Raw genomic sequence first — 72089 nt, 5'->3', positions numbered from 1 at the left:
TTAGTCCAGGCTGGGCGCCCGGGACTCAAGGTGGATGAAAGCCAAGTTTGGTTTTTGTAATTAATGGCACCAAGTTGCTAATTCCTTGTGTTTAAGTGATTTGAGTTAGGCATAGCAACACATGTGATGAAGGTGCATGATGGCATGGAAAGGTGGCCACATGATCACAAAGGGATGAAGCATGAAGTGAAGATCATGGTGATAGACGAGGAGCAAAGTTATCAAGGCAAAGGTATAAACATAGGGTTTTACTTTTGCCGGTCTAAGATGAGTAGAGAAGTGAATGACCGGGTTTAGGATAGATAGCCGACTATCAAGAGGGGAAATCACGGTCATCTCTCGAATCAAGTGCTACTAGGTTCATATCTTGAGCATATGCATTAGGATCTAGTAAAGTGCTAACTTAACACCTTTGGGTGAAAATGTTTGTGAAAAGCTAACACACATGCACTTTGGTGGTGCACACTTGTTGGTGTTAGCACATTTTCAAAGGAGGTGGAGTTCCTAGGGTTGAGAGGGGTGTGGGTTCCTCTCTCCCTCCCGCCGAGCTTGCGAGGCGGGATTCGGCGCTTTTGAGAAACTTAAGTGTATTTTTTTTTCTGTTGCGCCGATGGGAAATTTGGAGAAGTCACGGGAGTGTTTTCTCTCTGAGAAACACTCACCGGACGCTGAGTGTGGAGGCACCGGACGCTGGCCTCAGAGTCCGATGTGCTTGACCCTGCTAGGGTTGAGCACCGGACGCTCTTTGAGTGCGTCCGGTGGTTAGCGTCCTGTGTGAAGGCGTTTCGCAACCCTCTCTGCGTGTGGGTTCGGTGAGCACCGGACGCTACCGGTGCTTAGCGTCCGGTGACCCTGCAGGTTTGCGGAACTCTCTGCGCATGGGTTCGGTGTGCACCGGACGCGTCCGGTGTGGACCTGCAGAGCGTCCGGTGTGTTGTAGGTAGCCGTTAGAAACTGACACGCGGGATTCAAGTAGGACACGTGGCCAACCCCTGAGCACCGGACGCTGGGGGTCGAGCGTCCGGTGATCACTTGGTAGCGTCCGGTGCCCCCGATTTCAGCCCAATGAAAGTGGCCAACGGCTAGTTTCTTGGAGGGGCTTATAAATCGAGGGTGGCCGGCTTTGGGAGGTTCACTCTTGCACATTTGATTACTTGAGACATACATTGATCTAGAGAACACTCCCTCCACTCATCTCCTTGCTTGATTGCTAATCCTAGTGAGATTGAGTGAGATTCAAGTGCATTGCTTTGAGAGTTGCATTTAGTGGCACTTGATTCTTGAGTTTGCTACGGATTTCTTGTTACTCTTGGGTGTTTCCCGACGCTCTAGACGGCTTGGAGCAGCGGTGGTGTTGAGCTCGTGATTGGAGATTGTTTCGAGCCTCACCAAGTGATTTGTGAGGGGTTCTTGAGCCTTCCCCGCGGGAGATCGCAATTGGCTACTCTAGTGGATTGCTCGTGGCTTGGAGGATCCCCATCTTGTGAGTGGATGTGTGGCACCCGCTGAGGGTTTGGCTTTGGATTGCCAATTAGCTCGTGATCCATCAAGTGGGTGTATCGCCACAACAAGGACTAGCTTGCCGGGAAGCAAGTGAACCTCGGTAAAAAATCTTGTGTCATCTCTTGCCGAGGATTCTCTTGTGATTGTGAGTGATTGATTGGATATATCTCTACTCTACAACGTTGGTATAACAATCACTCTCCACTCCTTTACTTATTTGTATACCTTGCTAGTGGTTTAGCTTGTTTAGTTTAGTCTTCTTGTTTAGGAGTGTAACTAGCCTTCTCTTGTTGTTGTGCTTTAGTGTTTAGCCTTGTACTAGTTTGTATAGGTGGCTTGCATAGCTTAGTTGAGCTAGTGCTAGAATTGCTTCGCCATTTGTTTTACTAACTCACTTGTGAAAGGATCAAGATGCCCAAGAGGAGGGTGAATTGGGCTTCTCTAAAAATTAAAGCAGCCTATAAGCTCCAATTCAACCCCTTGTGCCTAGTGTGACCTAGAGAGCTACCGGATAAAAGTTTTGCAACCTAGTTCCAATCCTATTCTAGCAAGGCAATTCTAAGAATGTAAAAACACAAAGTAAATGCTAGAATGTAAAGGAGTAGTGGAAGAAAGTGCTCGGCGATGTTTTGCCGAGGTATCGGAGAGTCGGCACTCTCCACTAGTCCTCGTTGGAACACCCGCGCAAGGGTCTTGCTCCCCCTTGGTCCGCGCAAGGACCAAGTGCTCTCTACGTGCTGATTCTTCGACACTCCGTCACGGTGAACCGCCCAAAACCGCTCACAAGCTTGACACGAGCCACCCACAAGAACTCCGGGCAGTCTTCGTGCCTCTAATCACCACCGAACCGTCTAGGTGATGGCGATCACCAAGAGTAACAAGCAAAGAGCTCTCACTTGACCCAAACAAGGCTCTAGAGAGTGGTGGATGCACACTTGGCTCTTGGAATTCACTAGAGAAGGATTCTCTCAAGAAATCACTCAAATCTCAATCCTCTCTAGGCTCTTGCTACTCTCTTGCTCCACAACAAGTTTCTCAGATATTCAAATGGGCAAGAGACCTCTCATGGACGAGGTGGAGGAGTATAAATACTACTCACGAAGTCCAAAGGTCAGCCAACCGTTTTTCACTAAAAACGGGGTCACCGGACGCTCTTTATGTTGCACCGGACGCTCTGCACCGAGCGTCCAGTGCCCCATAACGGCTAACTGTACCTGCGTCTGACAGGTCACCGGACGCTAACTCTCAGCGTCCGGTGGCACCGTCCGGTGCTCCAGGGAGTTTTACATGCTCCCTGCGCATGGGACCGGACGCTACCCAGTGCGTCCGGTGCTGGCGTCCGGTGCTCGGGGCAGGTTTACAACCTCCCTGGGTATGGGACCGGACGCTGCCCGGTGAGTCCGGTGCTTAACCCTAAGCACCACACTATTCCAACGGCTAAGGACCTCACCGGACGCACTCACATAGCGTCCGGTGCAGCGTCCGATGCCCCCTTGGGCACCCTAACTTTGTCGAAACGCGATCGCTCCAAAACGAAGTTGGTTCCTCTCGATCTAAGGACTATCTCTGAGCTGCCTAGTGCTAGGTTTACCAAGTGTGCACCACACCTAAACCTAAAGCCTTGCCTAAGTCAAGCTACTAGATCAAAGCCCCTCTTAATAGTACGGTCAAAGGAAAACAAAGTCCTAAACTACTCTAAGTGCCCTTCTTCACCATATGGCACTTAGACCTAGTCTAGTCTTGACGATGTCCATCCATCTTTTGAAAACCGAAACGATTTCCACTATTAAGTAGGCATGTACGTCCCTATCCATCGAGTACCTATTACCATGACCTTACCTATGACTTTGCCTCTGCAAAACACACGTTAGTCATAGTAATCAATATTGTCATTAATCACCAAAATCACTAGGGGCCTAGATGCTCTTTCAATCTCCCCCTTTTTGGTGACTGATGACAATAACCTCGAGTATGAAAGAGTTGAGGTTTTCAAATGACTTGGTTTCAATAAGCATGATACAATAAGAACAAAGGGATTAGACATGCTTATATCAACGAAGTCCAACATCCTGCATCCAAATATGTGAGTGGTATACAACAGGATATAAACACAAGGCTCGTAAATACATCAGAGTAAAACACGGAAGCAAAAGGTAATATGAGCCAAACACATGACATAAAGATATCACAAACTAAGCAAGTCATGTCTCACAACCATAGTGTATCTCACACAAGTGCAATGCATAAACATAAACGTGATGCATGAGGAGTAGCACACATAAGAGTATATCAAAAGAATAAAAGCCCTCCCTAGCTCTCTAGCTCCCCCTAACTCTCATACTCACAACTCTCTCTCCCCCTTTGGCATCAAGCGCCAAAAATCTAAGAAGACGGAGGTGGAGGCGGAGCATTGGAGTCCCTCGGCACGGCCTCAAAGCGAGCTGCATCATCTGAACCATCGGCCGTCGAGGCAAAGGAGGTGGAGTGACCCTCTGAAGCTGCACGTGCTGGCAAAGCGGTCTGGATCTGCTCTAGAGGCGCTGAAGTTGTCACTTGCTGTGCGGACTGCTCGAGTCCTGCAAACGAAGCTGGCATGGACTCGGTCGCTGTAGCTGAAGTCTCTGGCACGGTAGAGGAAGGTGCGAGCTGCTCAGATGACGCTACTGACGACGACAAACGCTCTGTAGTGGTGACTGGCACCGTAAAAGCTGTAGGAGCCTGCAGAGGTGGAGGGTAGGATCACCAGTCAGAGCACTGTAGGTGAAACTGAGGTGCCGGTCTGTCGACGAGTCCAACACAAGCTGTGACGCTGTCGCTGACTGAGGAGTGAAACCAGAGCGGAGAGGCGTGAACTGAGGAACCTGCTCAAAGCCAGAGGAGATAGCACCCTGGGAGACTTGGTGCTGCGGCATCAAAAATGGCTGACTCTGAGCGGGGAGCTGTAGAGGCTGCTGAGACTGACTCTAAGTCTGAGGCGCTGGACTGGGTGGCTTGACAGTCGAAGTGCCTGGGAGCTGTATCTGCGGAATCTGAATCCCTGAGGCGGCCATAAGAGCGGCCATCATCGCTGTCTGCTGGGCCTGGAACGCAAGCTGCTGCTCCTGAAAGGTCAAAAACTGTCGCTGGAGCTCATCCTGCCTAGCCTGCATGGCTGCATTGATGGCAGCCTGGTCCCTGTCTCTCCTCGCCTGCTCCTCAGCTGCCCGGCACTGATCTGCCCTCATACCCTCTAAAATAGCAAGCAAAGCGGGGTCTAAAGCACCCGAGGAGCCTCCTGCCTCGTGGTCGTGTGCCCTCGGGGGAAGGTCTGATACTGAAGGATGATAGTCATCATCTGAGCTATCTGAAGCAAAGTCAAACTCTCCCTCAGCCTCTGCATCTGCAACAGCTCCAATGGCTATGTCCTGCTGCTCCTCGGTCTCTGGTACCGTTCCTAAACTGCGGGTGCCCCTAGGAGAAGGTGGGGGCACTGGGCCACGTGGTGCACGAGGGGGCGGTGTAGCCCTGAGGTCGTGGTGTGCTCTCAACATCTGCCTGGGGTCATAGTGGGGGAAGACGGTTGTTGACGGTCCTTAAGTATCAAATTTAATTATCAAATAAACAAAGAAAAGGATCCAAATAAAATCAACATCTAGACTTAGGGTTTTATCTGACAGAATTCCACGAGTTTTGGTGTTTGTCTATTTCTGCAGGGGGTTATCAGGAAATAAGGAAGAAAGGCCCACATGTCGGGATTACATAGAGATATGAACGCACCGCGCAATTTTCTACCATCTAGAAGACTCCAGAAGCCACGGGAAGGAAGCGGAGGCCGAAAGGGGCCAGGCCCAGGGCGCCCGCCCTGGTGACCTGGGCGCCCGCCCCCTGCTGGAGAGCTTTCAGGACTCTCTTCGCTCGGGATGTTCCACCGACCTATTGGATCAAGAAAAACATAGTACCACCTCGCCTATCGACCCAAAAACGCATAGAAGGGGAGGATTATATAAGGAGACCCCCCTGGCCCCTGGAGAAGACATGAAGAAATTATCATAGAGATTGAGGGGTGCCCTCGAAGGAAAACCTCTTCTCTAATTAATATTTCTTTTTAGGCTTAGCAACCAATGTAAAGTAGAAATAGATCTTCTAGTTTGTACTAGATTGAGAGAGATAGAGTGGAGGTGTAGATTGGAGGAAGCCCGGCCTGTCGGTGTCTACTCCAAGCTTGTACCTGCGGGATCAAGTTCTCCTAACCCGAAGCTTGCTCCTAGGATTCTTCAGTAATTCGACTTCTAAATTCTAGTAAGTTCTTGTTTTTTTGTTCCTATGGTTTATGAGTTTACTTTAATCTCTTCGCGTAGAGTTTAGAGTAATCATTACTGGCGTAAACGTGGTGTTTAGGCTGGGGTACTCATAGATATTCCCTGACTAGCTGGACCGTGGTAGTAGTGAGGAACGTGACAATTCCGAATTACCTTTGTAGATCACATCTCGTCAGCAGGAAGGACAGGGTTTATAGGTGCGGGTTGAACATCCTTTGTGGTGTCTAGATTCCGTTAGCCTCTCCATTAGAACAGTAGATCATCCTTACCAAGGTTAGAAGGAGATTACGGTTGCAGTCTTCTCTATTTATCACTCACATCGAAAGACATTCTTTGTGCCTAAAGGTTAGTAGTAATAGACCGGTTAGTCAGATGCACCCTTTCTCCCAGTGGTAAAAATATAAATACGATAACTCTGGATAACCTCCTGGGTGAAATGCTCACCGATATCCGTGCGCTTGCGGATCATTTCCTTATTGCGTTACCAAATATTAACAACGGTGTCTGAGTCTGTCAACTCCCTCTACAAGTGAGCTGGCAGGGGTACGGACCTGGCACGAAGAATGAGTAGGGTAATCCAATGTGCATACGGCAACTGACGCCGTCCCCTGAAGCTCTCTGAGATGGTGTCCTCGATCTCTGAGACTATCAAATCCCACAAGTCAAACGGAGTCTGAGAGATGAGGTGAGCTACAAGCCACTGCTGAATCCGAGTGAAGCCATCTCTATAGCCTGTCCTGGGGAGAAGTGTCTTCCTCAACACAAAGTCGAGGATCCTGGTTGGGCGTGTCAAGTCTCCTACTGTCCGGCTGGAGCCCTCTCCAAAAGGTGGACGGAAACAAGGAGCCACAAAGTCCACCGGTGGTATCTCACCACCATGAGGACGTCGAGGGGGCTCGAAGTTCCCGTAGTACAGCTGGTGAATCCTGGTGGAGTAAGCTCTCAAGCCAAGTACGTCTCTGGCCCTCTGTGTTGTGACCCTGTAGTCTGAGTCTGCCAGTGCGTAGTGGATATAGCTGTGATCTGCAGATACCCACACTGACGCGTAGAACTCTCGAACCCACTGCTCACAGTAAGTACCAGGGAGAGCTAGCAACTCTGGGAGGCCGTGGAGGTAAGTGAAGTACTGACGAATATCTGCACCAACCACATTCCCCAGTATCTCAAGGTCAATCACTCTATGCTCCCTGAACTGAGACTGCGAACGAACCAGTGCCTCATAGATGTCCTCCTGGACTACTGTGTAAAACCTGGCACCGGCTCGTGGATCCCTAGCAGCTAGAAACCAGGTGGGAAAAGGAACAAAGCGAAGCTGCTGGATCTCTCTAGCTGACACCAGAGTGAGGTCCCTGTGAATCCGCTGACGAGAGGCTGGAGTGCCTCGAGCTGGTGTAGCACGAGCAGTGGAGGTAGACTGGCGCTGCGTACCGGTCCGAGGAGTGGCCTGAGTACGAGTGCGGGTTGACCTCCTGAGGGGCTGCTCCTGCTGCTGTACCTCTACTAGACCCTCTGCCTGGGCCTCTGCCTCTGTCTCGGTGTCCGTGTCCTCCTGAGCTGGATCTCTGACGTTGATCCTGACACGCTGTCCTCCTAGCATAATGGTGCCTGGAGGTGATCCATGACGAGCCTCGGCCTCAAGAACGGCACGTCTCTGTCGTGGCGTAAGATCGGCCCCTATCCTCAGGGCACCTGAACGACCACCTCTCTCAGCTGCCTCTGCTGCTGCTGCAACTGCCACTACCACCTCTGCATCTCTGTCGCTGGCCTTGCGCTTCTTGGTGGCTAACTTCTTGTGCTTGCCCTTCTCTGCCGCTGACAGGTGATGGGGAGGATCACCTCCACCATCACCTCCTGGGGAACCTCCAGCGCTGGCTGCCGGACCGCTGATGTTCTTGATCCATCCATAATTGAAAGCCTTATAACACATAAGACCAAACCGCTACAGCATATGGAACCCTAGAAGCTCTGAAATAAAGCAGACTCAACTGGGCTGTGTACCTACACATGGCAAGGCTTAGAGCAGTGCAGTTGCCTTCTCTCATTGTTCACCTACATTTTCTTGTTCTTAATTGAATGTCATGAACATTGCAGCTATGTAATATATACCTAAATACTGCTCTTTGCCTCTTACAACGTTAAACACCATATATATGCATGTATGTAAATATATAGTTAATTACCTATATGATTTCTAAGCATCACATCTGAACTATGTTACTCCACACGTGCAGGGGCGCGCACTTTGTACTAGTATATATAATATATATAAGTAACTACATGTAACATCTCAGAGTCTAAATGCTCAGATCTATTCTACACGCTGAGTGAATAATACCTACCACCACTCTATATACGCTTTCGTTATTGCACCTAAAAGGATAAAATCAGATAAGTTGGATACTTGGATGGCCTCTAAACAACTAAGGGCTCTTTTGGAAGCAAGGGGGAGCAAAAACCTAGGGATAGAAACCCCCACTAAGAACTAAAATGACAATTAAAATAATATCTCCAAGGATTACCACCCAAGGAAAAGTCCAAGATCTGAGAGGTATTAGACACTTGTACAGAAACGGTCTATACTCCTGGTTGGCAAACACCTTTAGTCCTGATTTTCCAACCGGGAACACCAATCCGAGACTAAAAGAGGGCACATTAAGTCCAGGCTGGGCGCCCGGGAATCAAGGTGGATGAAAGCCCAAGTTTGGTTTTGGTAATTAATGGCACCAAGTTGCTAATTCCTTGTGTTTAAGTGATTTGAGTTAGGCATAGCAACACATGTGATGAAGGTGCATGATGGCATGGAAAGGTGGCCACATGATCACAAAGGGATGAAGCATGAAGTGAAGATCATGGTGATAGACGAGGAGCAAAGTTATCAAGGCAAAGGTATAAGCATAGGGTTTTACTTTTGCCGGTCTAAGATGAGTAGAGAAGTGAATGACCGGGTTTAGGATAGATAGCCGACTATCAAGAGGGGAAATCACGGTCATCTCTCGAATCAAGTGCTACTAGGTCCATATCTTGAGCATATGCATTAGGATCTAGTAAAGTGCTAACTTAACTCCTTTGGGTGAAAATGTTTGTGAAAAGCTAACACACATGCACTTTGGTGGTGGACACTTGTTGGTGTTAGCACATTTTCAAAGGAGGTGGAGTTCCTAGGGTTGAGAGGGGTGTGGGTTCCTCTCTCCCTAGATGGCTTGGATTCGGCGCTTTTGAGAAACTTAAGTGTATTTTTTTTTCTATTGCGCCGATGGGAAATTTGGAGAAGTCACGGGAGTGTTTTCTCTCTGAGAAACACTCACAGGACGCTGAGTGTGGAGGCACCGGACGCTGGCCTCAGAGTCCGGTGTGCTTGACCCTGCTAGGGTGGAGCACTGGACGCTCTCTGAGTGCGTCCGGTGGTTAGCGTCCTGTGTGAAGGCGTTTTGCAACCCTCTCTGCGTGTGGGTCCGGTGAGCACCGGATGCTACCGGTGCTTAGCGTTCGGTGACCCTGCAGGTTTGCGGAACTCTCTGCGCATGGGTCCGGTGTGGACCTACAGAGCGTCCGGTGTGTTGCAGGTAGCCGTTACAAACTGACACGCGGGATTCAAGTAGGACACGTGGCCAACCCCTGAGCACCGGACGCTGGGGGTCGAGCGTCCGGTGATCACTTGGTAGCGTCCGGTGCCCCCGATTTCAGCCCAATGAAAGTGGCCAACGCCTAGTTTCTTGGAGGGGCTTATAAATAGAAGGTGGCCGACATTGGGAGGTTCACTCTTGCACATTTGATTACTTGAGACATACATTGAGCTAGAGAACACTCCCTCCACTCATCTCCTTGCTTGATTGCTAATCCTAGTGAGATTGAGTGAGATTCAAGTGCATTGCTTTGAGAGTTGCATTTAGTGGCACTTGATTCTTGAGTTTGCTGCGGATTTCTTGTTACTCTTGGGTGTTTCCCGACGCCCTAGATGGCTTGGAGCAGCGGTGGTGTTGAGCTCGTGATTGGAGATTGTTTCGAGCCTCACCAAATGATTTGTGAGGGGTTCTTGAGCCTTCCCCGTGGGAGATCGCAATTGGCTACTCTAGTGGATTGCTCGTGGCTTGGAGGATCCCCATCTTGTGAGTGGATGTGCGGCACCCGCTAAGGGTTTGGCTTTGGATTGCCAATTAGCTCGTGATCCATCAAGTGGGTGTATCGCCACAACGAGGACTAGCTTGCCGGGAAGCAAGTGAACCTCGGTAAAAAATCTTGTGTCATCTCTTGCCGAGGATTCTCTTGTGATTGTGAGTGATTGATTGGATATATCTCTACTCTACAACGTTAGTATAACAATCACTCTCCATTCCTTTACTTATTTGTATACCTTGCTAGTTGTTTAGCTTGTTTAGTTTAGTCTTCTTGTTTAGGAGTGTAACTAGCCTTCTCTTGTTGTTGTGCTTTAGTGTTTAGCCTTGTACTAGTTTGTATAGGTGGCTTGCATAGCTTAGTTGCGCTAGTGCTAGAATTGCTTCGCCATTTATTTTACTAACTCACTTTGTAACACCCTAAAATTTGCTCCTTTTGAAATAGAATTTAAATTATCTAATTATACTTTTTTGTTCTCATAAAAATATAGGAAAATAATAGTTTTCTTAAATTAAAATTTATCATAAGGTTTAGCAATATTGTTGTGCATACATGCTGGTGCATAAGGTTTGGTGTAATGTTTGATTGTTTCTCCTTTGTGTGTTGATGGTGAGAAAAATATTTAAAATATGTTTATTAGATCGATCTTCCTTCTTCGGCACATGTTTATATTTTTCTACAATCAAATTCCTTGTCTCTCACCTCAAGAGAATCTTTTCTTTCAAAACTAAGTCACTCCTTTCAGTTTCTCGTCCATCAGGAGATCTCTACAAAAGTTCTCGGGAATTTTTGTGGCCTTTTCTGTGAGCATAATCTAATTTTTAGATGCTCGAAATTATCTTACCGTGAGCTCCAAATATTTTATTTGGGTTCATTATGTTCCAATCTATCTGTAAATTTCCATGTTTGGTTAAAGCTTATTTGTACTCTATTTTTGGAACGCTCTTGAGTTATCATGGTCGACTTGTCTCTTGTTGATTTTCCTAGTCGATCTCTTTCTATAGTTTGACTGGGCTTTAACCACACAACCACCCGGCAGTAGCTAGCCAAAGGATGTCTCATCAACATGGATCTGCAGATTAGGAGGCCAAGTCCAACTTGATTACGTTCCAAACACGTATCTTGCTAGCCTATATATATAGCAAGCTATAGGATGTATCCTGTTCTTTTTATTTTCTAGCAATACCAAAAACTCCCGACGTCCTCTCCTTTTGGATCTCGTCAAACGCAGAAGCACAGCGCCGCAACCGGCAACGCTGTCTAGGGCCTCGCTGCCATTCGCGACGTCACGCCGGGTTGGGTGTGCTGTCGTCCGAACTGCTGTGGAGGAAAATTTTCATCTCATACATGACGGATCTCGCCGAGATGCCGAGCCTGTGCACCGAAGCCGCCGCCATCACGAACGCCTCCTGTTGCTTCACCGTCGTCATGCCTTGACTATTGCCGATCCTCCATATATCTAGATAACGAAGTTGCAGGCACCGTTCTTTCTTGTTGGCTCGCTGTGTGTGTACCTCACGCGTGGTCGCCGTCTTCCGCAGGTAGCTGCCGCTGCTAGCCCTAGCTTTGGCTCGTGTGACCGCGTTTGGACGCATCTATCCACCATTGCTGTTGTTCGTGAGGAAGCCATCTGCGAACTCGCCGGTTTAAGTTGTTGGCGTGACCCACCTTGCCAAGCTGTATGTCACCATCGCTCACTTCCTGACGACAAGAACCCCATCAGTGAGTTCACAAGATCGATATTTCCATCTTCGTGCCCTCCGTGTAATCAATCAGCTTCTCCAACGTCTGAGATCATGTTGATGTCACCATGACATCAAACAAGTATTATTGCCGTTTTTCTTTAGAAAAGTAAATCTAGAAATACAAAGAAAATACACTTGCTTGTTTAGGTTATATTTTCTTCGCTTTAACTCCGATTTGATCCATTTAAATTGCGTTAGATTCATAATCATGAGCTCTACATGTTAGTAAAATTATTTACTCAGTTTGAAACTTTTTATTTTGGTGACCCTATTTAATTAATTATCTTTCTAAAGAAAATCTTAGGGAAATCATAACTTCTTCATTATAGCTCCGATTTTCGTGATCTTTACGTCTGTGTGATCGTAGAGCGATGTAGATTTGTTTTATAAACTTTTTATCTTTATTTGTTGGTGTATTGTTCTAATTATAGGTTTGTTGCTTTGTATGTTTGCCTCTGGATGATTGATGTTGATGTGATGACTGAGTTTAGTCGGTGAGCTTTTACGTGGTGATCAAGAAGCAGATTGTGGAAGATTTGGAACTAAAAGAAGGATCTGAGTTTCAAGGCAAGTATAGCATGGGATCATCCTTGTTTCCTAATAACCTTAATTAGACTATTCATATTGCATGTGTCTCCTTGTTAAGGAATTCCTAGTATTGATCTTATACCTTGTCACCTATGGTTTTGCATTGGGTAGCTTATGCTAGTGCTCCACTAAACCATGATCTTGTAATTTGATTAATGGAATATGCAATAAACATTAAAAGTGGACTTTTTAGCAACTTTGGAAAAGAGGGCTGGAGCATTGGGCTATCTTATGGTGCTCTAGTTTCTCCCCATAAGGACTTATCTGTATCTGACCATCCGGGACATACAGTACAACTGTGAGGGCTACATGGCTCTGGCTTTAGCTCAGTATGAGGACCTTTTCTAGCTTGTTAGTGGTTACCCTTGTGGCGCAAGTGGGGGATAGCAGACCGTGGATTCCTGCGGGTGAGTCACACGGACTGACTAACGAAACCAAGCGGCCCTAACTTGTTAGACGAACCTTTGAAAGGCTTCATAGTGAACCCTGCCGGTCTTCCTTGGTAGTGGGCTAAGAGGTCGACGGGCCTCGGGCGAAAGGGTAAATCATGACTCACAGTGAAAGTGTACAACCTCTGCAGAGTGTAAAACTGATATATCAGCCGTGCTCACGGTCACGAGCGGCCTTGGACCAATACAGAATAAATGATCACTAATGGCAAATCATTAATGTTATTGTTGTTAATATGTTGTTTATGCTATTCTATATTCACTTTACATGATCATGAGTTTACTTCGGGACTTGACAACTTGATGCTACTCATATGCTAAAATTGTGACAACTAAAAGCTACATGCAGTTAAACCAGTGTCTAGCCTTTGAGCCTCATGAACCCTATGTTATTCTTGCTGAGTACGAGATGTACTTACGCTTGCCTTTACATTTTATTTGGATAAAAATTCCGGATGGGTACCAGCTTGCAAGTTTGGAGAAGAGTTTAGGCTTGTGCTCAACCAGTCAGTTGTCCCTGTGGATTTGGAGCTTTCGCTTGAAGAATGGAGTGTCTTTCCGCTGTTTGCTATCTAAGGTTATATCTTTTATACTAAGTTTGTTATATATAAGCATTGTCTATTGATATTACCCTTATTTGTAGCTATATGTGAGATTTGACATCCTGGGCTCACATATGGTGTGTATCTGGTTTTGTTCTTAAAACCGGGTGCTACAAAGTGGTATCAGAGCAATGCTGACTGTAGGACGCAAGCCTAGATAGTAATGGTCGTGTTAGTCATCTTTGCTTCACTACATTCATGCTTACTATCTCACCCTTGCTATTTGCTAAAATTCCTATGCTTCTATCACCTAATTCTATTATAAAATTATTGCTTCTATTCTAACTCCTTGGTCTAATTCCATAAGATGGTTCGCAACGAAAAGATTGCTCGCAGCAACTCTGGAAGACCATGCTTAACTCAGGGTATCTATGGCTTAACGGAACCAGAGTATGAAGAAGCTCGCTCGGTCCCATCAAGACATACTTGTTGGCGGAGAGAGTACTACACCACATCCTTTAGTGGCGAAGATTTCTTTCACCCTCTGCTTGTGCGTATACTACAAGACCACTATCCTGAACAGCAAGCCAAGGTGGAGTATAAGTGCATTAAGTGGACTCATCCTAAGTATGAGAGCCACTGGAGCACAGAAGCACACATCACCAGGTGGAATGAGTTTACTGGTTCACGTGTGGTGGAATCCATTCATTCGTCTCTCAGTGACCGCTTCAGTAAGCATTGTCTATTGATATTACCCTTATTTGTAGCTATATGTGAGATTTGACATCCTGGGCTCACATATGGTGTGTATCTGGTTTTGTTCTTAAAACCGGGTGCTACAAAGTGGTATCAGAGCATATCTGATGCTGCCCATCAAGCTCTTCTGGCATATCATGGGAAGCACTACGAAGAGAGGAAGAATGGCAAACAAAAGTATCTTAATCGTCGTCCACCAGGCACTTTGCAATGTGTGATGGCTGACCCCTACTTGGAGCATAGTGAATAACTAAAGGAGATGGCTTTGACTATCCAAGTCATGCATCAAAAGCTAGAAGATAGTCAACTGGAATTGGCAGAAGTAAGGCAACACTATGAGGAAGCCCTTGATGAGATTGATGAGTGGAGAAGTCGTGGTGGATTACCTAAGATAAATGAGGTGGAGGACATACCTCGCTTAACTCCACGCAAAAGATGCTACCCTGGATGCCGTTGTAGTCACACCGTGTTTAAGAAGTAGGAAGTCCCCCTTTGTAATAAACGTTAGTGGCAAAAGTTGAGTTTAGTTGTATATGTGTGCCTTGTGAATCTTTAATGTCTGGTTGGCTTGTCTTGGTGTTTATGTTTGAGTTGGAATTTTTTAATGAGTGCAATGATGTTGTGGGCTTCTCCATAATTTCGTTTAGTTTATAGGCCTAAGGTATAAGGACTAATGAAATAAATAGATGGGTTTTAGTTTCTCTTGTTTTCTCTACCTTGTCTTTTGGGAGCAACTTATCTTCTTTAGTTCAAATCCCTATTCTATGAGGACCATAAAATCGTGCGAAAATTCTGGGTGATAGTAGACTTCAATATCATTCTCGGACCGCAAGAATCACCCCCATAGCTGTTGTGGTTTGGGAATTATGAAAATCACAAGATGGTACAGTTGAGCTGTCAGGAATCAGGACCAGTTTCAGTTGCCTACTGCTTTAGACAATTGTAACTCCGGAATTTGGAAAGAGATTCTCTAATAAAGTTGTAGACCATTTGATAAGCTTTCCAACCATGCAAACTACAACTTTATCGGATTATTAGGACGTGAGTTATGACATCTATAAGTTGCCGTTGCTGCACAGTTCAAAATCTGGACAGTTCTAGTTAGTTCCTATTTTCAGACAACTTAACCTCAGAATTTGGAAAAGTGGGATATACAGAAGTTGTGGAGGACTTCATAAGCTTTTCAACCATGTAAGACTCGTCCCCATATGATCTAAGTAACTCGAGATATGACTTCTGCAAGTTGCTGCACCGATGCTGAGACAGTTGTCGGGATAGATATCATGTATGGCAGTTTTACCTAGGTTTAATGACAGAAACTAAGGAAGCCTTCTATATGAAAGTTGTAGGGAATTTGATAAGGTTTCTAACGGTATAAGCTAAGATCTTATTGGATTAATATAAAAGGAGCTATGTCTATTTTACTGCACTGGTGTTTCCGTATCATGAGGGATTTCAGATTTCTTGTACATACCAGTGCACATGAGTTCCTCTTCGGTATTAGGAGATCTGATGATAAGAAACCCACTTGAAGGATGGACTAAACTACCCAATTAAGCCCCTAGTTTACCTTTTCTAAGGGGGGTAGTCTTACCAAAGGAGTTACAGGGAGAAGTATTGGTTAATTTTGGATCATCGATAAGGACCTCAAGTGGTTGGTAAATTTGGTTTCTGATACAAGAAATTGTTCCATTGAAGTGTGCTAATATGGATGAAGATATAGGTCATTACTGGTACTCAAAGCTTAGAAGTGGTGCTTGTGAGAATCAGGTGACACCAAAGTCCATAAAGTTATATATGAGATGTGAGAGCGAAGCAACTTAGTGGTGATAAAGGTACAATAGTTGGAACTTAGTGGGGAAGCCAACTTCGGATTAAGAAATTTGGTGGGACAAATTTAAAGACTATATGCTGAGTAGCATCTAAAATGGAATATGAGAGCTAGTCCATACTGTCCCCCGACCTATCTCATTTTAAGGGGGGTAGTACCTTGACATTATCGGTTAATGCCCTTTCAATTTACCATGAAGTGAGAAGTTGCCTCTGGAGATATCCCATGATTATAATCATCTATCCTGGCTCAAGTTAGTGAAATTGGTCACTTGACAACTTAGGAAGTGGATAAGCTACATCTACTGTTGATTCTACGGAGACTCAAAAGACTTCATTACTAAATGGAGCATGACCAGTATGTTCTAGTCGATGGAAGTTCTCATCTAGGAGATGTCATCTTTAATTATGGACTTAAGAAAGTTAAAGATGCAAGAGTTGGAAACCACCAAAGGAAAGTGAATGAGACTTAGAGTTTTATAGATATGGCAAGAGGCTATCATAGGTTTGCTGGGGCCAATGTGATCTTGACATAAGAGCGAATAAGAGATTGACTTGGAATGATAAGATTCTATCAGTGGTTCACTGAAGGTGTTATAAAGATCAACATATAGGGTTCTTCTGTTCCATCAAGACCTTAGATGTGCTCCATACAAGAAAAGTAGTGGCTTGTGCATAAGTCAACTAAGTGGGTTGGATTAACTGCGTGTGATGTGGAGGTATCCATAGTGGAGCATGGAGATACTGCCTTCTTGGGTCTAAGGAGTGATATATGTGTAGAACTTAAGAATCTAAAGGGAATCTTTAGGAAGTTGGATTTGAGCTGGTCACATTGTCGATGCATTTGAGTGAATCAAGAGTTATGACTGGAAAAAAATGCTATCACTTGAAGGAGAAAAAGCATTTGCGAATGCTCAAATCATAAAGAGTGTGCTAGAGGAGTTCAAATGACACTGAAATTTGAAGGGTTGAGTGTTGAACTGGGTGATGTCACTAGTACTGCCAAAGGAGCTCTACTAATTACTCATTTGGGAACCACAGGAACTGAAAAGATTACTTAGAAGATATGTTGTGAGCTTGTGCATTATAGTATGATACAGGTTGGGATAAGAGTTTACTGAATGCAGAGTTTTCTTAGGACAATAGATTATTATAAGAGCCTTCAGGTGGTATGTCTTTAAGCTTTGTATGGACGGAAGTGTAGAACCCCACTATTTGAAATCAAATAGGTAAAACACAAGTGTTTGGGCTAGATGTCTAAGAGATGCAGAACAACAAGTGAGAGTGTTCAGGGATAACTTAAGGGTGGCACAGTCTGAACAGAAGAGATATGCTGACAACCAGAGAAAAGAATAAGCTTTTGAAGTAGAAGACTATATGTATTTGAAGGTGACACCTATGAGAAGTGTGAGAAGATTTAATATGATGTAATGGTTAGCACCAAGGTATAACGGGCCTTTCAAAGTGTTAGAAAGATGGGGTGAAGTGGATTACTAATTAGAGCGTCTGAAAGATTGGGAGGAATGTATGATGCTTTCTATGTGTCTTAACTCAAGAAGTGTTTGCGTGTGCCATTAGAGCAGAACCCACTGGAGGAATTGGCTGTTAAAGAGGATCCCACATACAAAGAGTACCTAGTAAGAATTTTGGAAACAACAGAAAGGGTTACCAGGAGTTGCATTATTAGGATGTGCAAAGTTCAGTGGAACCGGTACACCGTAAAGGAGTCTATTTGGAAAAGAGAAGAATATTCAATGTTAAGAGTATCCACATCTTTTTGGTAACCATCTTCCGAATCTCGAGGACGAGATTCATCTTAAGGGGGGTAGAATTGTAACACCCTAAAATTTGCTCCTTTTGAAATAGAATTTAAATTATCTAATTATACTTTTTTGTTCTCATAAAAATATAGGAAAATAATAGTTTTCTTAAATTAAAATTTATCATAAGGTTTAGCAATATTGTTGTGCATACATGCTGGTGCATAAGGTTTGGTGTAATGTTTGATTGTTTCTCCTTTGTGTGTTGATGGTGAGAAAAATATTTAAAATATGTTTATTAGATCGATCTTCCTTCTTCGGCACATGTTTATATTTTTCTACAATCAAATTCCTTGTCTCTCACCTCAAGAGAATCTTTTCTTTCAAAACTAAGTCACTCCTTTCAGTTTCTCGTCCATCAGGAGATCTCTACAAAAGTTCTCGGGAATTTTTGTGGCCTTTTCTGTGAGCATAATCTAATTTTTAGATGCTCGAAATTATCTTACCGTGAGCTCCAAATATTTTATTTGGGTTCATTATGTTCCAATCTATCTGTAAATTTCCATGTTTGGTTAAAGCTTATTTGTACTCTATTTTTGGAACGCTCTTGAGTTATCATGGTCGACTTGTCTCTTGTTGATTTTCCTAGTCGATCTCTTTCTATAGTTTGACTGGGCTTTAACCACACAACCACCCGGCAGTAGCTAGCCAAAGGATGTCTCATCAACATGGATCTGCAGATTAGGAGGCCAAGTCCAACTTGATTACGTTCCAAACACGTATCTTGCTAGCCTATATATATAGCAAGCTATAGGATGTATCCTGTTCTTTTTATTTTCTAGCAATACCAAAAACTCCCGACGTCCTCTCCTTTTGGATCTCGTCAAACGCAGAAGCACAGCGCCGCAACCGGCAACGCTGTCTAGGGCCTCGCTGCCATTCGCGACGTCACGCCGGGTTGGGTGTGCTGTCGTCCGAACTGCTGTGGAGGAAAATTTTCATCTCATACATGACGGATCTCGCCGAGATGCCGAGCCTGTGCACCGAAGCCGCCGCCATCACGAACGCCTCCTGTTGCTTCACCGTCGTCATGCCTTGACTATTGCCGATCCTCCATATATCTAGATAACGAAGTTGCAGGCACCGTTCTTTCTTGTTGGCTCGCTGTGTGTGTACCTCACGCGTGGTCGCCGTCTTCCGCAGGTAGCTGCCGCTGCTAGCCCTAGCTTTGGCTCGTGTGACCGCGTTTGGACGCATCTATCCACCATTGCTGTTGTTCGTGAGGAAGCCATCTGCGAACTCGCCGGTTTAAGTTGTTGGCGTGACCCACCTTGCCAAGCTGTATGTCACCATCGCTCACTTCCTGACGACAAGAACCCCATCAGTGAGTTCACAAGATCGATATTTCCATCTTCGTGCCCTCCGTGTAATCAATCAGCTTCTCCAACGTCTGAGATCATGTTGATGTCACCATGACATCAAACAAGTATTATTGCCGTTTTTCTTTAGAAAAGTAAATCTAGAAATACAAAGAAAATACACTTGCTTGTTTAGGTTATATTTTCTTCGCTTTAACTCCGATTTGATCCATTTAAATTGCGTTAGATTCATAATCATGAGCTCTACATGTTAGTAAAATTATTTACTCAGTTTGAAACTTTTTATTTTGGTGACCCTATTTAATTAATTATCTTTCTAAAGAAAATCTTAGGGAAATCATAACTTCTTCATTATAGCTCCGATTTTCGTGATCTTTACGTCTGTGTGATCGTAGAGCGATGTAGATTTGTTTTATAAACTTTTTATCTTTATTTGTTGGTGTATTGTTCTAATTATAGGTTTGTTGCTTTGTATGTTTGCCTCTGGATGATTGATGTTGATGTGATGACTGAGTTTAGTCGGTGAGCTTTTACGTGGTGATCAAGAAGCAGATTGTGGAAGATTTGGAACTAAAAGAAGGATCTGAGTTTCAAGGCAAGTATAGCATGGGATCATCCTTGTTTCCTAATAACCTTAATTAGACTATTCATATTGCATGTGTCTCCTTGTTAAGGAATTCCTAGTATTGATCTTATACCTTGTCACCTATGGTTTTGCATTGGGTAGCTTATGCTAGTGCTCCACTAAACCATGATCTTGTAATTTGATTAATGGAATATGCAATAAACATTAAAAGTGGACTTTTTAGCAACTTTGGAAAAGAGGGCTGGAGCATTGGGCTATCTTATGGTGCTCTAGTTTCTCTCCATAAGGACTTATCTGTATCTGACCATCCGGGACATACAGTACAACTGTGAGGGCTATATGGCTCTGGCTTTAGCTCAGTATGAGGACCTTTTCTAGCTTGTTAGTGGTTACCATTGTGGCGCAAGTAGGGGATAGCAGACCGTGGATTCCTGCGGGTGAGTCACACGGACTGACTAACGAAACCAAGCGGCCCTAACTTGTTAGACGAACCTTTGAAAGGCTTCATAGTGAACCCTGCCGGTCTTCCTTGGTAGTGGGCTAAGAGGTCGACGGGCCTCGGGCGAAAGGGTAAATCATGACTCACAGTGAAAGTGTACAACCTCTGCAGAGTGTAAAACTGATATATCAGCCGTGCTCACGGTCACGAGCGGCCTTGGACCAATACAGAATAAATGATCACTAATGGCAAATCATTAATGTTATTGTTGTTAATATGTTGTTTATGCTATTCTATATTCACTTTACATGATCATGAGTTTACTTCGGGACTTGACAACTTGATGCTACTCATATGCTAAAATTGTGACAACTAAAAGCTACATGCAGTTAAACCAGTGTCTAGCCTTTGAGCCTCATGAACCCTATGTTATTCTTGCTGAGTACGAGATGTACTTACGCTTGCCTTTACATTTTATTTGGATAAAAATTCCGGATGGGTACCAGCTTGCAAGTTTGGAGAAGAGTTTAGGCTTGTGCTCAACCAGTCAGTTGTCCCTGTGGATTTGGAGCTTTCGCTTGAAGAATGGAGTGTCTTTCCGCTGTTTGCTATCTAAGGTTATATCTTTTATACTAAGTTTGTTATATATAAGCATTGTCTATTGATATTACCCTTATTTGTAGCTATATGTGAGATTTGACATCCTGGGCTCACATATGGTGTGTATCTGGTTTTGTTCTTAAAACCGGGTGCTACACACTTGCTTAGTGAAGTTTGTAGAAATTTTAAATAGGCTATTCACCCCCCTCTAGCCATTTGGACCTTTCAAGTGGTATCAGAGCCGAGGCACCGTTTATTTGAGGCTTAACAACCAACGGTGAAGAAATGGCTCTTAGTTTGCATATCAACAACACTAAGAAGGCACCTTACTTTGATGGCACAAATTATGCTTATTGGAAGGTCAAGATGACCGCCCATCTCAAGTCAATCAATAGAGAAGTTTGGAAGGTGACCGAAACAAAGTTTGAGGTTGCAAATGAGAATCTACCAACACCGGTTGAAGAAAAGAAGCTTCAATGCAATAACATCGCAATTGGTGCTCTTCATGAAGCTCTTGATGACAAGACCTTTGAGCAAATCAAGAACATTGAGGTTGCTCATGATGCATGGGCAAAATTAGAAGAAACATTTGAAGACACCAAAGGTACTAAGACCGCCAAAGCTTACATCCTCCAAGAGAAGTTCTCAAGCTTCAAGATGCAAGAAGATGAAAGTGTGCCGGAGATGTTTCACCAGTTGCAAGTCATTGTGAATGAGCTCAAGGCACTTGGGGAAGAAGTAAAAGATAGTCAATTCTCTATGAAGTTCTTGAGAAGCTTGCCCAAGAGATTTGACACATTGATCACCGTGCTAGTCAAGACAACACTTAGTGAATCAACTCCCCAACAAGTCTTCCAAGAAGTGATGACCGATGATGCTTATAGAGATGATGATGAGAAGGATGAGTTGATCAAGAAAAAGAAGAAGGATGGTGAGAAGAAGGATGATGAAAAGAAGAAGAGTGTGGCATTCAAGGCCTCCACATCCAAGGGCAAAGCCAAGCAAGAATCATCAAGTGAAGAAGAAGCAAGCTCATGTGATAGTGATGAAGATGAGGAGATGGCTCTTCTTGTCAAAAGATTTGGCAAGTTTATGAAGAAGAAGGGCTATCGGGCAAGAAGGAAGAAAAGCTCCTCCAAGAAGAATGACCATTCCATGAGGTGCTTTAGATGCCATAGCAAGGATCATCTCATTGCCAAATGTCCTTATGATAGTGATGATGAAGATGCTATCAAGAAGGAAAGAAAGAAGCAAAAGAAGAAGCAAGAAAAGAAGGAAGGCTCAAACAAGAAGAAGGGTGATGCCCATGTTGCAACTTAGGATAGTGATGACTCCTCAAGTGATGATGAAAGCACCAAGAAGAAGGCGCATGCTAGCATTGCCATTCAAGAAAAGAGCTCCATCTTCGACACTTCATCATGCTTCATGGCTAAGGCCACTAAGGTATTATCCGATGATGAGAGTGACCATGCTAGTGATAGTGATAGTGATAGTGATGATGATGAACCAACTAAAGATGACCTAATCACTATGCTAGAAGATTGCACTCATCACTATAAAGAAACTAGGAAGGAGTGCAAGGCCTTGCTTAAGGATAAGAAAACCCTTGAGCAAGAACTTGATGAGCTTAGAGCATCTTATGAGAGTCTAAAGGAAGACCATAAGAAGCTTCAAAAGGCTCACACTAAGCTTGAAGAAGCTCATTCCTCTCTAGTTAACAAATGTGAAAATGAGCCAACTAAAATTGAGAAAGCTAAAACTTGCAACATAGGCATAACATGTGATATCTTGAGTAAGCCTATTGTTATTGCTTCTACTAACCCTTCATGTAGCACATCTACATCATCCTCATCTAGTGGTGATGGTTTCACTTGTGACACCACACTAAAAGTTGAGAATGAAATTCTCAAGAAGGAGGTGAAAGAGCTCAATCACACCTTAGCCAAAGCTTATGGTGGTGAGGACTGCTTGCTTATGTGCTTGGGTAGCCAAAGAGCTTCTCTCTATAAAGAGGGATTAGGCTATAACCCCAAGAAAGGCAAGGCTGCCTTTGCTCCTCACAAGACTAGTTTTGTGAAGAACAATGGCCGGTATTGCAAAGCTTGCAAGCAAGTTGGTCACCTAGAGCAACAATGCATGAACAAGAAACCCAAAGCCAATGTATCCTCAATTAAGCTAAATTCTTTCTATGTGCTTACCAAGGATACAAAAGGTGTTCATGCTAAGTTCATTGGTGCACCATGGATGGGCTCAAAGAAGAAAGCCATATGGGTACCAAAGAGCTTAGTTGCTAACCTTGGAGGACCCAATCAAGTTTGGGTACCTAAAAGGAATTGATCTTGTCTTGTAGGTCAATTACAAAGCCGGAGGAAGGCATTGGGTGCTTGATAGTGGGTGCACTCAACATATGACCGGAGAGTCTTGTATGTTCAAATCAATTGATACAAATCAAAATGGTGGCTTTGACTCTATCACTTTCGGCAACAACAAGAAAGGCAAGGTCAAAGGGCTTGGTAAAATTGCTATCTCAAATGACATGAGCATATCAAATGTGTTGCTAGTTGAGAGCCTTGATTTCAATCTCTTGTCAATTGCACAACTTTGTGACCTTGGTTTCAAGTGCATCTTTGGTAGTGATGATGTTGAGGTGATTAGTGTTGATGGATCAAACTTGATATTCAAAGGATTTAGGCATGGTAGATTATACTTGGTTGATTTCAATGATAGTGACACTCAATTGACATCATGCCTAATTAGCAAATCAAGTTTGGGTTGGTTGTGGCATAGAAGGCTTGGTCATGTTGGAATGAAACAATTGAACAAACTTTTGAGGCATGACTTAGTTAGAGGCTTGAAGGATGTCACCTTTGAGAAGGATAAACAATGTAGTGCTTGTCAAGCCGAAAAGCAAGTTGGAAATGCACATCCTAAGAAAAGTGAAATAAGCACATCAAAGGCATTTGAGCTATTGCACATGGATTTATTTGGGCCAACAACATATACTAGCATTGGTGGCAACAAGTATGGATTTGTGATAGTAGATGACTACACTAGATACACTTGGGTGTTCTTCCTCTATGAGAAGAGTGATGTTTGTGATCTATTCAAATCCTTTGTCAAGAGGGTGCAAAATGAGTTTGAAACCACTATCAAGAAGATTAGAAGTGACAATGGTAGTGAATTCAAGAACACAAGAATTGAGGAATTGTGTGATAATCTTGGCATTAGACATCAATTCTCTCCAACATACACTCCTCAATCCAACGGTGTAGTTGAAAGGAAGAATAGAACCTTGATTGATATGGCTAGATCAATGCTTAGTGAATACAATGTTAGCCATTCATTTTGGAGTGAAGCTATCAACACGGCTTGCTATTGTAGCAACCGTCTCTATTGCCATGGGAAGCTTTGGAAGACACCATATGAGCTATTGAATGGAAGAAAGCCCAACATTGCATACTTTAGAGTGTTTGGTTGCAAATGCTACATTCTCAAGAAAGGCACTAGATTAAGCAAGTTTGAGAAGAAATGTGATGAAGGGTTCTTACTTGGTTATTCCACCACAAGCAAGGCATATAGAGTTTGGAACTTGACAAGTGGCACATTGGAAGAAGTCCATGATGTTGAGTTTGATGAAACCGAGGGATCTCAAAATGAAGCTCAAAATCTTGATGATGTGAGGGGAGATCAAGTGGTAAAAGCAATGAAGAACATGGATGTTGGTGACATAAGGCCAATGCAAGTTGACGATGACAATGATATTCACATGATCAATCAAGAAGTGCAAATTGATACAAATCAAGCAAGTACTAGTGGCTCTCATGATGATGATCAAAATCAAAGTCAAGCTAGTGGAAGTAATCTACTCCCAATACTCCAACCTACAAGCATAGCAAGAGATCATCCATTGGATCAAGTTATTGGTGGTATTCAAAGTGGTGTACAAACAAGATCAAGGCTAGCATCCTTTTGTGAGCACTACTCATTTGTCTCATTTGAGGAACCAAAGAAGATAGAAGATCCATTAAAGGATTCCGATTGGGTAAATGCCATGCATGAAGAATTGAATAACTTCACAAGAAATCAAGTGTGGGATCTTGTTGAGAGGCCAAAGAACTACAATGTGATTGGTACCAAGTGGGTCTTTAGAAACAAGCAAGATCAAGATGGTGTGGTTGTGAGAAACAAAGCAAGGCTAGTAGCACAAGGCTACACTCAAGTTGAAGGTCTTGACTTTGGAGAAACATATGCACTGGTTGCAAGATTGGAGGCAATTAGAATATTATTAGCCTATGCTTGTGCCCACAACATCAGGCTCTATCAAATGGATGTGAAGAGTGCATTTCTCAATGGATACATCAATGAGTTGGTTTATGTTGAACAACCTCCCGGTTTTGAAGATGACAAGAAACCCAACCATGTTTACAAGCTCAAGAAGGCATTGTATGGTTTGAAGGAAGCACCTAGAGCATGGTATGAGAGATTGAGAGATTTCCTTCTCTCTAAAGGGTTCAAGATGGGAAAGGTTGACACTACCCTCTTCACCAAGAAGCTAGGAAATGACTTGTTTGTATTGCAAATCTATGTTGATGATATCATCTTTGGATCAACCAATCAAGACTTGTGTGAAGAATTTGGAAGAATGATGGGAAATGAGTTTGAGATGTCCATGATAGGAGAGCTTAGTTACTGTTGACGGTTCTTAAGTATCAATTTTAATTATCAAATAAACAAGAGAAAGGACCAATATGCAACCAACACCTAGAATTAGGGTTTGATCTGACAGAATTCCACGAGTTTTGTTGTTTATCCGTTTCTGCAGGGGGTTATCAGGAAATAAGGAAGAAAGGCCCACATGTCGGGATTACATAGAGATATCAACACACCGCACGATTTTCTACCATCTAGAAGACTCCAGAAGCCACGAGAACGAAGCAGAGGCTGAAAAGGGCCAGGCCTAGGGCGCCCGCCCTGAGGACCTGGGCGCCCGCCCCCTGCTGGATTCCGTTCGGGACTCTGTTCGCACACGATGTTCCACCGACTTAAAGGATCAAGAATAACGTAGTACCACCTCACCTACCGACCCAAAAACGCATAGAGGAGGAGGACTATATAAGGAGACCCCCCTGGCCCCTGGAGAAGAGAAGAAATTATCATAGAGATTGAGGGGTGCCCTCGAAGGAAAACCTCTTCTCTAAATAATATTTCTTTTTAGGCTTAGCAACCAATGTAAAGTAGAAATAGATCTTCTAGTTTCTACTAGATTGAGAGAGATAGAGTGGAGGTGTAGATTGGAGGAAGCCCGGCCTGTCGGTGTCTACTCCAAGCTTGTACCTGCGGGATCAAGTTCTCCTAACCCGAAGCTTGCTCCTAGGATTCTTCAGTATTTCGACTTCTAAATTCTAGTAAGTTCTTGTTTTATTGTTCTTCTGGTTTATGAGTTTACTTTACTCTCTTCACGTAGAGTTTAGAGTAATCATTGCTGGCGTAAACGTGGTGTTTAGGCTGGGGTACTCATAGATATTCCCTGACTAGCTAGACCGTGGTAGTAGTGAGGAACGTGACAATTCCGAGTTACCTTTGCAGACCATATCTCGTTAGCAGAAATGATAGGGTTTATAGGTGCGGGTTGAACATCCTTTGTGGTGTCTAGATTCCGTTAGCCTCCCCAATAGAACAGTAGATCATCCTTACTAAGGTTAGAAGGAGACTACGGTTGCAGTCTTCTCTATTTATCACTCACATCGAGAGACATTCTTTGTTGCCTAAAGGGTTAGTAGTAATAGACCGGTTAGTCAGATGCACTCTTTCTCCTAGTGGTAAAAAAATAAATACGATACTCTGGATAACCTCCCGGGTGAAGTGCTCACCGATATCCGTGCGCTTGCGGATCAATTCCTTATTGCGTTCCCAAATATCAACAAGCATTTCTGGCGCCGTTGCCGGGGAGAAAGACGGTTTGTTGAGATAACCTTGAGTCTTACTACTAACTTGTAGCTATACTTTTATCTTTTCTTATCTTTTATATTCTGTATTTATTTTCTTTACTCTTACCTTATGGAAAACCAAAATTCCAAATCGATCCATGAGTCTGCAATCCCTTCAGTAACTGACCTTTTACCATGGGAATCATCGTAGCCTATCCAAACATCCCAGTATAAGTTAAGTTCTAGGTTGATTGCCATGATTCAAAACCTATCTTTTTCGGGAAAGTAAGACGAAAACCCTTACCTTCATATTAGAGATTTTGAGCAAACATGTGATTGTCTTCGCATTGAAGGCATTTCTGATAAAACTTTACGTTGGAAGTTTTTTCCTTTTTCCTTAAGGGGAGAAGCTAGACAATGGTACAGTCAGAAGGTAAGTCAACAACGAGGTGAATGGGGAGTTTTACGAGCCAACTTTTGTCTAGATTTCTATTCCCTCGACCGTATAGCCGACCTTAGACTCGAAGTCCTATCTTTTAAACAAAAAGATAATGAAACTTTGGGAAAATCCTGGAAACGTTTTTCTGATCTTTTAGAATCTGGTCCAAACCTTAATCTTGAAGACCCTGTTCTTTTATTTCACTTTTTTTGAGGTCTTCAGAAAAATCACAAACAAATGCTACACACAATGTCTAGAGGTTCTTTCTTTCGCATCCCTACTGATGAAGCTAGAGTGATCCTAGATAGAATCCTAGAAGCTGAGATGGATAATACCCTTCATGATGAAACCTACGAAGCCGAAGTAGACACTCTGCCAAATTCTTCATCTACTTTAGCTATCCCAAGTTCTGAGCCACAAGAGGAAGAAATTCCACCACCGGACTTCATGCTGGATATAGAATCCGATCTTTTTGCTGATTTTGGAAATATTTCAAACTACCATTCTATTGACAAACCCCAAAACGGCCAGTTTAGCATTTATTTGCCAAGTGAATATCAATTGAGAGAGCTTATCTCAGTAATGAGTAGCGAATGGTTGGAGGAATCAGAGCTTTCCTCTGATGTGATCCGTTTGGACACACCCTCTATAACTATACGTTGTGCTTATAATTCTGATCAATTTAATGCTCTTTATAATCCTGTTGTGGGGATCAACATCATGTCTGAATCTTTTGCACTTAAACTATTTAAAAATCTTGTCTTAACCCCCACAACAAAGGTCATAAAGGAATCTTCGGGACGATTAGTCCCCAGTCTTGGAATTATTAATGTCCTACCTCTTACGGTAGAAGGCTCCATGGTTCATTTGAACTTCTATATCTTTGATACATGGGACTTCGACCTGTTGATAGGACAACCTTTTAGAAGACTCCTTTATGAAGGTCATACTGGAAAGCTATACATTTCTTTTGGAAAAGCCTTTAAATTCCCAATAACAATTTCACACTCCTTAAACAATAAGGCCGAATCATATCTTTTGCCTGATCCTATGGAGGAGGTAAAGGCTGCATCTCTAGAGCTTTTAGAAGAATCAGACTTAGAAGACGAAACTCCTTTCTTCATAGAAGAAGAAGCCGAACCTTCTGAACCTGAACCCTTAGATGAGTTTGCAGAAACACCTAGACCTCCCATAGAGCTTAAAACCTTACCACCCGGTCTTATCTATGCTTTCCTAAACAGTAATCCAGAGTTTCCTGTGATCATTAGCGATAAACTCACTCAGGAGCAAACTCTGCGATTAATGACCATTCTTGAGAAACATCACTCAGTGTTCGGCTACTCACTCCAAGATCTTACAGGAATCAGTCCTATGATTTGTACCCATCGTATTCCAACAGATCCTTCTGTTTCACCCTCTCGAGAACCCCAACGTAGACTTAATAACACTATGAGAGAGGTAGTTAAAAAGGAAGTTATAAAGTTGCTGCATGCAAGGATTATATATCCTGTGCCGCACAGTGAGTGGGTAAGCCCAGTGCAAGTTGTGCCTAAAAAGGGAGGCATAACTGTTATTATGAATGAAAAGAACGAGCTAATTCCGCAACGCACCGTCACAGGGTGGCGGATGTGCATAGACTATAGAAAACTAAACAAAGCCACGAGAAAGGATCACTTTCCTTTACCTTTCATAGATGAGATGCTAGAGCGGTTAGCGAACCATTCGTTCTTCTGTTTCTTAGATGGATATTCAGGGTATCATCAGATCCCGATCCATCACGATGATCAAAGCGAAACCACTTTTACATGCCCATATGGAACTTATGCTTACCGTAGAATGTCTTTTGGGTTATGTAATGCACCAGCTTCTTTTCAAAGATGCATGATGTCTATATTTTCTGATATGATTGAAGAGATTATGGAAGTTTTCATGGATGATTTCTCTGTTTATGGAAAAACTTTTGATAGTTGTCTTGAAAACTTAGACAAAGTTTTGCAAAGATGTGAAGAAAAGCACTTAGTCCTTAATTGGGAAAAATGTCATTTTATGGTTAGGGAAGGAATAGTGCTGGGACACTTAGTGTCTGAAAGAGGTATTGAGGTAGATAAAGCTAAAATTGAAGTAATTGAACAACTACCTCCACCAGTGAATATAAAAGGAATTCGAAGCTTTCTTGGCCATGCTGGTTTTTATCATAGATTCATAAAAGATTTTTCATTCATTGCTAGACAACTTACTCTTTTGCTAGCCAAGGATGCTCCTTTCGAATTTGATGATGCATGTCTAACATCTTTCAATTTATTAAAGAAAGCACTCATCTCTGCACCAATCATTCAACCCCCTGATTGGTCATTGCCTTTTGAAATTATGTGTGATGCTAGTGATTATGCTGTAGGGGCAGTATTGGGACAAACTAAAAATAAGAAGCATCATGCAATTGCTTATGCCAGTAAAACTTTGACAGGAGCTCAACTTAACTATGCAACCACTGAAAAAGAGCTTCTGGCTGTTGTCTTTGCCATTGATAAATTTAGATCTTATTTAGTTGGAGCTAAAATAATTGTTTACACTGATCATGCTGCACTAAAATATTTGCTCACTAAAAAAGATGCTAAACCTCGCCTGATTAGATGGATCTTATTACTCCAAGAATTTGACTTAGAAATAAAAGATAAAAAGGGAGTAGAAAATTCTGTTGCTGATCACTTGTCTAGAATGTATTTTAAGAGTCCACAGGAAACCCCCATCAATGATTCACTCCGGGACGACATGCTCTACGGGTTTAACAGGTCTGACCCCTGGTATGCAGATATTGTTAATTTTATGGTTTCAGGGTATGTACCACCAGGAGCAAACAAGAAGAAGCTTATTCAAGAAAGTCGTTCACATATATGGGATGAGCCATACCTCTTCCGAGTATGCTCTGATGGCTTACTTAGGAGATGTGTGACCACTGAGGAAGGATGGAAGATCATCGACAGATGTCATTCATCACCATATGGAGGTCACTATGGAGCATTCCGCACACATTCAAAGATCTGGCAGTGTGGATTCTACTGGCCTACAATGTATGAAGATACAAAGCAATATATCAGAAGATGTGGGCCATGTCAAAGACACGGAAACATAAATACAAGGGATGCAATGCCACTCACCAACAACCTTCAGATTGAGCTCTTTGATGTCTGGGCAATAGACTACATGGGTCCATTTCCTCCATCAAAGAAGTGTGAGTACATCTTGGTGGCAGTTGACTATGTCTCCAAGTGGGTAGAGGCATTACCTTGCAAGCATGCCGACAACGTCAGTTCAAAGAGGATGTTTGAAGAAATTATATTTCCAAGATTTGGAGTCCCCAGAGTAGTGATAAGTGATGGAGGAGCACACTTCATCGACAAACGCTTCAAGCAATATCTATCAAAACATGGAATCTGTCACAACGTCGCTACCCCCTATCATCCTCAGACAAGTGGCCAAGCAGAGACTTCCAACAAACAAATCAAGAATATTCTTCAGAAGACAGTAAATGAAATGGGAACGGCATGGAAAGACAAGTTACCCGATGCACTCTGGACATACCGGACAGCATACAAGACCCCAATTGGAATGTCTCCATACCAATTGGTGTACAGGAAGACTTGCTATCTACCCGTTGAACTAGAGTTCAAAGCACACTGGGCCATAAAGAGATGGAATATGGACCTAGATGTTGCTGGAGATTATAGAAGAATGCAACTATCAGAATTGGAAGAATGGCGAGAGAAGGCATATCACAATTCAAAGATCTACAAAGAAAGAGTCAAAAGGTGGCATGACAAGAGAATCAAGAAGAAGGAGCTCACACCCGGAGATAAGGTATTACTTTTTAATTCCAGGGTGAAGCTTTTTAGGCATGGAAAACTCCGGAGCAAATGGGAAGGACCATTCAAGGTAATTAATTCATCATCCCACGGAGCTATCACACTTCAAAATGACGAAGGTACGTTATTCAAGGTAAATGGTCAACGTCTTAAATTATTTTTAGAGCCCAATAAAGAATTAGAAGAAATAGACATAGTCCATTTTTACCTTCCCATGGAAAATTAGAGCCCGACCTTTTTAGTCTGATGTTTTTGGGTCATATATATATTTTTCTAAATAGTTTTGCATCTAATAACGCGCTCGAGAAAGTGGGCCCACAAAGGGGCCAGAGAGAGGGCGGGCGCCCAGATCAGGTGGGCGGGCGCCCAGCTCCTATTCCCCCTCGGTCCCGATTTTCTCTGTTATGGAAAATGCACTTATGGTAATCCGAATAATCCCTCAGATCTTATGGTAATCCGAATAATCCCTCAGATGGAAAGCTTCGCACGCACATCGACGGGAGCAACCCGAACAACCCATAGAGGCACTTTTTGACCCCTATATAAACAGACCCCTGACCTCAGTTTTCAAACACCAAGCCACCAAGCCTTCTCACCTTCAATTAGAGCTTGATTAGTTCCTTGCGGCTCCAATGGCCGAGAAGTTCCACGATGATTGGGAAGTCGTCCCCTTCAACCTCAACATGGAGCCTGTAGAAGACCCCGATGCCCGTGCTCTCGTCCCGGCCAACACAGAGCGACAGCTAGAAGCCATGCCATTACGCCAACGCAGCTCTGCCCAATCCTACCATGCTCAACCAGTTCTCACCGCACCGCCACAACGCCTACTCCTTAAAGGATCATCATCCAAGACGAAGACCACCATCAAGGTGCCAACCGGCACAAGGATCCTTCCACCTAGACCCAATGAGAGGGTCGTTGGAGTCAAGACCAACCGGAGCGGTGAGATCAGCTGTATTCGCTACACTACGGAGGAGGAAAGGCCTTACTTCGAAGGGATTAGAGCAGCCAAAGTCCGTTTCATCCCTCCAAAGGCAGCCCCGAAGCACGCTCTCAATGCTTTTGAGACACCTCCCAAGCGTAGCAAGACTATAATGGATATTGATGAGGACGTTCGCAGACTAGACAGAATTATCATAGACCTCTAGTCCTCGATTAATTCCCTCACTAGGCAGCTCTCTAACCACAACACTATTATACTAGGCCTTAGGCATGATCTTGCCAGTGCTAACAAAAAGATTAAGGAATTAGAGCGCCGCTAAGTTATCTAGATTAGACCTTGAGGCAATGCATCTTAGTTATTTATCTTTAAATTCGGTTTAGGTCTACTATTATCATCAGTTTGCTATCAGTTTACTACTAGTCTTTTGTAATAAATGCCTCAAGAATAATAAAGAGTATTATTATTATTATGTCTTGCGTGTCTCTACTTTATTTTTGTGCAAGAAAGCAGAAAACAAGTATGGGGGAGATCCCTCAACATGCCAAACACACTCCGACTACACCACTCCACGATTCAGATACACACTCTGCACACTTTACTTTACACTTCACATATCTTGATTATGCAGATTACTATTTCCGACATGATACATTAAAAAGATTAAAATATTTCTAATCATGATTAATCTCAATCTGTGATATTTCCTGAAAACTTGCAATTATTGAAAATCATTTTTTAAAAAAAACCTGTATTACTTAAGTCAATATGGAATATGTGATGGTAGAGTATGAGTTTCTTATTCTTGATATCATTGTTACTTGGAGAATGTATTTCAAAATCTTTAAAATTCTAGCTACCATCCTCAGTGTTTTATATGCCTGATAAAACTGAAAATATTAATTATGATTATAAAAGCTATCTACTCTGTATTAAGTTTGTTCAAAATGAGTTAGACCCTTGTTGGGAGATTTATCATGCTCCTAAGATCAACACATTTATTCAGAAAGATTCACTCTTCCGAAGTATTATTGCATTAGAGGCATGGGCTATGCAAAAATAAAGATATTTTCGAGGAAATAAAAAGGAGCAAGTGCTCGACAACCTCGCAGAAAAATGGACAAGTGTCCGGCAGTAGAATTAGGGATACCTCGATATCCACTTAAAAAAAAGAGAAAATGATAGCCCATGGTCCCTCTAATAAGCAATATGCCAGCAAGAGTTGACAAAGTTTTAATTTCCAAAGTCTTTGATCTAAGAGTATGACATTCCCCTCCTCGGATCCCGTTTTGATCAGGCAATAAATGCAAAGTAAGTATGCTTAAGAATTTTTGCAAATTAAAACAGTCTCAGTGAGATATATAAAAGATAATGAGTGATCTGAGAGAACCTATGACGATAAAAAGGTATGCTAGCTTTCTTTCAAAATTATACAAAAACTCCAAGTAACAGGATTGAGAAGAAAGGATCTTTACTCTTAATCATATACTTCCCTGACTACAGTACACAGTGGATTTTAATACCCTGCAAATATAAAGAATGTTTTAGAATGTTTTACCCCAAGTATTGTTCTTAACCATCCTTTTCTCGAGGACGACTAAAAGCCTAAGTATGGGGGTATTTGTTGACGGTTCTTAAGTATCAATTTTAATTATCAAATAAATAAGAGAAAGGACCAATATGCAACCAACACCTAGAATTAGGGTTTGATCTGACAGAATTCCACGAGTTTTGTTGTTTATCCGTTTCTGCAGGGGGTTATCAGGAAATAAGGAAGAAAGGCCCACATGTCGGGATTACATAGAGATATCAACGCACCGCGCGATTTTCTACCATCTAGAAGACTCCAGAAGCCACGAGAACGAAGCAGAGGCCGAAAGGGGCCAGGCCCAGGGCGCCCGCCCTGAGGACCTGGGAGCCCGCCCCCTGCTGGATTCCGTTCGGGACTCTCTTCGCACACGATGTTCCACCGACCTAAAGGATCAAGAATAACGTAGTACCACCTCGCCTACCGACCCAAAAACGCATAGAGGAGGAGGACTATATAAGGAGACCCCCTGGCCCCTGGAGAAGAGAAGAAATTATCATAGAGATTGAGGGGTGCCCTCTATTGAAACTAGCTAACACCACTTAGATACTAGGTTGTCATCCCCAGCATGGTGCCAGAGTGTACAAAGGTATTTATAAATGTAAAGGCTTTCTATATCTATTCTATCCGCAAGCGTACAGATAAAACACCTCATTGTAGCATTTCACCAGGATAAGTATTCCAGGTATCGTTATTTATAATTTTGCTCAAGAGAACTAAGGAGATTAAATTAAGGGCAAAATCTATCAAGGCATAGACTAGAGATAAATTTGCAAGAACATGATTACTAATGAGAAACTCGTCACACAGTCACTTACTTTAGCAGGGGGTAAACCATAAAGATAATGATAATGAATTATAAGTTCAAGGGATAAATAACACAGCGATTAGAAAATAGACTACTCCTCATATATGTAGGTGATGTCGGATTAGCTAGAGAATGGATTCTAAGTTATCTACTAACTACTAAGTCATAATTTACTCTAGTTATCTACAAGATCATATATAGCATAAAAGACTCTTCATTCATGTACAAGGAACATTGCTAAAGTAAATCAGAGCATCGCAAGACTTACTCCACAATACCGGTTTTGCCTGTCCTATCAACGGAGGGTGGACTATATAAGAATCAACGAAGCTGCCACTATCGCGAACTACCACACGACCCGGCCAATAGGATACATTTGCAGATAAATAACATCTAAGCACCACGCTCACATGTGATCTATCACCTAACTCCCTTGCGTCAAGAGCTAAGCGCTTTGCAAACTTATACATAAACTCATTATCAATTAGAACTATATCAAATATAGAACTAGAACAAACTAAGAACATAATAATTAGAGACATAATGCAATTAGAACAAAGAATTAGAGAAAGATATGAATAATACCAATCTTTATTACCGAAGATCCGAATCCAGAGCGTAGTGCTCTACTTCTCTAATTGCTATCTAATCAAACCTCTAAACTTGAAGGATTAGGGAGTAGCTAATTCTAATTCTCTGTGGGAGAGAAGCTCTAAACCCTAACTTTGATGGCTACCTCTGAATAATGATTTCTTCTCTTCTCCTCTCTCCTCCAGGGGGAGAGGCCTTGGTTTTATAGTCCCTTCAAGTGAATTTGAGCCGTCGGATCAAACCGACATTGATTGTGTGGTTTAGATTGATCCTTTAGGTCGGTGGAGTTTAGCCCCGAAGCAGAGTCCTGATCCAACTCCTGGCCAGGGCGGGCGCCCTGCCCCCGAGCCCGATCCTCTTCTCGTTCGTTCCCGTGGCTTCTGGACTCTTCTGGATTGAAGAAAATTGCGCGGCACGTAATTATCTCGTTGTAAACATGACATGTGGGCCTTCTCTCCATATTCTCTGATAACCCCCTGCAGAAATAGATAAACACCAAAGCTCGTGGAATTCTGTTAGATAAAACCCTAATTCTAGATGTTTGTTTCAGATTGATCCTTTTCCATGTTTATTTGATTGTTAATTTTAGTACTTAAGGACCGTCAACAAACTCCCCCAAGCTTACCCTTTGCTCGTCCCTGAGCAAATAGCTAAACTCAGACGAATCAGGAGTTGCTTCGATGTTTTCTATCCTGACAGGCACACATGCTTTTATATAAAAATTCTTCCAGATTAGAGTAAAGTGTTATGGAGTTTAGTACCTGCACTTAAGTCTTAAGTAATTGAAAGACAAAATAATTAAGTCAAGCACTATCCCTCCTGTTATACTTCACCTTTGTTCTAGAGTTTTTCATAAATTTTCAAAATAAAACTCAGAGTTCCCAGCAATGATTCTCTCAAGTCTCTCTATATGTGGTATTTGTGGATCCTTACCATAATGTCACTTTCCTATAGCTAATGGAATATTTAAGTGGAGCTCATAGAAGTGAAAAACAGCTCATACATATGTTGTCTAATCGAGCCATGGATCCAAAGGAACTCAGCATATAATTAAATCAAGATGTGCATGTGTGATGGAGTAAATGATAGTGATGATAAAAATATATAAGTGATAATAAGACTTAGTTCTCATTGCTCCTCATATTGCTATCTCTCATCTTCTTTGATCTTTGCTTTGGGAGAACATGGGCTATCTTTTCTTTCTTTTTCTTCTTTTTTTTCAGGTGGGTAGTAGATACCCCTAATTGTACTGTCGGACACTTGTCCATTTTTTCCGCTCAAGTGGACATCTTTGTACCCCTAATTCTACTCCGGACACTTGTCCATTTTTACCTCTCATCTCACTCTTTTTCTTTCTTTTTCGAGGTTCCGGGCACTTGCCCCTTTTTATTTTCTCGCATATTTTTACATAACCTATGCCTCTTCTGCATTGAATCTTTTTAGAGAAAGAAAATAACAATATTTGGGACAGTGAGTGATAATATTTTTAGCAATTTTAATGAATGGTGATGGATGGTGTAGTAGATGTGTGCAAGTGAATATCTTAATTTAACCACATAAAAAGCTTCTAAGGGTCTACACAGCTCGATTAAACTCAATGTAAATATAGTAAAAGATGTTGTAGCAAGTATGGCTGTGGTAGGTAGTTTGTTATGCCAGGAACTCATCATGTGCTTAGTAAGTTTTCAAAATAAATCTCTAGAATCTTAGTGTAGTAGGAACAAGATAAACAGCAGCTCAACTTTATATCATGTCTTTCTCTTACCTAGACTTTAGTTTCATGTTCTAAAAAATAGTAATTCTAGTTTTAGTAATTCCTAGAAGAACTCTAATATAAAAGCTAGGTACTTGTAAGTAAACAGAGCAACTGTTCATCATGCATTTTTTTGGTCTTTTTGTTTTTCTAGAGATTAAACTTAGTAGATAAATAAAGCACACTTATCTACACATTCTTTTTATTTTGTTTTCATGTTTATAGAATGCAGTAAATTAAAGCAAGAAAATATTTATTGGGTTTTCTAAATTTTCTCTTTAAGATAAAATACTAAAATAGAAAAGAATAAATAAGAAGAGCAAATAAAAACTTACTTGATAAATTGGGGAGGAACTCCTCCAAGCTGGATGTTACTGTCGGTCTTACCCGATGTTCCAGAACCGCATCATGGTTGTGATATTGTCGTTCATTGTTGTTGTATCTTGTCTCAGCTCTTGTACTGCAGTGGCATGGTCCTGGTTCCATTTTTGTTGCTCTTCCAGGAGTCTTCCATGTTCTGCTTGCGTGTTCTGGATGTCGAGGAGAGTGTTGTCGGTACGAGTGAAGAAAGCACCGGCCTCTTGGTAGTAGTCATTCGTGAAAACGTAGGAGGCGTCGGAATATCGTCCTGCATCAAATTGTGGTGGAGGTCTGGATCCTGAAGGTCCATATGGATCAGTGGAGTACCTCCCCATATGGAAAGGCGGGTTTGTCCACTAGTGGTCTTGGCTCTCCGTCCATGTCTCCTCTGTTGGCTCTTGTGGTTGCGCATGTCGAACCCATGGGTCTCGAAGAACTCGGGGGTTGTAGTCGCAATAATGCAGGTGCGATGCTTCTTCTGGTCTGGGATCAGCTCCATACCAGGTCCGTTCTCAATGGGTGGTCATCCTTTCATATGCCACTCGCTGTGGAGCACTCTGGTTCACTGGTGTTACTGCAATCTCAATCAAAAAGTTTTGAACAACGTAGAGGCCAAGGTTCGGGTTAGGTAACCGAATCTTGCCTCTATCATCATATAGCATATATATTATATTCCCCTCTTTCTCTAACATCCGAGCTTGTCTAAATGTGTCATAGCCATGATAAATTCTTAACTCATCTATGAAGTCCAACGATGAGTTTTCTAGTAAACGAAGGTGAGAGGCTAGACGAGTGATAAGTGAAGTACATCCTACTAGTCCCTGAAGACTAGGTATACTAAGCCAATGAGAAACTAAAATTGTAATAGGTGAAGTGGGTACTTTATTAATAGCAGCATATAAAAGTTGCAAATCTCCTACTCTTACTTTCCTAATATCATCACGATAGAAAAGATTGTACCCAAGCCATTTGTGGAACATCCTAAGAGTGGGGTGTTCCATGTCACTGGTTTGGGCTAGACTATAAAAATTATCTCTAGATATTTCTCTCCAAAACTGGTGTCTCTCAAAATTAGGTAGGTCGGAGTCAATGTTCAGGATGCATCTTGAAGAGAAACCAAGATGGTCGCTCAGCTCAACATAATCTCCTGTTTGAACATCCAAAAAACAATTCCCCCCTCATAATATTGTAAGGTGCAAAGAAATTCGAGGGTGAGAAGACGAGAACCTAGCTCAGTTATATTCCAAAAATTTGTCCAACCTATCATCTGGAAAATTAAGTCAAATTCGGTGTCCATACCTGTTTCTTGTAGTAAGATTGGATCAAGAGTAGGGGTGTGAATGAAATCTTTGTTCTTCAGTTGCTGATAGACTTCCTTCTCTCTTCGGGTCTTCAGTCCAAGGTCTCCTATCTTGAGAAGGACCTTAACTTGCTGACCTGATGAAGATGACGGAGCTTGTGTGGGTGTCAGGTCGACGCTCATCTCTGACGGGTGTGAGGAGAGTCGGGATGAACTCCTTGTACCAATGTTCTTGAGAGCCTTCCCTGCATTCTTCACCTTCTTAAACATCCTGCAAACAAAAGTTGGCAAAAACATAACTAGTGGAAAATGTGAGAGAAAATGTTAGTGGTCAGCTGTCCGGAATATCAGTAGTCCAGGGGTTAATCGTTCAAGACAAGTTTCTATTTTGGTAGAGCCTCCCCCTAAATAACTTTTATTTCCGCTTAGACAATGGGATCACTACTTACTAGGTGATACTCACTCTCTCACTCCAAAGAACTCTCAACCTTCTCACACTCAGAGCTATTCTCTGGAAATCGAGAACTACGAGCTTGCAAGGTTTTCTGAAATGTGTGTGTGAAGAGAAGGGGAGCTGGAGGTGGCCATTTATAGGCTGAGCAAGGAACAGGGCGGGTGCCCTGGGTAGGTGGGCGGGCGCCCACCCCTGGTGTCCATCCTGGGTGTGCCTCCTTCACTTGCTTCCTTTCTTTGATCTCCCGCAGAATAATATTGTGTTGGTGGTGGTTGGACGGTGGAAAGATGTCTGGTGAGTGGAAACATATTGGTGGATGAAATTATGTGATGGGATGTATGTGAGGTGAAGTGTATGACATGTGGGACCCAAGGAGTGTGGGTCATGCTTCTAGAAGGTTACTATAATTAAATATAATGCAGGAAAATCTATGAGAATTGAAACTTAATTAAAATGATTATGGAAAATATTTTTGTGCCTCCACAATAATTAATAAATATGGGTTGTTACACACCATGAATATTATTTATATGGGGCTTTTGATTAATATGATAATGAATAAATGTGACTAATGCAAGATTTAATTATGCAAGAATTTAAATATGAGAAAATTAATAATGCGGATAAATACCGATTTACCTCCCGGTGAGGGTTTGGGATTTTTAGGTCCCCCAAGCTGGACCTCCAAATCTTTTAATCATCTGAATTACCTTCCTCCGGAGATGGTGTCTCCAGTGGTTCTTCATGAACTTCCTTCACTGTAGAGTCTCTCTCTGGTCTGGGTTTGAATGTGAAGTGTTCTTCTTGTCCGTTTATGTTGAACTTGATTTCTCCTTTCCCGACATCAATGTGGGCATTGGCAGTGCTCAGAAATGGCCTTCCAAGGATGATGGACACTTTTGAGTCAGGACTCATGTCCAATACTATGAAGTCTACTGGCACAAGGAAATCTCTGATCTTGACTGGAATGTTTTTGGCGATACCCAACGGATGTCGAACCGATTGATCCGCTAGTTGTAGGCACATTGATGTTGGTTCTAGGGTTGCATGCTCAAGCTTTTTATAGACTGATGCTGGCATCACACTGACACTTGCTCCGAGATCACAAAGTGCATTGTTGAAGTGTTGGTTTCCGATCGAGCAGTCAATAGTGGGACATCCGGGATCTTCCTTCTTCTTTGGTGGTTTATTGAGGATGGCCGCACTACATTCTTCTATCAGCTTGATAACCTCAGTGGTGGGCAGTGGTCTCTTCTTGTTGAGAATATCTCTGATGTACTTTGCATATGTAGGTACCTGTATGGCATCCAGCAGAGGTATGTTGACATATAATTTCTGAATGACCTCTACAAACTTACCAAACTGCTCATCCGACTGCAGTCCTCTGTTTCTTCTGGAAAATGGCAAATAGTTGGTGTCATAAAAATCTTTCCTCATCTCTCCAGTTCTTGATGGTTGTAGCAGATCTTCTGCTTCAACTGGGCTTTCTTCTTCTATCACTGCTGGTTGCCGTGGTGCTGATGTTCTTTGTTTCTCTTTTGGGAATGGGGGATCCCTAGTGGCTTTGCCTCCTCTAGTAGTTATATTCTTTACCTGCTCAATGTTAGTAGCAATAGGCAGTGCAGCAACTAACTTTATTAATTTAAGCTCTACCCTTTTATTAAGAGTGTTTTGCTCATCAAAGGCAGTTAATAGAAAATCCATTTTATTGTGTATATCTTTTAGAGATGATTCATTTGTATCTAGCCTTTGTTTAACTTCATCATTAGTTTTGGTTTGTTGAGCAATTATCTCTTTTAACGAAAGTTGTTTGAAAGTATTACCTGAATTCATACCTTTGCTATTGGGTTGACTCGAAGTTGGTTGATATTTGTATGCTGTCTCCATGGCCCTTTGATCTTCTTTGAACTTGGCCCTCTGGTCAATCCAATAGAGCAAATTTTCCATCTTAGTTGATAATGCATTTACTTCTTCTGGTATTTCTTCAGTTCGATGACATTGTTGAGCTTTATCTTGGAACCAGCTTTGATTTTCTACTATCTTATCCAAAAGTATCTATGCTTTTCCAGTTGTAAGCTCCAAGAATGATCCTTTAGCAGATGCATCTAGGCACTCACGAGCCTTCTGGGTTAATCCATGGTAGAAGGTCTGCATAAGTAATAATGCGGCCATTCCATGGTGAGGACAATCTGATATGTATCCTTAAAAATGCTCTCATGCTTCTGAAATGGCTTCTGTCTTCTGCTGTTGGAAACTAACAATATTTCCTCTTAAGGCAGTTGTTTTGCCTATAGGAAAAAACTTTGATAGAAAGGCATCTGACAAGTTCGTCCAGTTGTTGATGTTATCTTGATGAGTGTAGAACCACTTCCTCGCTTTTCCTTCTAGTGAGAATGGAAAAAGGCGAAGCAGTATGACGTCTTTGTCAACTCCGTTGATGTGGATTGTGCTTCCAATCTCTAAAAAATTCTGCAAGTGTGCACTAGCATCTTCATGTGCCTTTCCACTGAATTGTGTAGCTTGTACCAAATTGATGAGGCTTGACTTGAGCTCGAACTCGGGTACTCCTTCTTCTACTGCAAATCTTGGTTGGAATGTTCTCAAGACTTGGAGCAGAGAATTCTTGTAGGGTCTTTTGTGCCATAGCTTCAGCAATTGGTAGCTAGCTTCTTCTTCTCTTGATTGCTTTGGTTCTGATGATGAAGAGTTGAATGTACCCAAAGTCAATCCTGATATACCCTGTATAAAAATATAAACATAGAAAAACAACAGGGTCAACCTGCCAAAGCAGAGGTGCCTTGTTATGATTTCTCACTTAGTAGCTATTTTTATGCAATTATTTCTCTATAGTCTAGTCTAATATTTTATATGAATAACCTTGACTGATTTACTGGCTTCCCTTACCGTTCCTATATATTACCCTTTTGGTCCTTATGATTCCCTTATGAGATCCCCGGCAACGGCGCCAGAAATGCTTGTTGACACTAGCTAACACCACTTAGATACTAGGTTGTCATCCCCAGCATGGTGCCAGAGTGTACAAAGGTATTTATAAATGTAAAGGCTCTCTAGAAAATAATCTATTCTATCCGCAAGCGCACAGATAAAACACCTCATTGTAGCATTTCACCAGGATAAGTATTCCAGGTATCGTTATTTATAATTTTGCTCAAGAGAACTAAGGAGATTAAATTAAGGGCAAAATCTATCAAAGCATAGAGTAGAGATAAATTTGCAAGAACACGATTACTAATGAGAAACTCGTCACACAGTCACTTACTTTAGCAGGGGGTAAACCATAAAGATAATGATAATGAATTATAAGTTCAAGGGATAAATAACACAGCGATTAGAAAATAGACTACTCCTCATATATGTAGGTGATGTCGGATTAGCTAGAGAATGGATTCTAAGTTATCTACTAACTACTAAGTCATAATCTACTCTAGTTATCTACAAGATCATATATAGCATAAAAGACTCTTCATTCATGTATAAGGAACATTGCTAAAGTAAATCAGAGCATCGCAAGACTTACTCCACAATACCGGTTCTGCCTGTCCTATCAACGGAGGGTGGACTATATAAGAATCAACGAAGCTGTCACTATCGCGAACTACCACACGACCCGGCCAATAGGATACATTTGCAGATAAATAACATTTAAGCACCACGCTCACATGTGATCTATCACCTAACTCCCTTGCGTCAAGAGCTAAGCGCTTTGCAAACTTATACATAAACTCATTATCAATTAGAACTATATCAAATATAGAACTAGAACAAACTAAGAACATAATAATTAGAGACATAATGCAATTAGAACAAAGAATTAGAGAAAGATATGAATAATACCAATCTTTATTACCGAAGATCCAAATCCAGAGCGTAGTGCTCTACTTCTCTAATTGCTATCTAATCAAACCTCTAAACTTGAAGGATTAGGGAGTAGCTAATTCTAATTCTCTGTGGGAGAGAAGCTCTAAACCCTAACTTTGATTGCTACCTCTGAATAATGATTTCTTCTCTTCTCCTCTCTCCTCCAGGGGGAGAGGCCTTGGTTTTATAGTCCCTTCAAGTAAATTTGAGCCGTCGGATCAAACCGACATTGATTGTGTGGTTTAGATTGATCCTTTAGGTCGGTGGAGTTTAGCCCCGAAGCAGAGTCCTAATCCAACTCCTGGCCAGGGCGGGCGCCCAAGGGGGGTGGGCGGGCGCCCTGCCCCCGAGCCCGATCCTCTTCTCGTTCGTTCCCGTGCTTCTGGACTCTTCTAGATTGAAGAAAATTGTGCGGCACGTAATTATCTCGTTGTGAACATGACATGTGGGCCTTCTCTCCATATTCTCTGATAACCCCCTGCAGAAATAGATAAACACCAAAGCTCGTGAAATTCTGTCAGATAAAACCCTAATTCTAGATCTTTGTTTCAGATTGATCCTTTTCCATGTTTATTTGATTGTTAATTTTAGTACTTAAGGACCGTCAACACCCTCGAAGGAAAACCTCTTCTCTAAATAATATTTCTTTTTAGGCTTAGCAACCAATGTAAAGTAGAAATAGATCTTCTAGTTTCTACTAGATTGAGAGAGATGCAGTGGAGGTGTAGATTGGAGGAAGCCCGGCCTGTCGGTGTCTACTCCAAGCTTGTACCTGCGGGATCAAGTTCTCCTAACCCGAAGCTTGCTCCTAGGATTCTTCAGTATTTCGACTTCTAAATTCTAGTAAGTTCTTGTTTTATTGTTCTTCTGGTTTATGAGTTTACTTTAATCTCTTCGCGTAGAGTTTAGAGTAATCATTGCTGGCGTAAACATGTGTTTAGGCTGGGGTACTCATAGATATTCCCTGACTAGCTAGACCGTGGTAGTAGTGAGGAATGTGACAATTCCGAGTTACCTTTGCAGACCATATCTCGTTAGCAGGAAGGATAGGGTTTATAGGTGCGGGTTGAACATCCTTTGTGGTGTCTAGATTCCGTTAGCCTCCCCAATAGAACAGTAGATCATCCTTACTAAGGTTAGAAGGTCCTAGACTACGGTTGCAGTCTTCTCTATTTATCACTCACATCGAGAGACATTCTTTGTTGCCTAAAGGGTTAGTAGTAATAGACCGGTTAGTCAGATGCACTCTTTCTCCTAGTGGTAAAAAAATAAATACGATACTCTGGATAACCTCCCGGGTGAAGTGCTCACCGATATCCGTGCGCTTGCGGATCAATTCCTTATTGCGTTCCCAAATATCAACAGTTACTTCCTTGGACTTCAAATCAAGCAAATGAAGGATGGCACTTTTGTAAGTCAAGGCAAGTACATCAAGGACATGATCAAGAAGTTTGGGTTGCAAGAAGCAAAACCAATGAGCACACCTATGGGCACAAATGATCAATTAGGTAGTGATGCAAGTGGCAACATGGTAGATCAAAAGCTATACCGGTCCATGATTAGAAGTTTGCTCTATGTCACCGCATCAAGGCCAGATGTAATGTTTAGTGTGTGCAAATGTGCAAGATACCAAGCTTCACCAAGGGAAAGTCACTTGAAGGCAACCAAGAGGATATTGAGGTATCTTAAGGGCACTCATGATGTTGGATTATGGTATCCCAAGGGGTCTAACTTTGAATTGATTGGATATTCGAACTCCGACTATGGTGGATGCAAGATTGATAGAATGAGCACAAGTGGCACTTGTCAATTGCTAGGAAGGTCTCTAGTTTCATGGTCATCAAAGAAACAAAATAGTGTTGCACTATCAACCGCCGAGGCCGAATACATTAGTGCCGGTAGTTGTTGTGCACAATTGCTTTGGATGAAAGCTACCTTGAATGACTTTGGAATCAAATTCAAGAATGTGCCTTTGCTATGTGACAATGAGAGTGCAATCAAGATGACACAAAATCCGGTTTAACATTCAAGAACCAAGCACATTGACATAAGGCACCATTTCATAAGGGACCATCAACAAAAGGGTGATATTAGCATTGAAAGCATTGGCACCGAAGATCAACTAGCCGACATCTTCACAAAGCAACTTGATGAGAAGAGATTTTGCAAGTTGAGAAATGAATTGAACATACTTGACTTCTCCAACTTGAGATGAGTTCACCCCCACATTTACATATGACATGCCTCTCCTCCAACAAAGCAAGGTAAAGTTGGTTGACATAGCATTCATACTTTGCTAAGGACATGATTAGAACATATAGACATGTTTGCATGACAATAGGCTCATTCATGACAAACAAAAGGATTTTGATGTATGTATGGTACCACTATTGTTTCTATGATTGACTGATCTAGTGGTAGCATATGACATGTTGGTGAGCTTGCAAGCCTAGTGTTGAATCTAGAATATGAGCTTATGATATGTAATTCAACATGGTCAAGATAACCCTTATACTTCATGAGGTGTGAAAAAGCTTGTCCTTGGATCAAACCGAATTACATGTTCTAGGCAAGTGATCTAGATGGAACCATAATTTGACCCTCACATTGTTTGACTTAATTCTCACTAAAATTTGAACCTTTGTGGTCATTGATGACAAAGGGGGAGAGAAACAAAGATAAAGTCATAAAGGGAGAGAAAAGTGCTTAAGGGGGAGAGATAACTTTTGGAAAATTAAAACTTGAGCACACAAATAGGGGGAGCAAGCTCATGAACCATTTGTTGCATTTGTTTGTGCACTAACATAATGAGGTGTTGCATTGCAAGTTTAAATATACTACTCTTGTTTGATTGGTGCTTGCTAGAAATAGAACTTGAATGATGCTTTGAATTCTAGCATAGAGTTTTATTTTCATGTAGTATCTAGACATATAATGTGATCTCACGAGGTATCTTGAGTTTTTGATGTATGTCTAGCTACATTGGTGCTAAGGATGGTATATTGGCAACTCCGATTGGTATCACGCTTCAAAGGTCCATTTTATATACCTTAGCATCATTTTGGTAGTACTAAATCTCCCAAAATTCTAATTCATGCATATGTGCAAACTTGAACCAAACTCATGCAAGCACATATGTAGGGGGAGCTAGTACTACCAAAACCAAAATTGAAATGGTTGTCCAACCTTGTCTCATCATTAAAATGCTTTGGACAAGCAATTCAAGTTCATTTTGTTTTCATTTCATATCTTTGTGATGGTTGTCATCAATTACCAAAAAGGGGGAGATTGAAAGCCCAAGTTTGGTTTTGGTAATTAATGGCACCAAGTTGCTAATGCCTTGTGTTTAAGTGATTTGAGTTAGGCATAGCAACACATGTGATGAAGGTGCATGATGGCATGGAAAGGTGGCCACATGATCACAAAGGGATGAAGCATGAAGTGAAGATCATGGTGATAGACGAGGAGCAAAGTTATCAAGGCAAAGGTATAAACATAGGGTTTTACTTTTGCCGGTCTAAGATGAGTAGAGAAGTGAATGACCGGGTTTAGGATAGATAGCCGACTATCAAGAGGGGAAATCACGGTCATCTCTCGAATCAAGTGCTACTAGGTCCATATCTTGAGCATATGCATTAGGATCTAGTAAAGTGCTAACTTAACTCCTTTGGGTGAAAATGTTTGTGAAAAGCTAACACACATGCACTTTGGTGGTGGACAATTGTTGGTGTTAGCACATTTTCAAAGGAGATGGAGTTCCTAGGGTTGAGAGGGGTGTGGGTTCCTAGGATTCGGCGCTTTTGAGAAACTTAAGTGTATTTTTTTCTATTGCGCCGATGGGAAATTTGGAGAAGTCACGGGAGTGTTTTCTCTCTGAGAAACACTCACCGGACGCTGAGTGTGGAGGCACCGGACGCTGGCCCCAGAGTCCGGTGTGCTTGACCCTGCTAGGGTTGAGCACCGGACGCTCTCTGAGTGCGTCCGGTGGTTAGCGTCCTGTGTGAAGGCGTTTTGCAACCCTCTCTGTGTGTGGGTTCGGTGAGCACCGGACGCTACCGGTGCTTAGCGTCCGGTGACCCAGCAGGTTTGCAGAACTCTCTGTGCATGGGTCCGGTGTGCACCGGACGCGTCCGGTGTGGACCTGCAGAGCATCCGGTGTGTTGTAGGTAGCCGTTAGAAACTGACACGCGGGATTCAAGTAGGACATGTGGCCAACCCCTGAGCACCGGACGCTGGGGGTCGAGCGTCCGGTGATCACTTGGTAGCGTCCGGTGCCCCCGATTTCGGCCCAATGAAAGTGGCCAACGGCTAGTTTCTTGGAGGGGCTTATAAATAGAAGGTGGCCGGCTTTGGGAGGTTCACTCTTGCACATTTGATTACTTGAGACATACATTGAGCTAGAGAACACTCCCTCCACTCATCTCCTTGCTTGATTGCTAATCCTAGTGAGATTGAGTGAGATTCAAGTGCATTGCTTTGAGAGTTACATTTAGTGGCACTTGATTCTTGAGTTTGCTGCGGATTTCTTGTTACTCTTGGGTGTTTCCCGACGCCCTAGACGGCTTGGAGCAGCGGTGGTGTTGAGCTCGTGATTGGAGATTGTTTCGAGCCTCACCAAGTGATTTGTGAGGGGTTCTTGAGCCTTCCCCGCGGATTGCTCGTGGATTGCTCGTAATAAGTCATAAAAGAGAACAAAAGGGTAATGCTTAGGAAAGCCAGAAAATCAATCAAGGTTATTCATATAAAATTTTAGACTAGACTATAGAGAAATAATTGCATAAAAACAGCTACTAAGTGAGAAATCATAACAAGGCACCTCTGCTTTGGCAGGTTCATCCTGTTGTTTTTCTATGTTTATATTTTTATATAGGGTATAACAGGATTGACTTTGGGTACATTCAACTCTTCATCATCAGAACCAAAGCAATCAAGAGAAGAAGAAGCTAGCTACCAATTGCTGAAGCTATGGCACAAAAGACCTAGCAAGAATTCTCTGCTCCAAGTCTTGACAACATTCCAACCGGTCCAAGATTTGCAGTAGAAGAAGGAATACCCGAGTTTGAGCTCAAGTCAAGCCTCATCAATTTGGTACAAGCTACACAATTCAGTGGAAAGGCACATGAAGATGCCAGTGCACACTTGCAGAATTTCTTAGAGATTGGAAGCACAATCCACATCAACGGAGTCGACAAAGACGTCATACTGCTTCGTCTCTTTCCATTCTCACTAGAAGGGAAGGCGAGGAAGTGGTTCTACACTCATCAAGATAACATCAACAACTGGACGAACTTGTCAGATGCCTTTCTATCAAAGTTTTTCCCTATAGGCAAAACAACTGCCTTCAGAGAAAATATTGTCAGTTTCCAACAGCAGAAGACAGAAGCCATTTCAGAAGCATGGGAGCGTTTTCAAGGATACATATCAGATTGTCCTCACCATGGAATGGCCACATGGTTACTTATGCAGACCTTCTACCATGGATTATCCCAGAAGTCTCGTGAGTGCCTAGATGCATCTCCTAAAGGATCATTCTTGGAGCTTACAACTGGAAAAGCAGAAATACTTTTGGATAAGATAGCAGAAAACCAAAGCTGGTTCCAAGATAAAGCTCAACAATGTCATCAAACTGAAGAAATACCAGAGGAAGTAAATGCATTATCAACTAAGATGGAAAATTTGCTCCATTGGATTGACCAGAGGGCCAAGTTCAAAGAAGATCAAAGGGCCATTGAGACAGCATACAAATATCATCCAACTTCGAGTCAACCCAATAGCAAAGGTATGAATTTAGGTAATACTGTCAAGCAACTTTCATTAAAAGAGATAATTGCTCAGCAAACCAAAATTAATGATGAAGTTAAACAAAGGCTAGATACAAATGAATCATCTCTAAAAGATATACATAATAAAATGGATTTTCTACTAACTGCCTTTGATGAGGAAAACACTCTTAATAAGAGGGTAGAGCTTAAATTAATAAAGTTAGCTGCTGCACTGCCTGTTGCTACTAACATTGAGCAGGTAAAGAATATAACTACTAGAGGAGGCAAAGCTACCAGAGATCCACCATACCCAAAAGAGAAACAAAGAACATCAGCACCAGTGCAACCAGCAGTGATGGAAGAAGAAAGCCCAGTTGGAGCAGAAGATCTGCTACAACCACCAAGAACTGGAGAAATGAGGAAAGATTTTTACGACACCAACTATTTGCCATTTCCCAGAAGAAACAGAGGACTGCAGTCGGATGAGCAGTTTGGTATGTTTGTAGAGGTCATTCAGAAATTATATGTCAACATACCTCTGCTCGATGCCATACAGGTACCTACATATGCAAAGTACATCAGAGATATTCTTAACAAGAAGAGACCACTGCCCACCACTGAGGTTATCAAGCTGACAGAAGAATGTAGTGCGGCCATCCTAAATAAGCCACCAAAGAAGAAGGAAGATCCTGGATGTCCCACTATTGATTGCTCGATCGGAAACCAACACTTCAACAATGCACTTTGTGATCTTGGAGCAAGTGTCAGCGTGATGCCAGCATCAGTCTACAAAAAGCTTGAGCATGCAACTTTAGAACCAACATCAATGTGCCTACAATTAGCGGATCAATCGGTTCGACACCCGTTGGGCATCGCCGAGAACATTCCAGTCAAGATTAGAGATTTCCTGGTGCCAGTAGACTTCGTAGTACTGGACATGTGTCCTGACTCAAAAGTGTCCATCATCCTTGGAAGGCCATTTCTGAGCACTGTCAATGCCCACATTGATGTCGGGAAGGGAGAAATCAAGTTCAACATAAACGGTCAAGAAGAACACTTCACATTCAAACCCAGACCAGAGAGAGACTCTACAGTGAAGGAAGTTCATGAAGAACCACTGGAGACACCATCTCCGGAGGAAGGTAACTTAGAAGATTAAAAGATTTGGAGGTCCAGCTTGGGGGACCTAAAAATCCCAAACCCTCACCGGGAGGTAAATCGGTATTCATCCGCATTATTTTTCTCATATTCTTGCATAATTAATTCTTGCATTAGTCATAGCATTATTATAATAATTAAAAAGCCCCATATAAATAATATTCGTGGTGTGTAACAACCCATATTTATTAATTATTGTGGAGGCACAAAAATATTTTCCATTATCATTTTCATTAAGTTTTAATTCCTATAGATTTTCTTACATTATATTTAATTATATTAACCTTCTAGAAGCATGACCCACACTCTTTGGGTCCCACATGTCATACACTTCACCTCACATACATCCCATCATATAATTTCATCCACCAATATGTTTCCACTCACCTGACATCTTTCCACCGTCCAACCACTACCAACACAACATTATTTTGCGTAAGATCAAAGCAAGGAAGCAAGTGGAGAGAGGGCAGCCAGGATGGGCATCACAAGTGGGCGCCCGCCCACCTACCTTGGGCGCCCGCCCTGTCCCCTTTTCCTCCTATAAAAGGCCACCTCCAGCTCCCCTTCTCTTCACACAAACACTCCAGAAAACCATACAAGTTTCAGTTTCCCGAGAAGGAGTTCTTGTAGTGAAGAGAAGAGAGTAGAGAGAAAGAGGAGAGTGGAAGGGAAGGTTAGAGTTCTTTTGAGAGAGTGATTGTCACCTAGCAAGAAGTGATCCCGTTGTCTAAGCGGAAGTAAAAGTTGTTTAGGGGGAGGCTCTACCAAAATAGAAATTTGTCTTGAACGATTAACCCCTGGACCACTGACACTCCGGACAGCTGACCACTAACATTTTATCTCACATTTTCCACTAGTTGTGTTTTTGCCAACTTTTGTTTACAGGATGTTTAAGAAGGTGAAGAATGCAGGGAAGGCTCTCAAGAACATTGGTACAAGGAGTTCAACTCGACACTCCTCACAGCCATCAGAGATGAGCATCGACCCGACACCCACACAAGCTCCATCATCTTTATCAGGTCAGCAAGTTAAGGTCCTTCTCAAGATAGGAGACCTTGGACTGAAGACCCGAAGGGAGAAGGAAGTCTATCAGCAATTGAAGAACAAAGATTTCATTCATACCCCTACTCTCGATCCAACCCTACTACAAGAAACAGGTATGGACACTGAATTCGACTTAATTTTTCAAATGATGGGTTGGACAAATTTTTGGAATATAACTGAGCTGGGTTCTCGTCTTCTCACCCTCGAATTTCTTTGCACCTTACAATACTATGAGGGGGGAATTGTTTTTCGGATGTTCAAACAAGAAATTATGTTGTCTTGGAGAGAGCTGAGCGACCATCTTGGTTTCTCTTCAAGATGCATCCTGAACATTGACTCCGATTTACCCAATTTTGAGAGACAACAGTTCTGGAGAGAAATATCTAGAGATAATTTTTACAGTCAAGCCCGAACCAGTGACATGGAACACCCCACTCTTAGGATGTTTCACAAATGGCTTGGGTACAATCTTTTCTATCGCGATGATATTAGGAAAGTAAGAATAGGAGATTTACAACTTTTATATGCTGCTATTAGTAAAGTACCTACTTCACCTGTTACATTATTAGTTTCACATTGGCTTAGTATACCTAGTCTTCAGGGACCAGTAGGATGTACTTCACTTATCACTCGTCTAGCCACTAATCTTCACTTACTAGAAAACTCGTCATTGGACTTCATAGAAGAATTAAGAATTTATCATGGCTATGACACATTTAGACAAGCTCGGATGTTAAAGAAAGAGGGGAATATAATGTATATGCTGTATGATGATAAAGGCAAGATTCGGTTACCTAACCCGAACCTTGGCCTCTACGTTGTGCAAAACTTTTTGATTGAGATTGCAGCAACACCAGTGAACCAGAGAACTCCACAGCGAGTGGCATCTGAAAGGATAACCACTCACCGAGAACGCACCTGGTATGGAGCTAACCCTGGACCAGAAGAAGCAGCACACCTGCATTATTGCGATTACAATCCACGAGTCCTTCGAGACCCATGGGCTCGTCATGCGCAACCACAAGAGCCAACAGAGGAGACATGGCCGGAGAGCCAAGATCACCAGTGGACAAACCCGCCTTTTCATACGGGCAGGTACTCCACTGATCCATACGGAGCTTCAGGATCTAGACCTCCGCCCCAATTTGATGCAGGACGATATTCCGACGCCTCCTACGCTTTCACGAATAACTACTATCAAGAGGCCGGTGCTTTCTTCACTCGCACCGACAACACCCTCCTCAACATCCAGAACACACAAGCAGAACATGGAAGACTCCTGGAAGAACAACAAAAATGGAACCAGGACCATGCAGCTGCAGTACAAGAGCTAAGACAAGATACAACAACAATGAACGACAACATCACAACCATGATGCGGTTCTGGAACATCGGGTAAGATCGACGTCAACATCCAGCTTGGGGGAGTTCCTCCCAAATTTATCAAGTAAGTTTTTATTTGCTCTTCTTATTTATTCTATTCTGTCTTAGTATTTAATTTACCTTAAAAAGGAAAAACATAGAAAACCAAATAAATATTTTCTTGCTTTAATTTACTGCATTCTATAAACATGAAAACAAAATAAAAAGAGTGTGTAGATAAGTGTGCTTTATTTATCTGCTAAGTCTTAATCTCTAGAAAATAATAAAAAGACCAAAAAAATGCATGATGGGAATGATGAACAGTTGCTCTGTTTGCTTACTTACAAGTACCTAGCTTTTATATTAGAGTTCTTCCAGGAATTACTAAAACTAAAATTACTATCTTTAGGAAGCATAAAACTAAAGTCTAGGTAAGAGAAAGGCATTATATAAAGTTGAGCTACTGTTTATCTTGTTTCTACTACACTAAGTTCTGGAGATTTATTTTGAAAACTTACAAATCACATGATGAGTTCCTAGTATACAAAACTACCTACCACAGCCATACTTGCTATAACATCTTTTACTATATTTACATTGAGTTTGATCGAGCTGTGTAGACCCTTAGGAGCTTTTCATGTGGTTAAATTAAGATATTCACTTGCACACATCTACCACAGCATCCATCATCATTAAAACTGCTAAAAATATTATCACTCACTGTCCCGAATATTGTTATTCTCTCTAAAAAGATTCAATGCAGAAGAGGTATGGGTTATGCAAAAATATGCGAGGAAATAAAAAGGGGTAAGTGCCCGAAACATCGGAAAAGAAAGAAAAAAGAGTGAGACGAGAAGTAAAAATGGACAAGTGTCCGAAGTAGAATTAGGGGTACAAAGATGCCCACTTGAGCGGAAAAAAATGGACAAGTGTCCGACAGTAGAATTAGGGGTATCTACTACCCACCTGAAAAAAAAAGAGAAAGAGAAAAAAAGATAGCCCATGTTCTCCCAAAGCAAAGATCAAAGAGGAGGAGAGATAGCAATATGAGGAGCAATGAGAACTAAGTTTTATTTATATATCTTCACCATCACTATCATTTACTCCATCACACATGCACATCTTGATTTAATTATATGTTGAGTTCCTTTGGATCCATGGCTCGATTAGACCACATATGTATGAGCTGTTTTTCACTCCTATGAGCTCCACTTAAATATTCCATTAGCTATAGGAAAGTGACATTATGGTAAGGATCCACAAATATCACATATAGAGAGACTTGAGAGAATCATTGCTGGGAACTCTGAGTTTTATTTTGAAAATTTGTGAAAAACTCTAGAACAAAGGTGAAGTATAGACAGGAGGAACAGTGCTTGACTTAAATATTTTGTCTTTCAATTACCTAAGACTTAAGTGCAGGTACTAAACTTCATAACACTTCACTCTAATCTGGAAGAATTTTTTATGTAAAAGCATGTGTGCCTGTCAGGAAAGAAAACATCGAAGCAACTCCTGATCCGTCTGAGTTTAGCTTTTTGCTCAGGGACGAGCAAAGGGTAAGCTTGGGGGAGTTTGTTGACGGTCCTTAAGTACTAAAATTAATAAACAAATAAACATAGAAAAGGATCAATATGAAACAAACATCTAGAATTAGGGTTTTATCTGACAGAATTCCACGAGTTTTGGTGTTTATCTATTTCTACATGGGTTTATCAGAAAATATGGAGAGAAGGCCCACATGTCATGTGTACAATGAGATAATTACGTGCCGCGCAATTTTCCTTGATCTAGAAGGGTCCAGAAGCCACGGGAACGAACGGGAAGCGAATCGGGCTCGGGGGCAGGGCGCCCGCCCACCCCCCTTGGGCGCCCGCCCTAGCCAGGAAGCCAACCAGGACTCTGCTTCGGGGCAAGACTCCACCGACCTAAAGGATCAATCTAAACCATACAATCTATGTCGGTTTGATCCAATGGCTCACGTTCACTTGAGGGGACTATAAAACCAGACCCCCTGGCCCCTGGAGGAGGAGAGGAGAAATCATTATTCAGAGGTAGCCATCAAAGTTAGGGTTTAGAGCTTCTCTCCCACAGAGAATTAGAATTAGCTACTCCCTAATCCTTCAAGTTTAGAGGTTTGATTAGATAGCAATTAGAGAAGTAGAGCACTACGCTCTGGATTCGGATCTTCGGTAATAAAGATTGGTATTATTCATATCTTTCTCTAATTCTATTGTTCTAATTGCATTATGTCTCTAATTATTATGTTCTTAGTTTGCTCTAGTTCTATATTTGATATAGTTCTAATTGATAATGAGTTTATGTATAAGTTTGCAAAGCGCTTAGCTCTTGTCGCAAGGGAGTTAGGTGATAGATCACATGTGAGCGAGGTGCTTAGATGTTATTTATCTGCAAATGTATCCTATTGGCCGAGTCGTGTGGTAGTTCGCGATAGTGACAGCTTCGTTGATTCTTATATAGTCCACCCTCCGTTGATAGGACAGGCAGAACCGGTATTGTGGAGTAAGTCATGCGATGTTCTGATTTACTTTATCAATGTTCCTTATACATGAATGAAGAGTCTTTTATGCTATATATGATCTTGTAGATAACTAGAGTAGATTATGACTTAGTAGTTAGTAGATAACTTAGAATCCATTCTCTAGCTAATCCGACATCACCTACATATATGAGGAGTAGTCTATTTTCTAATCGTTGTGCTCTTTATCCTATAAACTTATAATTCATTATCATTATCTTTATGGTTTACCCCCTGCTAAAGTAAGTGACTGTGTGACGAGTTTCTCATTAGTAATCATGTTCTTGCAAGTTTGTCTCTAGTCTATGCCTTGATAGATTTTGCCCCTTTGAGTTAATTCCATCTTCTTAAGATCCCCTAAGCAAAATTATAAATAACGATACCTGGAATACTTATCCTGGTGAAATGCTACAATGAGGTGTTTTATCTGTGCGCTTGCGGATAGAATAGATTATTTTCTAGAGAGCCTTTACATTTATAAATACCTTTGTACACTCTGGCGCCATGCTAGGGATGACAACCTAGTATCTAAGTGGTGTTAGCTAGTGTCAACAGAGGGCAATAGATGCATCATCATCACTTGAAGTTGATGACTCAACTTCAATCTTCTTAGCCTTGCCCTTGTGAGAAGCTTTGAGGGCCAAGTCCTTCTTCTCCTTCTTGGCCGATGAGGAGCCATCTTGGGGGTTCATGTGCATGTACATCTCATGAGCATTGATCTTTCCCAATATGGCGGTTGGTGTAGCGGTGGAAAGATTGCCTTGATGAAGCACCGTTACTATGTGCCCATATTTCTCAATGGGAAGCACACATAGTATCTTCCTTGCTACATCCGCCGCACTCATTTGAGTAAGGCCAAGTCCATTAAGCTCCTCTACAATAACATTCAAGCGAGAATACATTTCGTTAGCATTTTCTTTTGGAAGCATCTCAAATGTATTAAGCTTGTTCATCACTAAGTGATAGCGTTCCTCGCGTTCACTCTTTGATCCCTCATGGAGCGCACAAAGTTCCTTCCAAAGGGCATTGGCGGTTTTGTGGCTCCGAACGCGGTTGAACACCTCTTTGCAAAGGCCTCTAAAGATGTGGTTTTTGGCATTCGCATTCCACTTCTCGTTTTCTTGCTCTTGTGGAGTAAGAGCGGTGTCTTTTGCTGGAGGGATGAATCCTTCGGTCGCGGCTTTTAGGCACTTTACATCGCATGCCTCAAGGTATGACTCCATTTGTATTTTCCAATACGGGAAGTCATCCCCATCGAACATGGGTGGCGGTCCATCCCCGTTAGACATCTTTTCTCTAGGCGGTGAAGCCTAAATAATGAGCACTAGGCTCCGATACCAATTGAAAGGATCAAGATGCCCAAGAGGGGGGTGAATTGGACTTCTCTAAAAATTTAAGCAGCCTATAAGCTCTAATTCAACCCCTTGTGCCTAGTGTGACCTAGAGAGCTACCGGATAAAAGTTTTGCAACATAGTTCCAATCCTATTCTAGCAAGGCAATTCTAAGAATGTAAAAACACAAAGTAAATGCTAGAATGTAAAGGAGTAGTGGAAGAAAGTGTTCGACGATGTTTTGCCGAGGTATCGGAGAGTTGCCACTCTCCACTAGTCCTCGTTGGAGCACCCGCGCAAGGGTCTTGCTCCCCCTTGGTCCGCGCAAGGACCAAGTGCTCTCTACGGGCTGATTCTTCGACACTCCGTCGCGGTGAACCGCCCAAAACCGCTCACAAGCTTGACACGAGCCACCCACAAGAACTCCGGGCGGTCTTTGTGCCTCCAATCACCACCGAACCGTCTAGGTGATGGCGATCACCAAGAGTAACAAGCAAAGAGCTCTCACTTGACCCAAACAAGGCTCTAGAGAGTGGTGGATGCACACTTGGCTCTTGGAATTCAATAGAGAAGGATTCTCTCAAGAAATCACTCAAATCTCAATCCTCTCTAGGCTCTTGCTACTCTCTTGCTCCACAACAAGTTTCTTAGATGTTCAAATGGGCAAGAGACCTCTCATGGACGAGGTGGAGGAGTATAAATACTACTCACGAAGTCCAAAGGTCAGCCAACCGTTTTCCACTGAAAACGGGGTCACCGGACGCTCTTTATGTTGCACCGGACGCTCTGCACCGAGCGTCCGGTGCCCCATAACGCCTAACTGTACCTGCGTCTGACAGGTCACCGGACGCTAACTCTCAGCGTCCGGTGGCACCGTCCGGTGCTCCGGGGAGTTTTACATGCTCCCTGCGCATGGGACCGGACGCTACCCGGTGCGTCCGGTGCTGGCGTTCGGTGCTCGGGGCAGGTTTACAATCTCCCTGGGTATGGGACCGGACGCTATCCGATGAGTCCGGTGCCAGCGTCCGGTGCTTAACCCTAAGCACCACACTATTCCAACGGCTAAGGACCTCACCGGACGCACTCACATAGCGTCCGGTGCAGCGTCCGGTGCCCCCTTAGGCACCCTACCTTCGTCGAAACACGATCGCTCCAAAACGAAGTTGGTTCCTCTCGACCTAAGGACTATCTCTGATCTGTCTAGTGCTAGGTTTACCAAGTGTGCACCACACCTAAATCTAAAGCCTTGCCTAAGTCAAGCTACTAGATCAAAGCCCCTCTTAATAGTACGATCAAAGGAAAACAAAGTCCTAAACTACTCTAAGTGCCCTTCTTCACCATATGGCACTTAGACCTAGTCTAGTCTTGACGATGTCCATCCATCCTTTGAAAACCAAAACGATTTCCACTATTAAGTAGGCATGTACGTCCCTGTCCATCGAGTACCTATTACCATGACCTTACCTATGACTTTGCCTCTGCAAAACACACGTTAGTCATAGTAATCAACATTGTCATTAATCACCGAAATCACTAGGGGCCTAGATGCTCTTTCAACTTGCTTAGTGAAGTTTGTAGAAATTTTAAATAGGCTATTCACCCCCCCTCTAGCCATTTGGACCTTTCAGTGGACCTTTAGTCCCGGTTGTTAATACCAATCGAGACTACAAGGGCCCTCCAGGTCTGTTCACGGGGCAGGACATTTAGTCCCAGATGGTAGTAGCAAGCGAGAATAAAGATCCCTTTTTTATTTTTTGTTTTTCTTTTCTTTTTTTTCAATTGATGATTAGTTTTGATATTATAATAGAATTCAAATACGCTGCTAATACTAATAGATATGTCGCACCAGTAATTAAGTTATTGTTCGAACATTGTACAACATATTTATAAATAACAAACGATTATACGTACATATGATCACACGTTATTTTATGTATACATATAGTATGTATACATAGGTTTGCATATACATATAAATTCATATCCTTGGTATAACAATTCACTCCTGATTTGGCTTCCATATTTCGTTCGGATCATTGTAGAACTCATCGTTTGGGTCGATGACCTGGTCATTTAGAAATTCGGCTATGGTCTCTTGAATTGCTTTAAGTTGGTTACGTCGTATGACTCTTTTCTTCAACCATTCAGTCTTCAATAAAAGTAAAAGAAAAAATATTAATATATATATGTGTGTGTTGATAGTGATTACTTATGCAGATGAGAGAGCAATAAAGAAATTGTAAATATACGATGCAAACAAATAATATAATTAAAGGAAAAGGTATTTATTTATACGTACTTTGAGGAACTCATAGAGTTCTGTTTGAGTACGCCATGATGAACTCGCAAATGTAGTATCCGTAGTAGTTGTTCCCCTGCTCCTGTCTTAGAACCCACTTTTACGACAAAAAATCAATTAGTTAGGTGAATTGAAATCATCATATATTGTAAATTGAATATAAACGTAATTATAGTACTTACTTTGTGTGCGATTATATCCAGTGGCTTTTGCAATATTTCATTTTTTGTTCCTTAATAAACTTTTTCCAAACCCTACGCCCAATAAAAACATAATTGATCCTTTAATAATTGTTGAGAGAACGGCGCCATTACATATAGTTTTTATAGAGAAACTAAATTAATTACCCTTGAATAATATCTATCATGTCTTGATAGTCCGATTGCTGCATAGACATAACTTATTACATACCTATAAATAAATAATCAATTGAACAAATAATGTCCCATGTGATTGATATTTTAATTACTAAACACTTCCTTGAAGTTGTGGGGGAAGAGTATGTCCTTCTTGTTGTGTTGGTTCACTAAGAACACCATAAGATTCTTCTTTTGTTCAGGCTTATAATCACATGGGGGGTTAGGGTGTTTGTATACGACATATGGATCAACGAAACCAACATTATTATCATTTCTCTTTCTTAGTTATGCTATCTGATATCTGCATATATCAAAATATATAGTGTGAGGATAATATATATATATATATATATATATATATATATATATATATATATATATATATATATATATATATAATTACACACTTACAGGCAAAAGCAGCTAATGAGACTTTTGTCGAGAGAGTCCAGGTGGCATAGTTGGTGTAATTCAGAAAACTCGACATAGATAATGTCATTGCCATGGAAGTAATGTTGGTTTCTAATTCTAACAGAAAGAAAGATATGTCCCCGTTTAGATGCCTCCATGTACCACTAGTTTAGCACGTACATTTGCGTACCTAGTTCAGCTAATTTCCCAGGGTTATAAAGACTCTAGCCTTGTTTATATTTCCTATAAGGATCCACTTCCGGAACATATGGTCCTTGAGCGAGCACTGTGGCAAGGTCCAAACCAGTGTCTTTGTAAAATTGATGAAACCCATCTAAGCCGACCTCTAGTATGTTCAAGTTTGAACCATACTCGTTAGGAACGACAAGGGGGGATTGATTGTTGTGATTGTTGTCCGAGTTATGCAGCACCTTTCCTTGATCTCTTTTTTTTCTGCCTCAAATGACTTGGTGAGAGAGCGGTCATAGTCCGTTTGTTTTACAACAGACTTAAGAGAATCTCGTTTTTTCTGGTCCACCTTCTTTCTTAGTTGATCCGGACGTAGATAAAAGTACGTTGGCTCCAGCTTCTCTCTCACTAGTCATGCCTTTTTTACACCTTCAAAGTAATCATGAACTACTTTTTCTACTACATCCTTTAATTTGGCATCACTCTTCTCATAAGATAGTTTATAGGGAATAACTGGATGAGTTTTGGTGTCTTTGATCTTCTTTGCCGGTGCGTAGGACAACTTCGTTTGTGGGATGGACCTCTTAGGAGTTGGCCTCCTTGGAGGCGGGAAAGGCGATCTACACTTCCTTAGAGGCAGCGATGGAGTTGGGGACTTTCTTGGAGGAAGTGAAGGAGTTGGAGACTTCCTTGGAGGTGGCAGAGGAGTTGGAGCTGGTGGGGATGCAGCAGTGCCTTCGAAGGCATCATCATTGCCCGGAGCACTATGTTGATCTGAAGAAGCAATAATTGGACTTAGGCTGGCGGAGGCCCTACTTTTGTTCATATAATTAAATTGTTAATATTAATCATGCCCATAGATAATTAGTAAAAAAATTTCGTTAACTTTTGTACATACCTAATGTCTGCTCGCGGTGGAGTAGACGCCCCGGGATAATGATGTAGCGCTTGCGCCATAATATGTATGCCTTCTCTGCTTCTCCTAGAGTCTTCTGTCCATCATCTTCAGGAATGTCAAGAGCTACATTGTCATAAAATTTGCTCACTTTATCCACTGAGACGGTAGTGGATTCTTGGTGTCTTGGTAGGGTCTAGAGCATTACAAACATCGATAGCGACCTTGATTGTGTCATTCTCCCTTGGAATATGTAGCTTAATTGATGTCATATTGGAGTCGTGAAATCATCCACGGTGAAGCGCAACGCTGCATCATCTTGATTTGGTAGCTCAGTAGAAGCGCAACTGTTTTCAACTGACCAGGGGGCTAATATTAACATTCATTCCTGGATCTGATGCCTGCCTCTGGGCACTAATTGCTATATGCACTTGCCTTTTGATTTCTTCATGCATTCTTTCTTTCAATGCTTTGGCTCGCTCTTCTGCTTGAAGCACTGCTTGCTCTAACATTCTGTTAGGCACTGCTTCCTCCTCCTTCCTTCTCTGGCGGCTTCAGTAGGTTTCCCTGTCATTAGGGAACTATGCTCCCATGAAGTGTTGCGTCCTAAATCTCTCGTTCGACCACTGTGTTCAGCAGTCCTATCATTAGGGAAACCATGCTCCCATGAAGAGTTTCCAAATTAGGCTTATCGTGGGACTAAATCCTCCATAACATTTCATTAATTAACATGCATATGGATCACCATAGGTCAAATTACAAGGGTGGAGTGAGGAATTGGGTCGAATTCCAAGGATGGAGCCAGGTATTATGCATAGAGGGGGCTGGCTAAAAAATTTAACTTGTAAAAACTAGGCATAGATCAAGTAGTTAGCTTCTTCATGGTGACCGTCTAGTTTAATTTATTGATTTCACACGGGTGCTTGTATTTTTCCTATATGTATTCTAGGATATCAAATGTGATATTCTCTTAGTAGTAGGTGACAACCCCTTAATAGCAAGGTGTCGGTGTGATTTCATAATCTCAAGATCTATGTCTCAGTCTTTCTAACGTGCTTCACAATATTATTTAGTCGGGTTTTATATGATTTTATTATTAGAAAATATTAATAAATATATATGACAATAATTTAGGTATATTATCCCTCTTAATATAATAATTATAGAAAAACATAGATCTAAATCTATAACAAAAAAATACTCTGTACTAAAGCATACCATATTCTATGTTCATTGTGTAGATCTACTCATATAGAGTTCAACAAGATTAAAATTTCCATTTTATAATTTTTCTATGATTTTTTAAAGATTCAACAAAAACAAAAGAAAAAGATAAAACCACCCTCCAAAACCACTCGAGTGGATTATTTAACCGATTTTGAAAAGTTTAGGGGGGCAGAATATTTGGTTATATAGTTCAGGGGTGAAGTAGACTGCACTGGATATTAAGGGATTTTGTAAACTTTATATCATTAAATCAATTATAGAATATTTTCATAATAAATTTGTTTGTGATATAACTAGTACTATTTACTATAAATTTTATTAAATTTGAGCTATTTTGATCAACATATATCGTGTAATTGCAATTTTTTTGACCGATTATACTTTCTCCATATACCAATTTATATATACGATAAGACCTTGGGGAACCTTTCAATTTTGCCAAATTGCACGAGTCGTCGGACTCGTACCCGCATTTTGCTTCTGTCTATTGCCAAACTGCCCTCGCCTCCCTCCCAACCCATGATCCGCGAACGAGTCCGGCGGCCGCGCCTCTGTTGCGGGTCAGGTTCGGCGGCCTCTCGGCCCGCGACGAGGCGAACGGATCCGGCGGCCGCTCTACCACGACCGGATCTGACGGGCACTCGACCGCGACGAGGCGACCGCAACAAGATCCGGTGACCGCTCCTCCGTCCGCTGCCGCGACGAGGTGACCATTGGAGCTCCTCCAAGAAGAAGACGTAAGGAAAAATCTCTTCTTTCCGTTTTTTCTCTTGCTCTAGCCCCGTGAACACGCGACGCCTGCTGGCTGCTGCCCCCTTTTTTTTTTCGGGACTCGCATCCTTCCTCGCAATCGAGCTGGTTGAATTGCTACCCTCTTCGGATTAAGCTAGTGTAGACCACTCTAGTTTACTTCATCGATATGATCTCTTGGGTTAATTAGTTTAGTTTGTGGGTGCTATATGGTATATGCATCCTACACAAGCTAGCAGGCAACCTTGCATTGAATCCCAGTTCTGGTTTTATTTTTTTTATTGATTTGCAAATTGCAAAGGACTAGCAGTGTCTGATCAATCGCAAAGGATTAGTTGGAGTACCCCAGTGCTGGGGGACGGTTAGTACTCTGAATATTTCCTGACTTTTGTTGGTACTTTTTCCTGATTTTTTTTTTGATTGCCTCAACCTTCGAATAACAAGTCGCTGGACCTGAACTCATGCACCAAGTCACATCATACAGCACATGCACACTGGAGCGAATGCCTCGTTCCCTGAATCTTGTCTAGTTGGTGTAAGCAAGAGTACTTGCTTTCTCAGAGTGATTATTTTCCGCCTTGCCTACCTACTGGAGCTCTTCTCCCTATAGATCCACCATGGACGGAAGCTCAGTCCATCCATCAATTGCCTCAAGCAGAAAGGATCCAAAAACCACTCTATTGTCTGTTCCCTTCAAATTCTAATGGTAACATTAATAATCTAGTGCTCTATCGTCTGTTCTTTTTTTTTTTGAGGCCTTCCTGCCAATTTAGACTGCAGATTGGTGACAGAGCAACATAAGTTTGAATAAGGCTCTACATGCTACTTGTATCTTGTCAAGAACTATCCACTGTCACATCTAATACTATCATGTCAATTGTCAACCTTTGAGATAGAATTGCAAAGATCCTACATGTGCCAAACACTAGTTTATCATTCTGCCTAGTGCCACCGAGTACTCTCCCTGTCCGACAGAGCAGAAAAGGACCATGAAAAGCCCCAAATACAGAATCAACAATAGTCCTATCGAGCCGATTAACTACTTCATTCTCTCTATACTTTTGAGCAGTAAGGGCACGCTACTGTACAAGTCGCTCCATCTCCAGTAACCTCTCTTTAGGCAGTATGGCATGCTATTGTATAAGTTGCTCTGGCTCCAGTAACCTTTTGTATCCTGTAGAACGAAACAAAACCCAATTAGTAACATGTTATTGCTGAGAGAGAAGAAGACATTCAGTATTGATCATCATTTTGGAAAAAGAAAAAAATCAATGGTTGAATAATTACCGCATCTTTGGCCAGCCTGATAAGCTACGCAGTGGTTGATAATTCATTACACCTGAAAAAATATCATGTCAACATACAAATAAATGTCATATCAAGAGGAAGAAAAGTATAGTATGAACTGGTCATACCATGTTATCTCGTGAGCACTCTTCTGTTCCAACAGAAAACACTTTAGAGGATTTCCATCATTACAGATCAGGCCACGCAAAGTACTGGTCAATAAGTATAACATATTTAATTCCCACTTATAGACAGAAAGATAACATTTGTTACAGTTTCAGTTTCTGGTTACTGACCTTATGAGTTTGGTAATGCCAGAAGGAACTTGCAGGAGGAGTTTGACAACAGCATAAGGAACTATGAGTAGCAACCACACAACTAACTTGCCCAGTACAAGAAAAACCTGAGAAATTGTACCGTAGATTAGTTGTAACTGAACCGTACCATTACTCATTTAAATAGTGTAAGAACAAAATTTTTGTCTTACCAGAGGGTCCTGGGTGCTGTAGGTCCAGTGGATTGTCACAGCAATTGACGATATAATCATGGAGTACCCACATTCCTCTACATTGGAGTGAAAGCTCAATGACGCCACATGAAATGTGGCCAGCATATAAATATATGCTGCCCACGCTCCTAGACCTGCTGTAGCGAGTGGGAGAGGAGTTGAATTTGAAAAACTTGCAGCAGTCAGTCCATTCAGCATGAGGACAAGAGAAACTACAAAGTAGATGCTTCCCCAAAAGATCCATGTTGGATGTTGTGCTTGTATGTTACTAAGAACACCAGTTGCAGCTCCCCAAAACACAGATCCCAGACCATAAAGGCAGATCTTCTGATACCCCTCATAGGGGACCATTTCTGTCCTATGTTACTGCCTTTCTTGGCCACTGAAAATCGGGCTAGGAGCGAACAGGCCTCCAGCATAGTGTTAGGCGCTCCTCAGTAGGATCCCAGCAGGATAATTTTGAATCCTGGGATGAATTTCTGGGCTGGGTTAAAAAAAAACCAAAAAAAAGGTAGAGGGCTCCCCTGCCAACGGTTTTAAAAAAACCTGGCTAGGAGGACGCGGTCTAATGCCATGAGAATGGCTGTAAGGCAAGGTGTGACTTACTGGTGTGGTCTATTGCTTTAGTTTTGTTTGGGTATTAAGCCTACAATGCCCTGGCCCTTTTCGCTGTTGATGTGATTGGTTGGTGTCTGTCGATCAGACCAATTGTTTCTTTACCTAAGGAATATGTTGACATGCTAAAAGGTATGATGCCTGACATATCTATGTTTGTCGTAGTTTTTGTGATAGTCTTTGCGACTTGCTTACTGCTGTTTTTTTTTTGTTGTTGTGGTCCTGTATTTTTTATATCATTTTTCAGCGACATATCCTCAAAGATCATATTACGGTGGACCCGATTATGTGTGCCAGTACTGTAATGCTGCTTTCTGGTGCAATGAGAGGATAGTAAGTGAGAGCTCTTAGTCCCAACAACGGGTTGTCTATAGGTTGTGTTGTCATGCTGGAAGAGTGTCCCTGCCCAAACGGATGCATCCTCTGCCTCCTTTGTGTAATTGCTTTATTTTTATGGTGGTCCATGCAGCAATGCTTTTATGCGTTTGATTGGACAGTACAACTCTCTTTGCTTTCACCTCTCTTGGAGTCGATGTGGACAGATCCATTAATACTGGTGCTGGCCATATGTCTTTCGGTTAAATGGCATAGTTCATCATCAGATTGGATTGCTGATTCCTCCACTAGGCAAAAGGCCTGAGTATGCACAGCTATATATTCATGACACGACAAATTAGTTACAGAATAGATTAAATATCTTTTTAGGAGACACCACTGAGTCTACAGATCCACAGTTAGTCAGTGCTCTTACCGAGATGCTAAATAAGTGTAATCCATTTTTTCAGAAGTTTAGAATGGCCAGTGATAGATTGCAGTCACCTGATGCACCTGAAATTGCAATTAATTTGATTGGGACAGTAGATGGTCATGGTGATAGATATTCTACCCCAATTGCCACTGAGGTTGCTGCGCTCCTGGTTGGTGGTATGTCAGTTACTGCTTCTCAGTTTGACATTGTTGTTGAGACTATAAGCATCTCGGTACCATGGCGCTGCAGTATCCTCTTTTATTTCCCTATGGTGAACATGGGTTTCACACTAAAATCAGGCTTATCCCTGACTGTTCTGGTGCTATTAAAGGTCGCGAGAATGTTAAGAGTTCCCAGCCTTTGTTGCACTGTGCTGCTGGCAGCTTTGGAAGGCCAGAAACGTTTTTTGCTTTCAGGAATGAAACACACAGCATTGATCAGGTGTTGGGCGCATGCAAATCGGCTGCAGAACAGTGGCCTTTCAGGTTCAAGAAAAAGCACTTAACAGAGAAATGGTGCCAAGTCTTCGAGATGGCAAGACAACTGTAGCGTTTTGTAAACGTTTTAACTGACACCGTTTTGGGTTCAGCATCACCACTTGCGTGATGTACAAAGCGAACGTACTGTAACTACCTTTGGCCGTTTCGGGCCATTATACATAAAACCAGGTGGGGAACGCCTCCCCACCGTAAAAAAAAACTATTATAAGCATTATCGTAAGGGCGAGTATAATCCTGAAATTTGTAGTGGTCGACTTTCCTAGCAATTTCAGGTAAATGCTTTTTCCTGTGTTGAGGCAAGTAGACTGAGCAATCATTTCTTTAATCAAGATAAGCTGTGCTGTGAAACCTATCGAGGAATTTCAGATGCTATTGGAAAAGGATCATTAACAGGAAAAGGTGTTGGTGTTAAGAAAACATTGCCTGCCAGCTTTATTGGGAGCAAAAGATACATGCAGAAGAACTACAATGATTGTTTGGCTATATGTTGTACCTATGACCCTCTTGACATATTTATTACTACATTTACATGTAACTCCAAATGGCCTGCGATACTGGAGGCAATTAGGTTTGAACCAGGTCAGAAACCATGTGACAGGAAATATGGTTGCACGTGTTTTCCACATGAAACTTGATGAGTATCTTGAAGATACAGAGACGGTCATGTGTTCGGTCCCGTTTGTGCAGGTCTGTGCGTGTCCTGTACTTAGACTATCTCATTCCATTGCTATTCATGCTATGCATTGCTTTCTAAAACCTGGTACCTAATTATATACTTTTAAAGCTAAACCCCACTAGATGAATTCTCTCTTTATGCAAGGTGTTCACATCATACCCCACTAAGTATCCCACTAAATGTTCTATCTCTTCATGCAATGTGTCCACATCATTCCCCACTAAGTCTCCTATATTAATTAAAAAAATGACCATGTCATCTATATCATGTGAAATACTTTAAATCTTTGATCATACACTATTTGTTTCATCACCAATTCCTCTATAATGTAACTAAATATTAGTTTTTCTTTTATTAACTTAGCAATTTTTTACTAGATCTAATACAATAAAATACATGCAAGTCAAATTCATATACATGTATACATATATAATATACTAAATACCATATAATAATGCTATATATATAATGATTTATTTTTAACAAAATCCTGGCGCGGGGAATTCACCTAGTTCACTCTTATTTTCTTGCATTTACTTTGTATTTGCAGTTGCCCATACGAATGAGTTCCAAAAATGTGGTTTACCTCATTCACATATTCTGATGTGGAAATCCAATAGTACACAGGCCTCTGCTGCCTTAGTTGATCAGTATATCTCGGCTGAACTACCAGATCCTATTATTAATCCTCTTGGGTTTCCCTTGGTGCAAGTGTTCTTGGTGCATGGTCCATGTGGTCCATTGCAGCCAAAGAGTCCTTGCATGAAAAGCAATATATGTTCCAAGAGATATCCTAAGCTAATATTGCAGCCTGAGACAACTTTTGATTTAGATATCCTAAGCCAATATTACAGCCTGAGCCATGGCCGGGGCGGAGGCAGCCGTGGCGGGAGCGGTGCGCTGTGTCCGGGAGCGGAGGGCGGGCGGCGCTGCGGCAGGGAGCGAAGGTGGAGGTGGGCAGCCGGAGGCAGGGAAGCCGTGGCCGGGCGGAGGCGGGCATGGCTGGGGGCGGCGTGGCTGGCTTGTTGCGGCCGGGGGCGTTGCCGAAGATTGGTCCCGTGTAACACCCAAAATTTGATTTCCATAAATAGGATTTAATTTGATTTATTTAAATATTTTTGAGAGCATTTCAATTAGTAAGTAAATATTTTTTGTTGAAATTAAAATTTATTATAAGGTTAGAAACTTGTTTATGCATTCATGCTGGATCATATTTTATTTTCATTTTTGTACTGTGCGTTGTTTTAGTTTTAATTGAATTCAAACCTTTTTTTAAAAAATGCTTTGGAAAAGGAATAAAAAAGGAGGGAAATTCCTTCCTTGGAACTGGCCGAAGGCCTGCCCACCCCCTCATCCCGCTCGCGTGGTCTCAGCCCAGCTCCTCCTCGCCCCAGCCCAACTTGCAGACCAGCCCAGCAGACGGCCCAAGCCGTGCGCGCCCCTCCCCTTCTCTCTCTTCTCTCACCGACAGCTCGACCCCGCACGTCAGCGTCCTTTATCTTCTTCCTCCTCGCGTATTCGAGCCGAACGACCGAGAACAGCCAAAATCCCGAGAACTCTAGGATTTTCTTGCCCAAGGAAAAATCTAGTCCCTATAAAAACCCGTGGCTTTAACCTGCGATCCCTTTTTCGCATCTATTGGTGCGGCTACGCCCTAGCCCTAACAGTTCTCTGCTGCGAATCTTGCCGAGTCGTTGAACTCCATTCGCCGCCACGGATGGAGCTCGGGATTGCCTCAAAGCTGCCAAGAACTTGACGCCAGGTCTCTTTTCGAGGTTTTGAACATTCCCGCAGCGTTCTTCCCGTCTTCTTCCCCTTGATACTGCCCTAAAAGGTCACCGAATCATGCAGGAGCTCGTCAATCCGCCATCTTGTGCTGCCCGTCTCCTCTGAGTCCTAGTCGACTCCGAATAGGGCCTAGGTGAGCTCGAGATCATCCCCGCTATCTCCAGGTGTGATTGGATTGGTAAATCGTGGACTAAATCCTCGGATTGGTGAACGCCGGCGAGCTTCAAGGTGCCGGCCATGGCGCGCCGCCGCGAGGGGGGTCACCGCCGGCGGCCGAACCCCCCTTCTCTCTCTTGCATCTAATCCGAGCCATCCATTTCTAATCCAATGGACGATAGCGGCTGATACCCCTTCGGCCGGCTATTTTGCCTAAGAGCCCCTCCGCTTTGCCAAAATATAACCCGTGGTCCATGGCGCCCTAGGGAATTACGCTTTTCGACTCCAAAAGCGTATTTTCCGTCGGTTTGGTCAAAATACGTTTCCGATATTTACAGAAATGCCACTGAAATTGTTTTGCTCATAAAATGCTCATTTTAGTTCCGATTTGACCTGTTCAACTTGCGTTAGGTTCATTTTTGCGAGCTCTATATGTTAGTATCACTGCATTCTCAGTTTCTAACTTTTTATTTTTATGATACTATTTAATTAATTATTCATATATAGGGAATCTTAGAAAATCCATAACTTCTACGTTTTAAATTTGATTTTCGTGATCTTTACGTTTATGTGATTGTAGCGCTGCGTAGAATATTTTTATAAACTTTTATATTTGTTTTACCACTGTCTATTGGAATGCGTGCTGTTGATTGATGATCGTGTATAGATGGTGAGAAATACGTTGGTAAGCAAGGCCAAGTCTTTGACGACCAGCAGAAACATCAGGAAAGCTTTGATCAATGCAAGTATAACTTGGGACCAACCTTGTTGCCTATTCACATTTAATACAATATATCATATGCATGTGTCCACCTTGACAACCTTAGTAAAATTATAGATGATTGTTATCTTGAATTCCTTGTGACCTATTTGGATATGCATTTGGGTAGTTCTTGCTAGTGCTTGATTATAATCCATGATCTTGCAACATGAATATTTAGATATACAATAAACAATAAAATAAGCTTTCTAGCAACTTGAATATAAAGGGTGGAAAGAACTCTAGCTTTTGCTAGATTGATCTTGACCCTCCGTAAGGACTTATCCCTTGGCAAAAGCTGGGACAACTCGTACAACCATGAGGGCTATATGGCTCTGGCTTTAGCTCGGTATGAAGACCTTATCTAGCTTGTTAGAGGTTACCCGAAAGGACGCTAGAGGGGCTTGACGTTTTGGGTATAGTGCGACCTTTGTCCTTATGTGTATAGGTTGCGCGTCATTGTGCCATTTGGAAGGGGGGCACTATATGTGCGCGCCCAGGAAACCTTGCGGTCCTAACATGAACTTTTGAAAGGCTTCATAGTGATCTCTGCCGACCTCCCTAGGAAGGGGGTTAAGAGACTCGCAACCTCAGGCGAAAGGATAAATCATGACTCATGGGTAAAGATGTACAACCTCTGCAGAGTATTAAATCTGGTATACTAGCCGTGCCCACAAATACGGGTGGCCCGGAAAACTGCCGAATGGACACTGATGAACATGATTAATGATGATAAATGATGGTTTATATGTTGTTTATATGTGTTATTCTTAATTCTTGTATACATTGATCATGTGGTTATAGAATTTAAATATGCTTCCTTGACATTTGCTATTTAAATATGAACATGCTATCTACATATAAAAGCTAAATGCAGTCAAACCAGTGTCAGCTTTTTGAGCCTCATGAACCCCTGGTTATACTTGTTGAGTACGATATGTGCTCACTCTTGCTATTTCACAACACCTCAGGATATTCTAATGAAGATGACTGAAATGAGGACTACCGTTATGAGTACTAGGCTTGGAGTCAACCAGTTGACTGTGTCCGTGGTGCTTCCGTCGAGAGTATCTTTATTTGCTTAAGACTATGTAATAATTATTATTCCGCTATGTAATAAACATTGTGATGGTACTATTTTAGATTTGTTAACTTATGTGTGCGACTGTTTCTAGAGCGCACATAAGCCTTTTATGCACTCTATTTCGTTCTTGAAATTTGGGTGTGACATCCCGTTGAGTGTGTTTGCGGGTGGGGTTTAAGTCCCGTCTTTGCCGAGTGCCAGATTAGGGGCACTCAACAAAGAGAATTTTTTTAAATAATTTTTTTGCGGAGTGCTAGATCAAAGCCACTCGCCAAAGAGAATTTTTTTTAAATTCTTCACCGAGTGCCCGATCGAAGTCACCGGCAAAGAGATTTTTTCTGCAGAAATATTTTGATTTTGATTTTTTTTTGTTTTTTGCATCCAAACTTTTTCTGCTGGCTTTAAATAGTTTTTTACAGTGCATGCTAAAATTTGGCACGTTTCTTGAAATTTTTACTATATTTATTTAATTTATTTTATTTATTTGTATTTTTCTAAAAAATATAAGTTTGGACTGCATGTATTTTTATTAATAGAATTCAATGATTTAAAAAAAATAAATATTCATGTTATTTAGAGTACTTTGAAGCCCTATCCAAGAAGACCCATAAAATTTTGAACATCTTGAGCACGAAACATAACCTCAACCTTGCGGGTGAATAGCTTTTTAATTATATAAAATACAAACGTAGTCCAAAAATCATGAAACTTATCGAGACATCGCGAGATCACATGTGTAGGCTGCGGTAAAAAATTAAAAATGATTCACGCGCGTTGGGTCGTATGATGCTTAGAAACCTAGACATCTCACATGTGAGATGTGTGGTTGATGTTATAGTTTTTAAGCATCGTACATGACAACGTGTACCAAACCTTCTCAAATTTTTTTCATAGCTTACACATATGTTTCTTAAAGTTTTGTTATTTTTGTAATTCATTTGAATTTATAAAATTTAAAATCATTTTGTCCGCAAGTTTTCCCTCATGTTTCATGAACAAGATGTAAGAAATTTTCGTCTAGTTCCCGGATACGGCCTCACACGACACTCACTAACTTTAATATTATTTTTTTAAAATCTCTAGATTCATTATTCGATGCAGGTGCATTTTAAATTTGCATTTTTTTAAAAAATTCAATGAAATAAAATTAATTCAAGAAATATAGCAAAAAGTATAAAAAGTGCACCAAATTTTGAATATGTAGTTGATGTACTATGGTAGGCCTAGATAAAAAATTTGGGTGAAAAAAGTAAAAAATTAAATCTTTGCCGAGTGCCCTAGCACTTGGCAAAAAAAAATTTTAAAAAATAAAAATTTCTTTGCCGAGTGCCCTGGGTCTGGCACTCGGCAAAAAAATTATTAAAAATAAAAATTTCTTTGCCGAGTTTTCTCACTCTGGCACTCGGCAAAGAATTATATAAAAATAAAAAATTTGTTTGCCGAGTGCCCTGGCTCTGGTACTCGGTAAAGAATTAATTAAAAAAATAAAAAAATTTGCCGAGTGCCCTGGCTCCGGCACTTGGCAAAGAATTTATTATAAAAATAAAATTTCTTTGCCGAGTACTAGAGTGAGGACTCTCGGCAAAGAATTTATTGAAAAAAAAATAAAAAACTTCTTTGCGGAGTGCTCTCGCTCTGGAGCAAAGAATTTATTAAAAAAAATAAAAAAAAAATTGTCGAGTGCAAAACAGTGGACACTCGACAAAGGCAGACAGCCGTCACCTACAACCATCTTTGCCGAGTGTCGGGCTTTGCCGATTGTCCAGCACTTGGTACAGAGAACTTTGCCGAGTGTCGTTCAGTCGGCAAAACATCCTTTGCTGCCGAGTGCCCAACATTTACCACTCAGCAAAGCCTTTGACACTAGGCAAAGAGCGAGTTTCTAGTAGTGTACTATTTGATATAAAATATATTATAAAGTATAATGAATATATATTTTTACTATGAAACTAAATTTTGTGATAAATCTACTTACATCAATTTCATATTTTTCAAATTTAAGTCAAAAAAATTTATTTGTAGTTAAAGTTTATAATATTTGACTTAAAAAGAGAACCTAAAAACGACTTGTTTTAGGAATTGGAGGGAGTATGTGTCTGCGGTGGTTTAGGATACACTGGCTAATTCGGATTGGATTCGGATAAGAGTAT

At 41.8% G+C, this 72089-nt stretch overlaps 2 long non-coding RNA genes across 3 annotated transcripts; both read left to right on the top strand.

Moving 5' to 3' along the window:
- Nucleotides 61519-66231, top strand: LOC110435233. The gene is made up of 2 exons (XR_002452841.1): nucleotides 61519-61804; nucleotides 63614-66231. It is a non-coding gene; the product is annotated as an uncharacterized LOC110435233 (long non-coding RNA).
- LOC110435234 lies at nucleotides 66610-68952 on the top strand. 2 transcript variants are annotated; one of them, XR_002452842.1, is made up of 3 exons: nucleotides 66610-67913; nucleotides 68003-68072; nucleotides 68763-68952. It is a non-coding gene; the product is annotated as an uncharacterized LOC110435234 (long non-coding RNA). The 2 variants fall into 2 exon arrangements; XR_002452843.1 differs by having other exon boundaries at nucleotides 66610-67926.

The sequence above is a fragment of the Sorghum bicolor genome, chromosome 5 (genome assembly GCF_000003195.3).
Source record: "Sorghum bicolor cultivar BTx623 chromosome 5, Sorghum_bicolor_NCBIv3, whole genome shotgun sequence".
NCBI classification, from domain to species: Eukaryota; Viridiplantae; Streptophyta; class Magnoliopsida; order Poales; family Poaceae; genus Sorghum; species Sorghum bicolor.
The sequence above is the reverse complement of the archived record's forward strand: the minus strand, read 5'-3'. Positions and strand labels throughout refer to the sequence as shown.